The sequence below is a fragment of the Humulus lupulus genome, chromosome 7 (assembly GCF_963169125.1).
Source record: "Humulus lupulus chromosome 7, drHumLupu1.1, whole genome shotgun sequence".
Lineage (NCBI taxonomy): Eukaryota > Viridiplantae > Streptophyta > Magnoliopsida > Rosales > Cannabaceae > Humulus > Humulus lupulus.
This window is the reverse complement of record NC_084799.1, coordinates 82,026,389-82,098,477: the sequence shown is the minus strand read 5'-3', so window position 1 is coordinate 82,098,477 and position 72,089 is coordinate 82,026,389. Positions and strand designations below refer to the sequence as shown.

Here is a 72,089-nt window from a genome sequence, read left to right as displayed (position 1 = left end):
CAATAGCCCCTCAAATTTGAGGTGGCACTGTAGATAATGGCAAAATTTTGTTTAATATATTTGTTTACTTTTTGAATATAATAATAATAAAACTTATTAAATATATATACATAATATAATTATATGTTTTAAAAAGTAATATAGTAATAAATATATTATATTTTATTAGAGAATATGTATTTTTAGTGTAAATTTTGGTGTTAAATTGGAATGAAAAAAAATATATAGCGTTAAAATTTAAAGATTTTTGTGTTAGTTCAACACCAAATATAACATTTATGGTTGGAGTTGGCCTTAATTTATATTCTATATGGACAACATGTGGAGCATAACGACAATGTAGAATAAGGATAATAAATATTCAATATACCAATCTCACACTTACACACACGTTATGCTAAATTCTTATATAAAAAAAAAAAACAAGAGTAAAACTGCTTTTACTTGTCCCCACATGCAAAAGGAAATGCTACACAATTATAATTTTTAGATTTAGTCCAATTATTATATTTTTTTTGTATATAAGTGACAAGACAACTCACTAAAAGTTGATGAACATGTGAAATTACTGTAAGATGAATGAAATGAATAGTACTTAAGCTTACAGTGTAGAAGAATGTAAAGTGCACGGTCCCCATGCTGTATGATAACTATTCACTAAATCAACCACTTTGTACAGATATCCAACCCATAACATCATATTTTCATATGTGGTGTTACATAAAAAGGGTAAAACTATCATATTTTAATATGTTTTTCTAACACTATTTTCCTATTACCTTTTTAAATTGCTTTTCTTTTTAATTTTGTCAGTTTAGGTTTTAAATATTCTATTAGCTACTATTTGCTTTTTGGAAGTAATCTTAATTAAAGTATAATTATATTATAACTTGTATATTATATATGAATAAATATCATAAGTTTTATATGAGTAAATATTTTTATAATAACTCCAATGCTGAAGCTAGAAGGGTTGCCATAGTTATTTGTGGGTCCCAAGTCAAAAAAAAAAGCTCCCAAAATCATATTATTGCCAAGAGAGAGTGCCAAAAGTTGGCAACGTTGCCCAACTTTTTTTTATTTTAATAAAAATATTTTTGATTATGTGGATGAAAGAGAATACAAAAGTATTAATATTTTAATTTTTTTGGCAACATGGGAGAGTGCTAGCATTGTAGATGCTCTTGTCAAATGTCTTTGCACTATTGAAGTTGTGCATTAAACTTCACTTGTGACTTGTCTTGTCAAATGTCACATCAATCCATTTTACAGGTGGAGTCACCTCACACGCATGGCCACAATAGTTTTTACACATAGAAGTGCTACTAAAAATTTTTCAAATAATTTTACAGACACATGCTTACAACTTAACAAGTGGTTTTGTTTGTTACTCAACTAATATATAAGTAAGTGTCATAATACTTAATTTTTAAAAATAGTGTCATTTACTTTATTTATATATACCCAGTCATCTTTTTTTTAAAAAAAGGAATTAGCTATAATTGAAATAATTGTAGAAGTATGAACACGAAATTTTTTTGCTTGAATTATTATGTTTGTATTTAATTTTTTGAATCTCATTCATATGTGAATGCACATATTTATATCAATTATGGCCAAGTCCTTTTTTAAAAAAATAACTAACTCACTTCGTAACTAATAGTATATATCATTGGAAAAAAATATTAGCAAAAAAAAAACCCTGATAATAACACTTCTCTTTTACACGTGTTTCTTAAAACAAACTTACCACCCACGTCACAAGCATGGCCTAAATTTATGGATTCATCAACTCATTTGACAGCCTAGGTCCCACGTCACAAGCATGGCCTACATAGTTGTGGATTAGACTCTTTTAACTAGTTTTGCTTAACCCTCCACAAACAAGTGCGAAAAACTCTCCACCAAATTTTGTTATGTACAAAAAGCTCAAGTGAAAAGGATTCAATCAATGAACATGAAAATGAAGAGAGTTCAACAAGCCACCAAGGCAAACGGTAGTCATATTGGAACTGGTAATAGTGCTGATCAAAATTACACTGACACTGTGGTTGTTGACTCCAACACGGCCATTGATGAGTTCGATAATCCAGTGTGCAAATGCGGGAAACCGGCAACTTTGAAAGTTTGCTGGAGTCCAGTAAATCCCGGAAGAAGATTCTTTGGATGCACGAACTATGTATGTAATAAGGTCAACTTCTTTTCTTGATTTCTCATATAAGAATGATCACATTTCTGCTTGTACGTATTATAATGAGTTGTTCTACTGATTCATAGCTCAACACTTCACCATATCCATGTTGCGGGTTTCTTAGATGCAATGATCCACCAATGTGCCCAAGGTCAAAAGAAATTATACCTGCTATGCTGGAGAAAATTGAAAGGTTGGAAACTGACAAACTTAACACAAACAACAACACAGTAAAGACTGATAAGATATTTCTAGTATTCTTAATCTTGGGCTTCAGTTCAATCTTCATAATGTTTGTGTTAGTTGTAACTAATGACTTCTCCACAAAGAATTAGAATTATGATTACTTGATATGTTCCAAATTTAGTATAATGAATGTTTTAATATCTATAATTTACATGGAACTCTATGATAAATTGCCGGTGATAGTACTTTGATGTGTCAAAATTTTGTTGGTTTTCAAAGAGTCGCATGTAAATTATGGGCATATATTGGGGTAAAGTGTAGGATCAAAATGTATATGAAAATTTTAATTGACTCTCTACAAAGGCATAATTTCAAACATTATTCCATAGGGGTTGCCTAAATGAAAATTAATTTTATATCGTTGAGTTTTATTCATTTGCTCACCTTCTAATGATATTATTACATGGTTTCATTTTTTTTAACCTACAATAAGTAAATTTTAATTTTCCCATAAACAAGACAGAAAAGATGGTTTGGTAAAATTTAAGATTTTTTAAATTTAATGCAAACTTAGTGTGCTGGTTATATACTAAAATCGGCTACTAAGGGCTACATAGTAATATAGAAAACCACTCTACTTAAAAAATCGGCTGCTGTCTTGTCACATTGATATTGGTAGAAATTTCAAGTATGATATTATCCTATCTGCCAAATATTTCGATAGGAGACTAGATCCTTTGAGATTGGTCGAAATATGAAACAAATATTATGCAATCTGCCAAAAATTTCGACGAGTCTAGATCATTGGAGATTGGGCGAAATTTTAAATAGCACAATTTGCAACAATTTCATACTTTTTGAAAAGTGGAATTAAATACTTAGATGACATTTTCTCTTACGTTCATTTTACCAGTAAAGAAAAGATTGTAATAATATATACCTGACAGTGATAATAAATTATAGTCACTACTACAAAATACCCTGTGCGGGACACTTTTTTAGGACACACACATAAATGCAAGTCCTTAAAAATATTTATGGAGTTTTTAGGACTCATTGAAAGTCCTAAAAAAACACAATTTAGGACTCGCAATGAGTGTCCTAAAAAATTATGCGAGTCCTAAAAAAATCTGGGCTAAAAAATTAGTGTTTTATTTAACCATTTTAAGGACTTGCTTTGGGAGTCCTTAATACTCTTTAAGGAGTCGCAAATACCTGAGCTGAAAAATTGTAAAAAAATTAATGAATAGTATAAGTTTAAAAATAAACTAAATTATGTAAATATATATATATATAAATTATGTATTTATTAAAAACTTTTAAAACTAGATTTTTTATGTTTCTAAATTTTTCATATTATTAACTTTTGTATTTATAATAATTTTTATATCAAAATTTAAATTTATGCAAGCCATAAAATATTTTAATTAAAAAAGGTTAAGAGACACAATTTTTTTTCGAATTGGGGCTGTGTTTTTAATTGAAAATTCGAATTGGGGCTTTTTAGTTTCAATCCCATACAGTTATATTTTTTGCAAGCGGGAAATACCAAATTTTTGGGGGCGATACTAATTTTCATTTGGCTCCAATATGACTAAAGTGTGAAAAACTGGTGGTAACAAAAAGAAGAAACAAAAAACTGGTGGTCTCAACGACAATTCATGCTTCCGCCTCTCATCCTCCATGCTTTTTGCCTCTTTGCTTTTCTTCATCCCTCCTTTTATCTATTCTCGCCGGTGGTCATCGCGGACCCAGAGCTCCAGCGTTCCACGCATCATGTACGGTTCATGCTTGTCATCTTTGTTGGCACGAGCATCACGTCCAGTTCATGCTTCAGATCAAGTTGATTCACCAGTGGGTTCTCTCCTGCTAAGGTTCTCTCTCCCTCTCTCGTTTTATTCCCTTTAGTTGTCTATCTCTCACTGGTTTAGATTTTGTTTGGATGTTTAGTTAGAAATTGGTCTTCCATTTGAATATTATTAATCGATGCTTTATTATTTTATTTTATTTTATTGATTTTGGTTTTAGGGATTTAACTCGACTTGGGTCTCACCATGGGTTTTGTTTAAATCTGATCTATGCATTGGTTTTAGATGGATTTGGGACTTACCATTATTGCGTATAGGACTAGTATATAGGCTTTCCTTGAGTTATTTTTTATTTTTCTTTCTTTCTTAATTTGGGGTTTTGTTGCTAAACACGGTTGTATATCATGTAGATTAGTGTTAGGGTTCCATTTCTTTTTCTCTTTAGTTCCATAGCTTTATTTATTGTGGAGTTGTCGTCCTTAATTGAATTATTTTTTATGGAAAGACATTTGAGGAAGCAATTGCTAAGTTAGAAGAATCGTTGAAGGAAAGCACCCTATCCTCATCATACAACCCCTAAGGGACAACCTCATCCTTTGGATTTCTGATGTGCAGGTCATCAGCTCAATTTCTATTTAATATTATGGTTTCTCATTCTACAAAACTTTTGACTATTAGTATCTTTTGTCTACTTTAGTTTCCTAATTAGTTTGATGATTATTTGAGTAGTTTAAATTGAAAGGTGAATATGGTCAAATCTCATTTGAGGAAATTCATATACTGTAGTCTTTTTGGATGAATTTATGGTGCTAATATTAGTACTTGAAGCTGAATTTTTTTAATCAATTTTGCCAAAATTTAGTTTGTTGTTTTGCTGTCTTGTTTGTTAAAAAGAGATGAAATTGACTAACTATTGAATCAAGTTGACATGTTTTATGAAATGAAAAATTGGACAGAATTTATATCTCTACAGAGTTTGGAACTTTTATTTTGTTTCATGTATTTTCTGCATATTGTGAACAAGAGCTGAGGGAATGGGGATGGGATCTCCATGTGATTTATATTTGTGATGCATAATATTCATTACATATTATTTAATTTTTTTGTTGTGAAAGTTTAGTATGTAACTTGTGTGGAATTTTTTTATTAATAATTATACTATTGCATATTTTAAAAAAAAAAACTAAATCCATTTAATGTAAAATGCTTATGGAATACTAAGTTAAAATAACAAATTCTGAAATATAAATTGTATACTAAATAAATACAAATTAATTTTTTTTTTATATTGTAATAATTATATTTCAGCCCCTTCCATTTCAAAAAATGATTTGTCAATTATTTTGGTTAAAATTTTTTTTATCCAAATTCAATTTTATGATTTTGAAAAAATTAAACACGTAGGCTTGTATATTTTAAAAAACGTAAATATATGATTGGTTGTCTATTTTAAAAAACTTATTCCTAATACTAATTTCGATTTTTCACTAAAAGGCTGAAACCAATTTTTTCACATTTTCCCTATTCACTACTTATCTTATCCCAAACATAGGAGGATTGTCATAATTAGTTTGCATACAAGGTGTTTGATATAGTTCCTCACTTAGATGTGTTAGTTGTGTGCTTACAATGTGTTTCATATAACACCCGAAAGACTTTTTACTGTTAACAATTTAGGAGCTAGCTAACAAGTTATATCCTTTACCCTTTACAAATTTAAAGTGTTAAGAATAGCTTTTTGATGAATTTTTAACAGCTTTTAAATAATTGTCTGATCAACAACAAGTTAGGGAGGTCTTTGAGTAAGCCTTTATAAAATAATACCTAAGTGATTTTGACTATTAAGATTTTCATATTAATATTTTGTTCACTGTAAAAGATGTTGGTTGGAGTTTCGCTAATGATTGTTTGTTCAACTTATTAACCAATGGAACATTCTAATAAGATAGGGACCCTATAAAAGAATTAATGCCACACAATACCATTCTTACAACATAACATATCAAAAAATTATTGATGAATTCAAGGGCATTGTCAGTTCTAAAAATTTTTGGTTTTTTATTATATTGATTTTCAACTTCAGTTTTCCACAATTTAAATTTGTTTACACATTCATCTTTTGTTTTCATTAGATAAACTCAAACATATCTACTAAAGTCATCACTATTGATAAGAAATAGTAATTACCGGAGTGAGTTCCAATACAGCTTGATCCCCACAAGTCAGCATGTATATACCCCAATGGTCTATTTCAGTTGTGTGTTGCAGCCATGAATTTCAATCTATGATGCTTTCCCATGATACATGCTTCACAGAAAGGTAATTAACCTGTTTTGAGATCTCCCACGATTTAACATCCTCACTGTTGCATCGAACTGCTTCACAGCCACCTTTCCAATGCCTTCTTAGTTCATCAATTTCCTTCTCTTTATTTAGCTCCAATTTTTTTCATTTAATTGCTCCAAGCACATCTTCAACATTGATTTCACATATTCACATGTAGCTGGTACTGATCGAAGTAGAATCACTACTTTGGTTTGTTAAAAGAATCTAAATTTTCATGTAAAGATAAATATGGAACCATCTTAAAACCATACAACATCTCTAACAGATTAAGTTTGTTAGTTAATGAAGGCTAGACATAAATTTCTTCAAGTTCCTTCCATATATGTTTTGCAGAGTTCAACCCTAGAACTTTCCTTATCACATTATTGGATAGATACATTTTCTGATTGATATGGTTGTTGGTTATTTCCCAGATGTCAGACCTCATAATTCCCGTGGAGGACCAGTTTCCGAGCCGGATCACCTACCAAGGAACGCCGGCGCTGCAGAAGTTGAAAGACAAGATTAATGAACATAATCTTCTTGAGAGGGCTAACAAGTCAGTATTTAAGCAGTTTTTCACAGCGCCACAATTCAAATTTTCAGGGACACTCATACATGGGCTGCTTATGAGAAAGATACCCTCAAACAAGGTGCAAGAGGTACAATTCCATATCGGTTGTGAGCGGCTCTGGTTTGGGACAATGGAGTTTGCAATGATCACTGGGTTGTCTTTCGAAGCACCAAACACTAAGAAATATGAGAAGCTTACTTTGAAAAGTGGAAGATTAGTGGAGCTGTACTTCGAAGGTGCTAACATAATTTTGTCAAGCAAGTTGGAGGAGGTCTTTAAGGCTTGCAAAGATGTAGAAGACACCTGGAAACTCAGACTATGTTTTCTAGTTGACAGCGTCCTATATGGAAATGAGCCTGTCGCCGCAATCGAAAAGGACTTGTTGCTAGTCGTTGAAGATTTTGATTTTTTCTATAACTACCCTTGGGGCCATAAATCGTTTGAAAAGACTTTAGGTTCATATCGCAAGGACATGAGAAAACAAAGAGCTAAGTATTTGGAGAAGGTTGTGGAGAGTACAATGAATTCGAAGCAATGTAAAGGCCAGCAAATTCATGCTCAGTACACATTATACGGATTTGCTCCAGCAATTCAGTATTGGGCTTATGAGGCAATACGCGAGGTAGGATTGGAATGTGCAACGTTTATTAGCAAGGATATTCCAAGAATGGTGCGATGGAAAAGCGTGAAGATTTTCACTGTCGTAGATGTGGCCAACATGCTGAACAAAGACAAGGTAAGGGTTCTGTTGCGGTCTTTCCACTTTCTAAGACTAATTATTTTTTTAATTGAAATTCCAGTAATTGTAGTCTTTTTGTGCTTGTTCCACATTTAGTACCACTGTTGTTCTACTTTGAAGCCTACACCGGAGGAGAGACCACAGTTGGCGAAGGTAACAGGAGACCAACACATGGACACCTCCCACCTACGTAAGCTCGGGGGAATAGATCATTGTGTGGGTCGAACACTCACGGAACACGAGATAATGGAGGACACTTGGCTTGATCGCATTGTTGGGGATGATGAAATGATGGAGGATGATTTCACACAACAAAACCAGGAATCTCGAACATACTTTCATGGCTTATCGGAAATGGTGAAAGACTTGGCCGAGGTTAAGGCAATGCAATTGGACTTAAAGGCTCAAGTTGCCAACATATTAAGTGGACAGAGGGATATGCAGAATCTCCAAAAAGAGACAATGGATAAGCTCGACAATCTACTTTTATTGGTGCGACAGTCTGTTGGGGCACGATCAGATAGGGAAGACAGCTTGCCTGACAGTATTCTTGGACCATATCAAGGTGATGATGTGGCGACAAATAGTGAGACTCGTGCCAAAAGCCACGCTGAACACGATGATGATGATGTCCCTAATGTTAATTTTGGAAGGCCATCACAGCAACGAAGGAACAATTAAGACACACATGTTCCATCTAGTGAAATACTGAAATCATGTTCGAACTAATAATTTTCTATATTAACGTTTGAGTTCTCTCCTTAAATTCATATCTTATTGGAAAATAAACTTTCAAATTTCTAAAACAATCACCCCCTCACAATTTGCGTGTGGTTTGGATGAAACAAAATTAGATTTCTAAATTTAAATATCAATTCAACAGAGAAATACAAACTGCTAATAAATTCGACTGCCATCTAGATACATCTAGATTACCCAAAAGTAAAAAAGAAATGTCAAATAACTTCTAATTTTGAAGATAATTTTTTTTTCATTAATTGTTCTAATCAAATGATTACCGAATAATTTATTTATTATATTTTCACCAAATACAAATTGAATGGTGTAGTTTAGGGCCACAATTGTGGTGGCTTTTCCTACTAAATTTAAATCTATACACAATAGTTTGAATAGAACAAAATTATTGGATATATAGTAAGTTTGAATATTAAAATGGAAATATACTTTTTTTAGACAAGTTAATTTAGTACTTAATTATTACACATTAACTTAGTATACAAACATATATACTTCGTACTAGCCAAATTTAGAGGTTACGATCTACAATGTCGATTGTAGACAAATGTATCTGGACCTAATAAATCAAAATGCCTATTACAAAAACTGAAACTAGTTCTCCTTTACAATTCCTCAACCCTTTCTGACTTGATTTAATACATCCGGGAGAAGGAAAAGTGGGCATGGCTAATACCAAAAAACATAGATGGTTTGATTAACTATTCCTCATACTTAATTCTCTTCAGTCTACCACTAGTCCTTATTGGTACTGGACGTGTGGGAATGAAGTTCTTCGACTTCAGCTTCTTCGTTGAAAATCTGGGGTCTGAACGAGTCTTCACAGGGCTACCTACGGGTAGAGGAGTCTGTTGCATGTAGTATTTTGCCTTGTTAGCAAAAACAACCGCCCTCACCTCGTTTCGATCATGAGTTACAAGCTGACATGCTATCTTCAGTCGCTCATCCACTGGAGCAAACTGCAAGGACACATTGATTAAAATGGTTAATTTCAATGTTAACACACAGGTAGACGAATAATTAATTTTAACAACTACATACCGGAGACACGGATTCCTCCCGTTTGAAGAAGGACTCCATAAACTTCATGACATATACTCCACAATCGTGCCCATTGTCCTGCTGGGGTGTACCGCTCTTTATTGAAACCTTGAAGTTGGAGAACTGGAAGTCATTTTGTTTATGTTGCTTTATCTCGAACTTGAAAAGGCGATCAAGAGTACTTAGCTGACGTGCAAAATGTTTAGTAGCCATGAAAAATTAAAAATCAAAACTTTTAAAAGGAATAACAATGACAAGGGTGTTTGGGCATATTCTCACCATCTCTTTTGTGGCTTTCGTGCTTACGGTTTTGCTTCTGGCAGCAACAAGGGGGTCCCAAATATCAGCACACCTATTGATTATATTCACTGCGACTAGGAACCAATGATTGAAAATCTCAGTGACCAACACGGGTACAAGCATCTAAGAATACATCAAAATTAGATGATAGTCAGGCGTTCATTAGATTATCACCATTTCAGCAGAGGGGATATTGTTAACTTTAACAAATACATTTTATGAAAGGATTAGGCTTAATACAAACCAGTTCACATAAGGAAAACTGCCCAAAGTGGAAATCATCCCATTGTTTGCTTACGGCGTAATCTTCCATTGGCCTCCCTTTCCCCAAGTATGCCTCCTATTATATTCACGACATTTGTCAAATTGCCTCATACAACACAAAATAGTAAACATAAAAAGTGGGTTGAATTTGCAGTTATGGACTTTAGGTGAATTACCGATATTTGAGTGGGCATATACCAAATGGAAGTCATTTGAGGAACCTCTTGTCGCTGCCTTTCCTCGTGTGTCAACACCCGGGAAAAGCAAGTAATGATCTAAAATCAAGAAACCACAATGTAAATGTTAATGATCAAAGTAATCACGTCGGAAATATAAAATCCACATGCAATAACGACTTACATCACCAGAAATGTCTCTTTCGGGAATCAAGGTCCACATGGAGCTCCAAAACAGTTCCATCTTCCCAAACTTCACCAGAGTGTAGCTGAAATGAAGGAGACAGAGAAAAAATAAAGGCACATTATTAATACACCGCTGGAAGGTATTTAAATTTTATTTAATCAACTGAGATGGTATAACACTTAATTGCACGATTCCATACCTCCACTCCAAGTATGGGCTGAACATCCATTTCGCAAGCTTCATCACCTCAAGTAGGACTGGCACATCTAGGTGAAAAGAGCCCACCACCTTTCCCCTCGAACTAGAGAAAACTTCAATGGCTTTCTCACCATAAGGACCTGTTTGCGCTAGTAATTTTTATTTTGGGGACTTTGATTTTGTGGGGTTACTATCCCCGTCAAACTCGATGTGCGTAAGATCATGCACTACCTTCTCAGCCGCAGGTTTGGTGTTCTCTGTATAACTTTTTTTCTCACTAAATCCCTTCTTCTCTTTTTTTATAAACTCAAAATTCTTTCGTCTTTTTCCAACACTCTCCACCTTGCACTCCATTGTCGACTCTGAATCTTTAACCGCAGTAGCCCTAATGATATCCTCAATGGTCTCTTTTTTTGTACGTTCTTCAACCAGGCTGGTTGTAATGGATAAAGCTATTTCACTCAACTTTTGGTCTAAATGCTTCTGCATTGCATCCAAACCCACTTGGACTTTCGCAGATGTTTCTTGTGGTAAAGTGAGTATGATTTTTCTCACTTCTGTCAACTCACTCATGAATGTGCCAAAGTCTTGCTTCAAAGCGCCCACATCCTGCCTTACACCATCTACAACCTGCCTTAGACTATCAACATACTGCTTTGTCCTGTCATCAGCTACAACAACAGGGGGGGACTTAGAGGTACCAACAGCTACGGTCCTGACCCCCTTAGCAAGCGGAATCTGCAAAAATAAAACAAAAAGAAAAGGATCTTGAGCAATAACTACATAATTTTTTGGCATTATCAAGAATAGCACATCAAACAAACGTTTCACTAAAATAAAGAAAGGAAAAAAAACAATTACATTGTTCGATTGGAATCCTCCAGATTGTTGAAGCCACTTCTTCACTCGCTTCACTTGGATGTCCGTCCAGAAATCTATGCAAGGAATGGTTCGATCAACGTAACCGGAGTCAACGTGATCCAAATAGAAGAGCTACACCATAAAATAGTAAACAAAAAATGTAAGTTTCTATACACTGGCTTTGATTACATTTAGTCATAACTTGAACAATTAAAAGACAAATAAGATACCTGGAGAAAGATTAAGCATCCGGACAAGTATTTGTACCCGCCCACTTGGAACTTCCTGATGGACTCCATAAGGAACCGCATGCAAAATGTGGCCCAGTCTTTCAATGCTATGGAATTAACATCATGCAACACCTTCATGTAGGAAGCGCCGACTTTATTTCTAGCCATTGGACACAGGATACTGCCGATGCATGCCAGGGCAAATCTTGCAATGAAGAGGTCGTCGGCGTCTTGTGACTCCCTCAGGTCTTTCTCCAGCTTCCTCAGGCAAACGCTGCATTCTTTTCCCACAACAGCATTCACCAAATCTGTTTTAGGAAGTGGGTCGGTCATTTTAATCTTTATTCCCCCATCTTTTATATTCATCACCCTTTCAAAGGCAGCAGCGTTGATGTAGAACTCCTTTCCATATATGAATAACTTGTTATCGGTCGTGTCAACATTCTTAACCAACCATTGAATTAAGCTACTATTAGTGCTCGGACCATCAACCCTCATTAGAGAATCGAATCCTGTGATTGCAGCCACCTCCTTTTGGTCTGGCGACATGACTGATAAGATTCGGCCAATTCTCTCAAACGAGCATCGGGTGATGATGTCCCCAGCCTTTGATATTCCCTCATCCCCTGATGCTGCATCAGGACTTTTTTCTATTACTTTTTCGACCCGATCAGTCTTCGAGGTGGTTGTTTTTTGGGGGGGTAACAGGGCATCTTTCTCAGTTGGATACAATAGGTGGAACATGTCTCTGTAGAAACTTGTTCAATCTTATTTAATGGTGTAGAGTCTGCTTGGATGAGGTCCCAAAATAGTAGCTGTCAAAATAGAAATCAATTTATGATGTTAATATTCTTCACAACAACCTATAAACAACGTACATAATCAATTTTAACAAATTTGAACACTTATCAAATTCAAAATTAAATTACAAGTTCAAATATTAATGAAAAAAATTGGTCTTTAAATTAAAAAATTGCTTCACAACCCCATTTAAACCACAAATCTAGATGACCATCTAGAATAATCGACTACGATCTAGATAGTACATTACAAAAAATTAAATAAATCGTGCCAACTAATAGCTGCCCTAGATAAAAAATGTATATAAAAAAGGGTACATAAAACTTTTCCCTCACAAATAATTCTCCATCTAAGAATACGATCCAATATCGAAATCTATATTCCAACTGCACCAATTAAAAAAATTAACAAGTCTCATCTCTTACTATGATTAGTCTCATGAAAAATACATTTTTAACCTCCAAGTTTTCAGACAAAATCCAAAATTAACAATAATTCTACTCTTACTAGTTCAAAAGAAAAAATGTTCCCTTAAGAGTCTGAAAGTGGTTTATTTCCATGTCTGGGACAGTTAATGGAAATTAACTCGTGGATTTCTCTACCACTCAACATGTACACTCTAAAGTAGCATGGAAAAATAAAAGTGACATTCACTGATCTTACAATATTGATCTCTGGAAAATAACAACAACTGCTTAATTAAATATTGGTTAACTTTGGCTTCCTATAAGTGTCCATCATATGAGTTTCAAGTCTTAGCTATTCATTTTCCATGTATATCTATTAGTTTATTCAATAGTTGTTTCATTGTTTCATGGCAAGAAATTAAGGTTCATATTGCACTAGGATACCAACTTGGAAAGACATTGATAGCTACTGATCATGGGTTACAAGGGCTTAACCAGGTTTAGGTAAAGTGTTTTAGTGCAGTAAATTAGCAACCAACAAAAGGTTGTCAAGAGTGGCTTTACTTGTTACTAATAGCACTAAGTTCAAGTTTTAATACTATTTGAATTTTTATGGTCGATGAAATAAGGCAACTATATTTGCAACTTAAGAGAGAAAATTAAAGTGAAAATGTTTATATTTGTTTTGAAAGTCTTATTGTTCTTTATCTATGTTTACTTTTGGTTCGATTGGTAGTTAGTATATGATTTGGATTTTGGTGCTTTTACATATATATTCATAATTTCTTGTTCTAAGGCATCATCTTACTCAATTTTTTTATGTACATATATCTCGTTTCATTGCCTCTACAAGGAAACAGAGACATTCATTCTTTCTTCTCAGGGTAAATAGTTTTTTGTTTGCAGGGATTTCAAGTGTGGACATGGCTTTTTCATCATTCTTCATTTGAGATCATTTTTTCTTGGTTTGATTGTAACTAGCAACTACACATATTAATATTGGTTTTCAGTCCCTTGGTTGTAATGGGGATTTGATAAATGAGTTTTAAATGAATGTTTTTATGCTCATAATTTAGCTTCTTCGACTAACATTTTAATCTCCTAATTCTATATTCAACAACAATGTATCACAAATTCTAAAATGCTTCCCTCGGCAATGTCCTAGATTAATCCTAAAAATGTGTCTCTCTCAAAAAAACAATTGATCATCACTATCACAAACAAAAATATGAAACACTAAATCTTTACAATCAACCAATATTCAGCAACAGCCAGCATGCATTTCCCACTAATTTAAAAAAAAAAAATCAAATTAAAGGAGACTTTGAAAACTAACTCTATCAATAAATTAACTAAACTACTCCATTCTCTCCTCTGCACTCTCCGAGACAAATTAAAATTTTTGATCCATCTTACCTTCGAAAATAGCAATGGCTCTCGTAGAGTTCAGGTACAGAGTTCGCTTCTTGTTTTGAGCTTCAATGAGGAGAGAATGAGTGACCGAGTTAACAAAAAATTGAGTTTTGAAGAAGCAAAACATAACACAATAACTGATCATGATAAACAACTATACCTGCTCAAACCTTGAAACCGCCAAACCATGATCTACACCAGAGGAATCCAATAAACCATACTAAACCATACCCAAAAAATTAATTACCAAAGAGACTGTGTTTTTTTTTTTTTAAGAAAGAGTGGGTTTTTCTTCAAGAAAGAGGTCGAGTAAGGCTGAGAGGAGAGAGACAAAGCCGGTTGATTGAAGACTGAGTGAACAGTGAAAACATTGTTTACCCCTGCTGACAAAAGGCTGCGATTGTCAACTAAACTTTTAATCACCAATTGAACCCCAGCCCTTGGATTTGATCCAACGGCTAAATGATTTTCACGGAATGGTTCCGTGGACGGAATAGAATCGGTCCCCATATATATACTAGATACAAGTAACGTGCAATGCACGTTTCCTTAGTTTTATTTATAGAATTTAATAATCATTTTTATTAAATTTATATTAATATCATATAAATTTCAAATAAATATTTTATTTTAATTATATAATTTATTTATTTTTGTTTAAGTTTATGTTTGTTTTAGATTTTGAATTTGGGAGTGACAACGAGAGATTATATATTATATATTTAATGTAATATTAAATATTATACGTGGATTTTAAATTTAAGTTTCTTGTTAGTTTTTTTTAAAACAATTTGTTGCTAATTGACCGTAGATTATATTATATGTTTAATGTGATATTATTCTAATAAGTGAGTTTAAGTTTAATTAAATTTTATTTAAGTTACAAAACATATAATTTTATTATTTTTAAATAATTATCATTATAAAATATCTCAAAATTATCCTATTTTAATTTGTTTAATTATTTATTTATTTTATTTATTATTTTTAAATAATTATCATTGTAAAATATCTCAAAAATATCTTATTTTCATTTTTTAATTATTTATTTTATTTTATTTAAGTTTAAGTGATGTTTACAATCTACAGTTAAATATAAGAATATTATGTTAAATATAAGAATATTCTGTTAAAATTAACATTAAAAAAATAAAAAACTGTTAAAACTAAAAAAATTTGTTATCTACACACTTATATTTATTGTGTATAGATATGATATTAGGGGTTATTCAAATGTTCTTGTATCTATGATATCTATACACTTGTTAGATTTATGTAAAGTTTTGAGTATTAATGTATTTATGTAAAGTTTTGAGTATTAATGTGTCTGATCTATAAATGAGAATAGAATTTATATACTTTTGTTATTATTATTATTATTTTTATGTGTATGAATTAGTTCCTTTTGAATCTGTTTTTAGTGTAAATGTATAATTTTGTGTTGTTTTTGTTAGAATTTTTTGAATGAAAAACTAATTGGGATTTGTCCCACATTGGTTATAAGAGGTTAAACCTCTCAATTTTGGCCTATATATAGAGATCATAGGCCTTGTAGTTTAATTACACCAAAATCTAATATATGTATATGTCTTCCATTGAAGATTAATATATATATATATATTTCTAATATATTTTTTCATTTTTACTCTTTGAGTTCTTAGATCTTTTGCAATGTGAAAATGTTTTGGCATATTTGGTTCGGCGAAGTAATTGAGTTACTTGTTGTTCACCATTGTATTCTGGGAGATAGACGTCAAAACCTCTTGGAGGCAGCAAATCTGTTTTAAGGAAACTGTGTGTTACACAGGCCTCGGTTTTTATTTTGTTCATTATAATTATTTTCTAAATTAATTATAATTGCTATTTATATTTATATTATTGTTATTTATATTGTGTTATTTATAATTATAATATTGTTATATCTTTAATTTAGTAGATATAAATATTATATTTATCATATTGCGTTTATTTAAGTATTATATACGTTATGTTTTTAAGTATTATATACGTTATATTTTTCCTACAATCTTAAAACAAATTATTGTTTAAATATAATATTTGAATGTTTAATATATATATATATTAGTGATATTTCTATATCTATATATTGAAAGACATTGTTATTGCGAAAAGTTCGTTTGAACTTAAATCTCACTAGAGAAATTCTGGGAACTGAATATTTCCAAATAAACTAGATTGTTGAGGCAAGGGCTAGACCCTTCTAGTATTCTTTGGAAATTATCTAGTAGAGATATTTGGGGCTGGATAAATACTCAAAGAAATATTCTACGAGAGGCTAGACCACGAATGGTTGGGTTTTTTAACCTTTCCAGGCTAAACCTAAGAATTTTCTTTAAGTTTGATCTAATAAATCTATCAGCCATGGTGTCTGAGATAAACCTAGTAAATTCCAACCCAATGGAGTGGTGGATTGATACTGGTGCCACTCGGCATGTATGCTCAGACAAGAGTCTGTTCAAATCTTTTGAACAGGTAGATAATGGCGAGAAGCTTTTCATGGGAAATTCTGCCACATCTAAAATTGCGGGTCAAGGAAGTGTGATCCTGAAAATGACTTCTGGAAATGAGATGACTCTGAACAACGTACTGTACATACCAAAGATCCGGAAAAACCTAGTGTCTGGTTCACTGCTAAACAAACACGGATTCTGAATTGTATTTGAGTTAGACAAAGTTGTTCTGTCCAAAAGTGGAATGTATGTGGGAAGGGGTTATGTAACTGATGGGTTGTTTAAACTCAGTGTAATGGTTGTTAAACCAATTATCAATAAAGTTAATAACGCTTCTATTTACTTGCTTGAGTCTTCCAATGTTGACATGGTAGACTAGGACATGTTAATTATGACACTTTGCGTAGATTAATTAACTTGAATCACATACCAAAATTCCACATTGATTCAAATCATAAGTGTGAAACCTGTGTTGAGGCAAAACTAACAAAGTCATCCTTCAAAACAATTGAAAGGAATAATGAACCCCTAAATTTAATACATAGCGATGTATGTGATTTAAAATTTGTTCAAACAAGGGGAGGCAATAAGTATTTTATTACTTTTGTCAATGATAGCACAAAATATTGCTATGTGTATTTGCTAAAAAGCAAAGACGAGGCTATAGAGAAATTTGTTCTCTTTAAGACCGAAGTTGAGAATCAACTTAACAAAAAGATTAAGGTGTTGAGAAGTGATCGAGGTGGTGAGTATGAATCACCATTTCATGAATTCTGTGCTAAACATGGAATTATCCATGAAACCACTGCACCTTATTCACCTTAGCAAAATGGTGTTGCTGAACAGAAAAATCGTACATTGAAAGAGATGATGAATGCGATGTTGATTAGTTCTGGATTGCCTCAGAACATGTGGGGAGAAGCTATCTTATCAGCTAATTATCTTTTAAATAAGATACCCAAAAAGAAAGAAGATAAGACCCATTTACGAGTTATGGAAAGGAACGAAACCTTCCTTCAAATACTTAAGAGTGTGGGGGTGTCTTGCCAAAGTGGCTGTACCTTTACCAAAAATGGTAAAAATAGGTCCAAAAACTATTGATTGCATTTTTATTGGTTATGCACATAATAATAGCACATATTGGTTTTTGGTGTATGAGTCTAAAATATCTGACATACACAAAAACACGATAATGGAATCCAGAAATGGGTCGTTCTTTGAACACGTATTGCCTTATAGATCAAAAGAGGATTCAAGTTCGTTAAAACGAACAAATGAGACTATTGCTGAAAATAGTCAGGATCAAAATCAAGAGTGTGAGGATGAACCTAGACGTAGCAAAAGAATTAGAACAGAAAAGTATTTTGGTCCAGATTTTCTAACCTATTTGCTACAAGGTGAACCTCAAAGCTTTGATGAAGCTGTGAACTCCACTGAAGGCACTTTTGGAAAGAAACTATTAATAGTGAAATTGAATCCGTACTTCAAAATCACACCTGGGAGTTAGTAGATATTCCTCCAGGATGTAAGCCTTTAGGGGCCAAATGGATTTTCAAGAGGAAAATGAAAGCTGATGGTTCAATTGATAAGTATAAAGGCACGACTTGTAATTAAATGTTATAAGCAGCGTGAAGGCCTTGATTACTTTGACACTTATTCTCCTGTGACGAGAATAAATTCCATTAGGATGATACTTGCTATTGCTGCGTTACGCAATCTTGAAGTACATCAAATAAATGTGAAAACTGCTTTTCTAAATGGGGATTTAAATGACGAAATTTATATGGAACAACCCGATGGTTTTTCCTCCCCAGGAAAAGAAAGAAAAGTATGTAAATTGGTGAAATCTTTATATGGTTTAAAGCAAGCACCAAAACAATGGCATGAGAAATTTGACCAAACTATGTTGGCAAATGGCTTCAAAATCAATGAATGCGATAAATGTATTTATGTTAAAGAAACAGATAATGACTATGTCATTTTGTGTCTTTACGTAGATGACATGCTCATTGTTGGAAGCAGTGATAAGATGATCAAATCTATCAAGAGTATGTTGAACTCGAAATTTGGCATGAAAGATATGGGTCTAGCAAGTATCATTTTGGGGATTCAAATCTCAAGGACATCTGATAAGATCATTCTAAGTCAGTCACATTATGTGGACAAAATTCTTGAGAAATTCAACAAAGAAGATTCTGGTGTATCTAGAACCCCTATATATTCGAGTCTACATTTGTTCAAGAACAAAGGGGAGAGTGTCTCTCAGGTAGAGTACTCTAGAATTATTGGAAGTCTAATGTACTTAATGAGTTGTACAAGACCTGATATAGCCTACGAGTTAGTAAACTGAGTAAATACACGAGTAATCCAGGGTCTGACCACTGGAAAGGAATAACAAGAGTACTTAGGTACTTGCGATTTACTCGTAGCTATGGGTTGCACTATACTAAATATCCAGCAGTACTTGAAGGGTATTGTGATGCTAATTGGATATCTGATATGAAAGATTCAAAATCTACGAGTGGATATGTGTTCACACTCGGTGGTGCAGCTGTATCATGGAAATCTTCTAAACAAATGGTAATAGCTAGATCCACGATGGAATCTGAGTTTATTACTTTAGACAAGTGTGGCGAATAAGCTGAATGGCTTCGTCAATGTTTAGAAGATATTCCAAAATGGCTTAAACCAGTGCCAGCTATTGGCATACATTGCGATAGTCAATCTGCAATTGGTAGGGCACATAATAATATGTATAATGGTAAGTCTAGACATATACGTCATAGACACAATACCATTAGACAACTACTCTCAACTGGAGTTATCTCTATTGATTATGTGAAGTCAAAGGATAATATTGCGGATTCGCTAACCAAAGGGTTAAATAGAGAGTTGGTTGAAAAATCATCGAGGGGAATGGGTCTAAAGCCTATGAATGAATAAAGTCAATACAGTAGACACCCCACCTAGTTGACTGGAGATCCCAAGATCTAGGTTCAAAGGGACAACAAAAACTGTAAAGATTATGTTGGATCACTGTGGGGGTTATCCTCATTGTCCATTCCTATGATGAAACAATGAGAACTGTAAGGAAAAGGTTAAGCTATGCTTTTAATGATTTCTTATGCGTCGAAATGTCGAGCAGAGTAATACGGGTTACTCTTAATTAAGAAAATCACCTATGTGAGAGAGAAGATGGGCCGCTTCTATAGGGATTGAATAAGGGCTCAATTCCTAGAATATCTCTTGCAGAACCAGGGAAATGTTCAGGGCCAAAACGAACATAATCTTAAGAACCAATATATGTCAGGAAAGATTCCTGTGTGTGGTATATCATCGTTTACATGAACGACATAACAGTTCAAAGACATCAGGTCTACTGATCAACTAGTAAAGTAAATATACTTACACAAGGGAAGGTTCAAAGGGTAACACCTACCTATCCTATGCGACTTTCTAACGTTGAACTCTATCACCTAGGTCTAAACCATCTGTTGGTTATTCTTGTGTCAATTTTCATTCATGTGGGGGATTGTTAGAATTTTTTGAATGAAAAACTAATTGGGATTTGTCCCACATTGGTTATAAGAGGTTAAACCTCTCAATTTTGGCCTATATATAGAGATCATAGGCCTTGTAGTTTAATTACACCAAAATCTAATATATGTATATGTCTTCCATTGAAGATTAATATATATATATGTATATATTTCTAATATATTTTTTAATTTTTACTCTTTGAGTTCTTAGATCTTTTGCAATGTGAAAATGTTTAGGCATATTTGGTTCGGCGAAGTAATTGAGTTACTTGTTGTTCACCATTGTATCCTGGGAGATAAACGTCGAAACCTCTTGGAGGCGGCGAATCTGTTTTAAGGAAACTGTGTGTTACACAGGCCTCGATTTTTATTTTGTTCATTATAATTATTGTCTAAATTAATTATAATTGATATTTATATTATAATTATTTATAATTATAATATTGTTATTTATATTGTGTTATTTATAATTATAATATTGTTATTTATATTATAGTTATTTATATTGTGTTATTTATAATTATAATATTTATGTATTTTTAATTTAGTAGATATAAATATTATATTTATCATATTGCGTTTATTCAAGTATTATATATGTTATGTTTTTCCCACAGTTTTTATGCTATTCAAACATACTGATTTGTAAGATTTTTTTTTTGTGTCATAAATATATTACTTATTCATGTTTGAAGTTCAAAATTGAACGTCGAATGCATACACTTTTATTCTGCTTAAATGTATTTACGGTTTTTTTAGAAATAAGAATCCAAAGATGTATGCTTTATTTATAGGGTTATAATTTTCTGTTAGTGCCTAGATTATAAAGTGCCTACCATCTCCTCTTTTTAATTAATTAATGGATTTTTATTTTTAAGTTGCTGAATTTTGTTGTATTGCTTTGATTATTGAGTTTGATAAAAGGTTTGGATTTAGACCTTGGCCATTTATATTTTGGAGAGGAGGAAGGAGGAGGATGAATCAATGAAGGATGAGGAAAAATATTTAAGTATTTTGGACAATGACATTTTATGGACTTTGGACATTTTTATAGATTTTGGACTCTTTATATTTTTTAATTTGAACTTTTGTATAATTTTTTAAAATTGTATTGTATTTTGAAAATAATGTTCAAAATTTTGAAATTTCAAAAGAGTCAAGTTTAAGTAATTAATAAAAAATAGAAAACGAACAAAATTGTTGAAAAAAAACTATAAAATTAATACTAAATTTTCCCAAAAAAATGCAATTATTTTTTTTAAAAATTGAACAATGCCTATTCTAGGCCCAAAATTTGAAATGTTGCCCATCCCAATCCAAAGCTCGAACCAACCCGCCCGCACTCGCCTGTCAAATCCGAACCCGAATCCGATCTAAATTCGATAACATTCGGGTGAGTTCGGTATAGAATTTTTAAATCTGAAATCCAAAAATACGAATCCGATGCACCCGAACCTGCAAAATCTGCCCGATGTGCACCCCCTACTAAGTATATAGCACGAAGTGATCAAGAAAACAAAGAAAAAAGAGAATGGTCGGGAAGATACTCACCAACCTTGGAGAAGTCGAGGATCAGGGACAGGTTATTACGAGTCGGGAGCCCATTTGTGAAAAAGAAGGCATCCTTGTAGTCCCAAGAATGGTTCTCATTGTGGTGGGGAGCCTTGTGTTGCGTAAATTTAAGCAATTAAAATGTGCAAGTATACACAGTCGGCAATGAGTAATATAGTAGTAAATGAGTATCGTCTCCACAGGGATTTCAAATTAAGCAAATGCAAAACCAACTAAATAACAATTTAAAAGTAAAAGAAAAAGGAATTATGAGAATGAATGTAATATGGATCTGAAATTAAAGGGTTGCAATTAATTCTAATTAAAATATAGCTAAGATCTCAGAAGAATTTAATTCAGGAAAAATATATGTGAATAAGTAGATCTGGATGGCTATTTCCCCCTATGTTAATCTGCCCAGTTGTTATAGCAATTGTTCAGCAATTATGCACAGAGTTAACAGATTTCACAATACGCCAGTAAGATTTTTCCAAAACCCACTGATATAATTCCACAACTTAATTCAACACATTCCTATATTAAATCAGGTTGTAAAACACGCATTTAATCACCAAATCTCAGGTTATACAAGGTAGCAAAATATTCCTATTTCACTACTAAGAACTACCTAAACATGGCATTTCTCTTGCATCATTCAAGTTGATTCCACTAGATAGATTCTTTCCAAAATCAGATCTAGCTAGTTTAATTGTTAGTTATGGCCAGTAATCAACAATCATTAAACATTAATTTCACTTGAATGAACAAAGGCAAATTACTAAACTCATGCATTGCATTAATACTTCATCACATAGGATTCATAGCCACCCAAATCTCAAGGTGATTAGTTCATGTCTAAAATCAAGGATACAAACCCAGATAAAATTAATTCATCCATAGTAACATAGTTCTCAGATTAGACAAATAAGTGTATACACTACAAAATGAGGAGTGTAGAAGAAAGAGATAGTAGCAAGTATTGTGCTAAGTCCTCTTCCTAGCCGTGAGCTTCTTGTCCTTCCTCTTCTGTGTATATCTCTCTGTTTTTCACTATTTTTCTCTGTACTCTCCTTCTGAATTTTCTCCTCAGATGATAAAAATGGTACCCCCTTCTATTTCGGTTGTGTCCCTTCTTAGGGTACTTTCCCTTACCCTAATTAGAAAGCCCATTTCCATCTTTGGTCCATTCCTTCTTGCCACCTCAGCCAGCTGACTTCATTCATTAAAATGGGTGCCACATAGGCGCTGAGGTAATTACTCAAGTGCTGCTGGCTTTTGTCCACGTCATCCTTCTTTTCCCAGAATTGCTACGAGTCTGGCCTACAGCATCCGAGCAGCAATGCTCCCTTTCTGTCCCCTTTGTCTTTTGATTCCTTTAATTCCCCTTGGCGCTTTGAAGGTTCCTTTCCTGAATGACAAAACACACAAATTTACATAAATATTTATAATTACTAACAACAACTCACAGACTCTTAAATGGACTCACTACTTAAAACACAAAGGTTAAAGTTGAACAAATTTACAATTAACACACTTTCATTACTCTTTTCTACCTAAAAACAAGTTCAAAGATCACAAAAATAACTCTAAATCATAGAGTTATCAACACCCCAAACTTGGCATATTGCTCGTCCTCGAGTAATGAAGAAAACAGAAATAAAACATCACCACAAAAACTCAGATAGCAACAACACAGATTTGTACATGAGAGAGTCCTGAATAATCAAATGTGGCTTAGTGAAGAAATTTTGCTCTCAGAAGTGTGTGGAATGGAATGATTTGCTGGCAGCGATTATGCCCTGACTTTATATGTCTCATTTCCCATTTTCAGTGCTAAAGATATCACTAATGCCTCCCTAAAGTCACCCAGTCAATAGTGTGTACAAATACTTCCCACCAACACCTTGAATTCCTCTAACAACTACTCTTGATCCTCAAGTTTAACTATCTGCTCCCATAGGTTGAATTAGTGCACTCCTCTCCACTAATGTAGTCTAGTTTTACCCCCTAGATCAAAAGGACTTTACTCGGCTTGTAATGTGGGGCTTAGGTTAGGGTAGGGTAGGGTAAAAGATAATATTTCTACTAGCTTATAACCTAACCACCTCACTTATCAAGAACCTTTCTTATTATTATTATTATTATGTTTCTCAAGCTCTCACCCCAAAATGTATGTGTAACTCACAATGACTCATTGCTCTACTCTAATTCCCTTGCTACTATTATTTGCATTTCTTTACTATTACTTTTTTTTTTTTTGTATACTTTTTTCTGTTTTTTTTTTCCGCACAAAACAGTATCCTTGAAACAGATAACAATATATATATATGTATAGCAAGAGATTTTTTTTTTTATGTGTTGACTTGTGAGCTTATTCCCCCACCCCAAACTTACATCCCATCATTGTCCCCAATGTGGCTAATATATGAATCTCGGAATAGCTCACCACATGGCTAACACTCACCCCACTCACCCCAATCTTACTGCAAAGAGTCGGTTCTGGATAAGTTTCAGCAGTTAGGTTAGGGAATGAAAGTTAAAAACATCAATTGAGGCAAAGGGTAGCATTAATGACAAGTATTAAGAAAAAGAAATAGGCTCATTAGCTCAAACTAAGGGTGACTAAGGGAATTAATAATATGGGGAAAGCTTGAAAGGCCCAAACGTCCAAAGATGGCCTAAATCATTTCTAAAGGGCAAAACTAGCTAGGATTTCGCCTTGAGGGGTGCACTAAACAATTCTAGAAGCTTAAAATTTCACAAGAAGTTTGTTATTCGAAAAATTCAAAGTGTGGTGGGATAACACAAGTACACATCTATTGACAAGGCACTAAAAGAGGGCATTAATGATAGCACTAGCACCTACACGAGCACATTTAACATATAAAATTCGGGCAACACACAAATGGAATGAGGTGGAATATCTCATCATCGAGCAGGACACTAAGCCAGATTAAATCACAATATCTCTCATGCACAAATACAACTAACACAGCAACACAACTAAAACAATTAAAAGTTAAAACAGAAACTAAACAACCTAGACAAACAACATACTAAAAACAGTCACAGAACAATAATTAACAGACATTAATAGAAAACAAAACAAAAGGGAAAGGAAACCCCCTCTACTCGGAGTCTTCGCCATGGAACTCCTCTTTGTCGCCAACATTGTTAGTCCAGGTACTCAAAATTTGCTCAGGGAACACGGGGAATTGCAGACCAGATTTGGGCATAGCCTTTTGCAGCACATTCTTCATTGCTGCATCCCTTTGCTGCTCATAAGTCCACAAAGTCTGCAGACGCTCACAGATTTGCTCCTGCCGCATATGCATTTGCTGCTGCATTTGGCCAAACTGGGTCAATCTCTCCATGATGGGGTCACCGGAGGTAGAAGAGGACGCTGCAGTGGCCTTAGGTGCTCGGGCAGGACCAAAACTAATGAGCCCTTTTGGTAAGATCAGCCCTTCTTCAGGCCAGACAGGGACACCCGCGTCTCGGCATATGGCAGTGACGGTGGATGGCAAGAATAGTTTTCCCTTGACTCGATGGGCACAGTCGAAGATTTCTTGAGCCAAGACAGACCCGACATCAACGGCCATCCCTTTCATTAGGCAATAAAGCATCCAGACACGGTCCCTACTGACAGTGGAATCATGGGACTCATGGCACAAGCTAGACTGCACGAAGTTGTAGAGGCACTTGGCCTCGTGTTGCAGGTCGGTGCGGCAGAAACGAAACACGCCGTGCTCATCAATGTCCCATTCAGCCTCATCCTTGGCTAGGGCTGGCATAATATCTTGCAACAATTCATCAGACACTTGCCCCCGGCCCTTAGCAAACTGGCATTCGACTGGCTCTAATAAGAAAGTGCCATTAATGACCTCAGCGGAGAAAGGAACTGCCACACTTCGAACAATGATCTCCGCAGGCCATTGATCGGCCAAGAAATTGCTGTAAAATTCCTTCACTAATTCTGAGACAACAGGCTCGGGCTGTGTACAGAAATGCTCCCAACGTCTTTCTTGTGTAGTGTAGGCTAACCAGTCGGGTAAATCACTGAAGTTTGTATTTTTGGCGATCAGCCCTCTTTCCATGTAAAAGTCTTTTGGGGAGATGGAGGCATAATATTTTACCTCTGCCGCCTGGGATGAAAATTTCCGCACTTCAGTAAAATCCTTTTTCTTGGGTTTTCGAGCAATTTACTTGACTTTAGGCATTTTTCAAAGCAGAAGAAATGACAATGGTGGCTCGGCTAGGCTTGGAGAAGTCGGAGAAGGACGGTGGTGATGATTATATGGGCGTTGATGGGAGGCTCGGCTAGCTTGAAATTTGAAGATGGTGGCGCGGCTGTGAGTATGTGGTTCAGGGGGGAGTCGATGGGTGAAATGCTGCGGGTCGACGGGTTATGATGGAGTGGTGAGCCTTGGTCCGGTTTGGGTTGCAGGTGGTGGGTGCGTCGGTGTGGTGAGGATGGTTCGGAGGATGGGTTAATGGGCCGTGGCTGTGATGGGTTCGTGATGGTATGGATTGGAGTTCTGGGTCGAGGTGGTCGCCGTGGGGTCGGTGGCTAGGTGGATCGGCTGCGTTGATGGTAGGGAGGTGGCTCGGCGGCGGCTGAGGGATTTCTGGGAGGGTTTCAGGGGCTGGGGTCGACGAGGGGTCTGGGTATTGTGTGGGAGTATACAAACTTAATATATATATAAAATAAAAGCAATATACTAATATATATATAATAAAAGTAATATACTAATATATATAATAAAAGTAAAATACTAATATATATATATAATAAAATTAAAGTAAAATATATATATATACAGTAAATATATAATATATATATATTAAACTGATGTATATAATTTTCCTCTTCCCTGTCTATTTTTTTTTTATAAAAGGCTTCAAAATTTCTCAGAATAAAATGCTCCCAGTTGATATAGCAAAGCTCATAGCATAGCATTTTTCCTCCTGCGACCTTGGTAAATGCTGAACCAATGCCATAACAACTGGGACTTCCAGTTTCTTTTTTTTTTTTGAAAATTTTCTGCCTTTCACCAAACTTGCCCAGCTTCCCATATTACAGCTTCCTGTCTTCCACCTGCAATAAATCATTACAAACACCAGCAAACACACTTAGTAACCTCAAGAAAACACAAGTCTATCTATATAGTATATATTTTTCTCTTTTTTTTTTCTCCTTTTTTTTCTATTTATTTATATATATATATTTCTTTAAAAAGGGTGATACACCCCAAACTTAGTTACATATATTATTTATTTACAATCTGCCTTTTACTCCTGGGTTGCCCAAATGTGTTACATTAAATACATGGCAACCCATAATTCCTCTCCTTCAAGCATCCTTTAAACTGGTGGAGGTCTTTTCTCTGTCGACCTCCCCACCCCAGTAATGTTTCAGCCTCTACCCATTCACTTTAAACTCCCTTCCAGACTGATCTTCACGAACTGTAACAGCTCTGAAAGGGTAGACTTCCACCACTGTAAATGGCCCAGACCAGCGGGACTTCAGCTTCCCAGGAAACAGCTTCAAATGCAAGTTGAACATCAAAAATTTCTGATGTTTCTCAAACACTCGCTCATGAATTTTCTGGTCATGCCACCGCTTAGTTTTTTCTTTGTACAACTTGGAATTTTCATAGGAGAATAGCCTCATCTCCTTCAGTTCATTGAGCTGCATTTTTCTAGCTTCTCCAGCAGCTTGGAGATCCATATTCAACTTTTTCAACGCCCAAAAGGCCTTGTGCTCCAATTCCACGGGAAGGTGACAAGCTTTCCCAAAAACTAGGCGATATGGTGACATGCCCAAAGGGGTTTTGAAGGCCGTTCGATAAGCCCAAAGAGCATCATCCAGTCGCTGTGACTAGTCTTTTCGACTAGGATTCACCACCTTCTCCAAAATCCCCTTGATCTCTCTGTTAGAGATTTCCGCTTGCCAGTTTGTTTGAGGGTGGTAAGCGGTGGCAATCTTGTGCTTGACACTGTATTTGGCTAACAAGGCAGCCAATATTTTGTTGACAAAATGGGTTCCTTCGTCACTAATAAGAGCCCTTGGGGTCCCAAAACGTGTGAACACATGTTTATGTAAAAGTTTCATTACCACTTTAGAATCATTGGTAGAACTCGCCACTGCCTCCACCCATTTAGACACATAGTCTACTGCCACCAAGATATAAAGATTTCCAAATGACTGTGGAAATGGCCCCATAAAGTCAATTCCCCATACGTCAAACAACTCAACTTCCAGGATGCAGTTCAGAGGCATTTCGTTTCTTGCTGAAATGTTTCCCACACGCTGGCAGCGATCACACTTCTTAGCAAACTCATGGGCGTCTTTAAAAATAGATGGCCAATAATATCCGGATTGAAACACTTTAGCTGCTGTCTGCTGTCCACCGAAATGGCCACCATATGGAGCTGAGTGGCAGTGTTCTAAGATGCTGGACACTTCATTTTCAGGCACACAACGCCTCATTATCCGGTCGGGACATTGTTTATACAGGTATGGCTCATCCCAATAATAAAATCCGACATCGTGAAAGAACTTTTTTAGCTGCTGCTTGTTTAAATCTGGGGGCTGTAATCCACTCACCAAATAGTTCACTACATCAGCGTACCATGGAATATTCTCCTAGGTTATAACCAGCAGCTGTTCGTCTGGGAATGAGTCTTGAATTTGCATTTCTTCCTTGCTGTCAACACTTGTTTCCAGCCGAGACAAGTGATCAGCCACTTGGTTCTCGGTGCCCTTGCGGTCGCGGATTTCGAGATCAAATTCTTGCAGCAACAATACCCAGCGAATAAGTCTCGGTTTGGAATCTTTCTTTGCTATGAGGTACTTAATTGCTGAATGGTCAGTGTACACGATCACCTTTGTTCCCACTAGATAAGATCTGAATTTTTCAAATGCAAATACCACAGCCAGCAGCTCCTTTTCAGTGGTGGAGTAGTTTATTTGAGCATCAATCAACGTCTTACTCGCATAATAAATTGAATGGAAAATATTTCCTCTTCGCTGCCCAAGGACTGCCCCAATGGCAAAATCACTCGCGTCACACATGAGTTCAAATGGTAAAGACCAGTCAGGAGCCACAATCACTGGAGCAGTTATTAATGCCTTTTTCAACTTCACAAATGCCTCATGACAATCATCATTAAACTCAAACTGGCGGTTTTGTTCCAGCAGTGAACAAAGAGGCTTTGAGACCTTTGCAAAATCCTTAATAAACCGCCTATAGAACCCCGCGTGTCCCAAAAAGCTTCTAATGCCTTTAATAGTTGTCGGTGGTGGCAATTTTTCAATTACTTCCAGCTTCGCTTTGTCTACCTCAATGCCTTTATTAGAGACTTTATGACCCAACACTATGCCCTCTTTCACCATAAAATGGCATTTTTCCCAGTTGAGGACTAAGTGGGTCTCTTCACACCTCGATAAAACCTGCTCCAAATTGGCCAAGCAACTGTCAAAAGATTCCCCATAAACTGAGAAGTCGTCCATAAAAATTTCCAGTATACTTTCTACCATGTCTGAGAAGATTGCCATCATACACCTTTGAAAGGTGGCTGGGGCGTTGCATAAGCCAAACGACATCCTCCTAAAGGCAAAGGTGCCGTAGGGACACGTAAATGTTGTTTTCTCCTGGTCTTCCGGAGCTATAGAAATCTGGTTGTAACCGGAATATCCGTCAAGAAAACAGAAAAATTCTTTTCCAGCCAGCCGATCTAACATTTGGTCAATAAATGGCAGCGGGAAATAGTCCTTCCATGTGGCTTTGTTAAGCTTCCTATAATCCATACACACTCTCCAACCAGTCACCGTTCTTGTGGGAATCAACTCGTTGTTGTCATTGGTCACAACTGTAACTCCTCCTTTTTAGGCACACACTGAACTGGGCTAACCCACGAACTGTCTGAAATAGGATAGACAATGTCGTAATCCAGCCACTTTATCACCTCCTTTCGAACAACTTCCTTCATAACTGGATTCAGCCTCCTTTGCTGCTCAACAGAATTGCTACAACCAGACTCCAGCAGAATTTTATGCATACACAGTGTTGGGCTAATACCTTGTATATCAGCCATAGTCCAGCCGATTGCTTTCTTGTATTTCTTCAATAATTCCAACAATGAACCTTCAGCTTCAGCCTCTAAATATGCAGAAATAATTACCGGTAGCGTTTCATTGTCCCCCAAATAAGCATATTTTAAATGGCTGGGCAGCGGCTTCAATTCCAGCTTTGGTGGTTCTTGAATGGACGGCTTTGGAGGCTTAAAGTTTCCTTCAGACAGATTTAAAGACTCAGAATACTTGCTGAAATTCCTGGCTGGTTTATGTGACTCTACCCAAGTAACTTGAGACTCCTCTTCACTGCTAGAATCTTCATCATCTTCACCCCCAAATCAGCTGTGCAAATTTCCTTGTTGAAAGTTTCAGCCACAAGTGTCTCAATTACACTTAAACTAGAGCATTCTTCAATTTCATCCGGAAACTTCATGGCTTTGAACACACTAAATGTAACTTGTTGATCATTCACCCTCATGGTGAGTTCACCATTTTGCACATCAATCAACGTCCGTCCTGTGGCAAGAAACGGCCTCCCCAAGATGATGGGTACTTCTCGATCCGCTTCATAATCAAGAATAATGAAGTCGGCTGGGAATATAAACTTGTCAACCTGTACTAACATGTCCTTAATCTTCCCTTCCGGATGAGCCATGGATCTGTCCGCTAACTGCAATGTAACTGTGGTTGGCCGAGCTTCACCAATACCCGGCTTCTTTAAAATAGACATAGGCATTAGATTAATACTAGCGCCCAAATCGCATAACGCTCTTCCCACATCTCTTCCACCAATAGAACATGGGATCGTAAAACTGCCTGGATCTTTTAATTTAGGAGGGATTTTACTTTTCAACATAGCACTGCAACCTTCTGTGAGAGCAACAGTTTCGAACTCACCCAGCCTCCTTTTCTTCGTCAAAATATCTTTCAAGAACTTAACGTAATTGGGCATTTGCTCCAATGCTTCCACCAAAGGAATATTGATATGGAGCTATTTCAATACATCCAGAAACTTCCTGAACTGTCCATCTTGCTGCTGTTTTTTAAAACGTTGCGGAAATGGTGGAGGTGGCTTATGCAAAGTCTTTTCTGTAACAGAATGTTGACCCGATGATGTATCAACTGGGCCAATTTCAGCAGCTGAACTTGCTGATTTTTTACTCATTTCCCCTTCAGTTTGGATTGAAGTGGGCTCCCTGCTGCCTTCTGTTTTCTCATCATCATTTTCCAGAATTTTCCCACTTCGTAAATTAATTGCTTTGCAATGTTCTTTACCATCCCTCCTCGGATTCTCAGTGTCACTAGGCAAAGAACCTTGTGGCCTATTTTTCAGATCATTAGCCAGGTGCCCCAAATGAATTTCCAGATTATGAAGAGACGCTGCTTGGCTCTGAATCACAGCATCATTCTTTGCCATATAATCCCTCATTAAACTCTCCACAGAACTAGATTGAGAGCCTTGAGATTGGTGAGGTTGCTGAGCCCTTGGCTATTGAGAAAAACCTGGCGAAACTGACTGTTTCCCTTGTGCTGGCGCTCCACTTGAACTTGCTCCTTGACCCCCCCATGACAGATTCAGATGCTGCCTCCACGCTGGGTTATAAGAATTTGAGTATGGGTTGTTGTTGCGATTGAAATTCTGGTTACCCACATAACAAACCGCAGCTGGATTTGAAGGACAGTTCTCAAACGTGTGCCCATCTCCACAATAAACACATGAGATGTCTCCACTTTGAATGGCAGCAGCTGGCTGAATGTTTCCTCCCAAACTCAGATTCTTTAAAATGTTGGTCATTGAGGTCATTTGAGCTGTTAAAGTCGTTAAGGCATCTACTTCAAGAACTCCCGCCACCTTTCTACTTGTAGGAGCTATAGTGTTGGACCATTGATAATTGTTGCTTGCAATTCTTTCCAAAATTTCAAATGCTTCGTTGTAAGACTTGGAAAGAATGGCACCATTGGCTGAGGCATCTAATACCATCCGAGAGGCTGCATTGAGACCATTGTAGAACGTCTCCATTTGTATACAATGTGGTATGCCGTGGTGTGGACATTTTCTCAAAAGCTCTTTAAATCTTTCCCACGCATCACTAGTGGACTCGTCTTCAAGCTGCTGAAAAGACATAATTTCGCTTCTGAACTTTGCATTTCTGGTGGGAGGGAAGTATTTTCTTAGAAATTTCTCAGCCAAGTCATTCCAATTTGTAATGGAATCGGGAGGAAGGGTGTTGAGCCATGATCTAGCTCTGTCCCTTAAAGAGAACAGGAATAACTTCAGCCTTAACGCCTCTTCACTTACTCCTTGAAGCTTAAAAGAATCGCTCACCTCCAAAAATGAACGAAGGTGGAGATGAGGATCTTCCATTGGCATCCCACTAAACTGCCCCACGGTTTGGAGCATTTGAAACATAACCGCCTTGAGCTCAAACTGAGGTGCTTGTATTTCGGGCCTCACAATGCCTGGATTGAGCTCATTAAACATGGGGGCAGCGTATTCCCGTATTGCTCTGGCTCTATCATCCGCCAAAACAATAGGATTAATTACATTCTGGGCATCCCCTTCGTCATCAACATGTTTAGCCACAGTGCCTCGACTTTTAGCCTTTTGAGCCTTTCTCCTTTTTCTGAAAGTACGTTCAATCTCGGGGTCAATAGGAGCAAGTTCAAAGTAGTCTTGTTTGTTCATGCACTAGATGAAACCTGAAAGTATACAGCCAGAACAAACAGATTTAAAAACAAACAGAAATATATTGCAAAATAGCTGATAATACAAAATTTTAATTTTCAATCCCCGGCAACGGCGCCAAAAACTTGTTGCGTAAATTTAAGCAATTAAAATGTGCAAGTATACACAGTCGGCAACGAGTAATATAGTAGTAAATGAGTATCGTCTCCACAGGGATTTCAAATTAAGCAAATGCAAAACCAACTAAATAACAATTTAAAAGTAAAAGAAAAAGGAATTATGAGAATGAATGTAATATGGATCTGAAATTAAAGGGTTGCAATTAATTCTAATTAAAATATAGCTAAGATCTCAGAAGAATTTAATTCAGGAAAAATATATGTGAATAAGTAGATCTGGATGGCTATTTCCCCCTATGTTAATCTGCCCAGTTGTTATAGCAATCGTTCAGCAATTATGCACAGAGTTAACAGATTTCACAATACGCCAGTAAGCTTTTTCCAAAACCCACTGATATAATTCCACAACTTAATTCAACACATTCCTATATTAAATCAGGTTGTAAAACACACATTTAATCTCCAAATCTCAGGTTATACAAGGTAGCAAAATATTCCTATTTCACTACTAAGAACTACCTAAACATGGCATTTCTCTTGCATCATTCAAGTTGATTCCACTAGATAGATTCTTTCCAAAATCAGATCTAGCTAGTTTAATTGTTAGTTATGGCCAGTAATCAACAATCATTAAACATTAATTTCACTTGAATGAACAAAGGCAAATTACTAAACTCATGCATTGCATTAATACTTCATCACATAGGATTCATAGCCACCCAAATCTCAAGGTGATTAGTTCATGTCTAAAATCAAGGTTACAAACCCAGATAAAATTAATTCATCCATAGTAACACAGTTCACAGATTAGACAAATAAGTGTATACACTACAAAATGAGGAGTGTAGAAGAAAGAGATAGTAGCAAGTATTGTGCTAAGTCCTCTTCCTAGCCGTGAGCTTCTTGTCCTTCCTCTTCTGTGTATATCTCTCTGTTTTTCACTATTTTTCTCTGTACTCTCCTTCTGAATTTTCTCCTCAGATGATAAAAATGGTACCCCCTTCTATTTCGGCTGTGTCCCTTCTCAGGGTACTTTCCCTTACCCTAATTAGAAAGCCCATTTCCATCTTTGGTCCATTCCTTCTTGCCACCTCAGCCAGCTGACTTCATTCATTAAAATGGGTGCCACATAGGCGCTAAGGTAATTACTTAGGTGCAGCTGGCTTTTGTCCACGTCATCCTTCTTTTCCCAGAATTGCTACGAGTCTGGCCTACAGCATCCGAGCAGCAATGCTCCCTTTCTGTCCCCTTTGTCTTTTGATTCCTTTAATTCCCCTTGGCGCTTTGAAGGTTCCTTTCCTGAATGACAAAACACACAAATTTACATAAATATTTATAATTACTAACAACAACTCACAGACTCTTAAATAGACTCACTACTTAAAACACAAAGGTTAAAGTTGAACAAATTTACAATTAACACACTTTCATTACTCTTTTCTACCTAAAAACAAGTTCAAAGATCACAAAAATAACTCTAAATCATCGAGTTATCACCTTGTATTCAATGGATGAGGCGGCATACTTTATCAAGACATAATACCCATCCTGGTTGGTCGTCTTCCTCGGGGTGGTATGGAAGTTGTAGAAGTACTAGATCTCCGCAGGGGAAAGTGCAAGACAGTTCCTCTTCCAATACAAAATGTACATCCTCGCAAGCACCTGATAGTCGTTGGGGGAGAGTTGAAAGGGAGCTATCCCTACGAACTTTAGGAAGTCCACAAAAACTTGATGCAGGGGTAGGGTGGCCCCAGCCATCAGGTGGGCTTGGCTTTAGGCGCCAAGACCATTCATGCTGCGGTGCGCCCTCTCAGATTCCCGACAAAGGCGCACCAGACATCTTTCCCCGATTGCATAATGCCTCATGATGGCCTCCAAGGCCTCAAGGTGTCGGAGCAAGGTGCGGTACTTCAAACCCACCAACCTCGTCTAGCGGAGTGGAGTGTGGAACATGGGCTCGGTTGACTTCTTCCACGATCAACCCCCTTTGGACTGGTAGCACTGGTCCCTCCGCTACTGGGCCATCAACATGGACAACCAGTTCCCTGATTGATTCTCGGGTTTCCTCCCTCGCGTCATCTTGTTGTACGCAGTGTTCTTGGGCCATGTCAAGGATCTTCTGATCGAAGTGGTAAAAACCTTGTTCTAGTAGCAGTCATAACTCCTCAGACATCTGAGACGAAAACCAAGCAGTTAGTATTTTGACCGAAGAAAAGAGGGCCAAAACATGAGAAACCCTAAGACTACTACTCAGGGAGAAGATAAGAGAATTTCTAAAGACTTGGGGTGTCCTCGGAACCAAGGAATCGACACTTGAGAACACCACCGAAGATTATGAACATCGCCAGAATATGGGAATTTTCCAGATTCCGGTCGAATGCCCAGAAAGACAAAAAGTGCATAAGGTGTATAGTAGGCCATTTTGGCCACTTCTAACATTAAGATATGCCTAAAAAGACCTATAGAAGGTCGAAATAGCCCCTCCAGTGCCACAAAAAGCCCGCTCCAAAGCATGCACCTAATCTCTCAAACAAAACTTGACGCAAACGCAAAGCCAAACACAAAACCAATAAATACTTACTCGAGATAAAGTGCCGGTAGGTGCTGAAACGAGTCTGAACTTTGAAGAATCGTTTGCCGTTCACCCAGAAATAAAGAGGATTCTTGCCAACTGTCTAGAATTGCAGAGAAAACCCAGGAATGGTTGAAGGTCTGGGAAGCTTAAGAAAGAAGAGAGGGTTTTTGAGTCAGGAAATTTTAAATTTCGAATGGGTAAGGCGAGTACTAAGGCGGTTCTCGAGTTTTTATACTCATAGAACTTAGGGGAGAAGCAACCCCACCTCAACCGTTGGATTGCCTACGACGTAGGTACTCAAGAACGATCCAACGGTTAGGATTCAAAAGGCATGGATAGCGATCATTAGCATTGGAAAAGGACGCCTCGGGTATGGGGCGAAGAGACACCTAGAGTACGGAGTTGACGTTTTGGGTCGTGGAGCTGACCCCTTATTAATTGCACAGATTGATGGACCTAGCAATAGGGAATCAACATGTGGTGTGAATTTCCAGAGTGACGTGAGGGGAAGCCCAAACGTCTCCCCCCGAAGACCTTTTCGAATTACTCCTCAGTATAAGTCTTCACTGCCCGAGGACGAGTGAAGACTTGGGGGGGGGGGGCGCGAATGTTGTCTGTGTTTTCGCCACCCGACACGTGGCAATTTGGAGTAATTAACGACAAGACAAGTCATGAGGTTCTCGGAGTGTTAACTCCCCGAGGAAACCCAATCTGGCCAAGTCGTAGATGTCCCCAAGTGAGGCCCCTCCCCAAGGTCTGACTTTGAGGCGAGAATGTGTCTAGGTGAGGCCACGTCTTGAGCACGTCCCGAGCCAATCTCCAAGTCATGGATGTCTCCAAATGAGGCCATGCCCTGATGCCTGTCCTTGAGGCGAGGATGTCTCCAGGTGAGGCCACGTCTCGAGAAGCTCTCTTCACTCGCCCATCTCCCAAGGCTAGGATTCTTGTCCTTGGACTTGGAGTAGCTGTTATGTGTCTGTCACTGTGGGTATGGGCCACCAAAAGATCATCTGACAAATTTGGGTGAGCCTTGATTAGTGGTGTCGAGTTCGTACCATCGACAATCGACATTTCCCACAACGCCGCCTGACATGGGTAAACGTGCACCGCACCCTGACAGTCAAATATATATTCCCCATAAAGTTGGTACGCGACTTTCTGCAATGAGCTCCGTGCAATTCACCTAGGCCGTAGTCTTTATTTAGTGCAACTCTTTTTGTATTAATTCAACATTAACACCCCAAAATTGGGAAATTTCTATTAATGATAGATGATTAACATTAATAACCTTAGTCTCTATAAATAGTGCTGGAGTATTTCCTTGTAAAATGTTCGGATTTCTAGAGAGACTCTGTAACGGAGTGCAATTAAAAATATTTTATCAACAACAAAAAAAGAAGAAGAAGATAATTCAAAACATATTTATTTATTGCCACACCCATTAATTTAAAGAAATCATTCCTCCACCACTAATAAAATGAAATTTTCATGAATAATAATAAAAAAAATATATCCTTTATAAATGTTTGCCTCGTTAGTCTCCACTCCACAAACAAATCCGAAGACGATAAAGAAACCCATACTAAATATTGGAAACTGAAAGGGTGATATTGGTCCATATGGCATAAAATATAACAGTCCCTCGTTCCCTTCGCTTCCCCGCCACTCGTACAAAATAACATGGCTTCGAAGCTCGTGGCTCCTCCTTCTTCTCTGTCCCGCTCAACGAAGCTCTTCTCCTTCTCTTCCAACTCAAAAGGACCTAAAATCATTTCCTTCCCGAGCTATTTCAGCCAATGGAGGTCTAAAGGAAGCTCCTGCTCGCGGAGAATGGTGGTGAAATCTTGTCTCAAAGTGGAGGAGAAGAGTTCCCAAAAGTCCGCCGGAATTGAGTGGGGAAAAGTCTCGGCGGTGCTTTTCGACATGGATGGAGTGCTCTGCAATAGTGAAGACCCTTCGAGGAGGGCTGGAGTAGACGTTTTCGCCGAGTTAGGTGTTGCAGTCGCAGTGGAGGACTTTGTGCCATTCATGGGGACTGGTGAGAGTTAAATTGCATTAGGACTAGGAATTTTTGCATGGTTGCTTATAAATATATATAAATTTATTTTCTCTAATCATATTGTGTAGATGAAACTATGAGAAATGTGGTACTGAAATATTATAAATGGTTCTTACAGTTATCAGTGCTTATAATGTTCGTGGCAATGTGAATGTTGTTTTTCTCTTTTTGTTTAAGTATAATGAGGAGCAGCTAAAAAAACTGTGTGACCGTTTGGCAGTTGAATCTGTTGGCTCAATTTGGTTAATGAGAACTAATAATGGTAATAATGAGGTCCGAGATTACTACAATTTATAATGCATTCTCAGCTCACCAATGTTTATGTTCTCTTCTGCCTCATCAATATGCCAGGTGAAGCCAACTTCTTGGGAGGCGTTGCTTCTGTTAAAGGGGTGAAAGGATTTGATCCTGAAGCGGCCAAGAAAAGATTCTTCGAGATATATTTGGAAAAGGTTAGCAGTAATTATGTTGATATTTGAGAAAAACCATTCGGTGATGTTATATGACATAATTTGCAATTTCAAATTTTCACTAACCACCAGAATTTCTCCCTCTTGTAGTATGCAAAGCCAAATTCTGGAATTGGATTTCCAGGAGCTCTTGAGCTCATTACTCAGGTATGGAAAATGTTGACTCATTATAAAATCATGTTATTTGTGACAATTGGCTTATATTGATATACACTAATGTCAAACAGTGTAAATGCAAAGGCCTTAAAGTTGCTGTAGCATCTAGTGCTGATCGAATCAAGGTTGACGCAAATCTAGCCGCTGCTGCCTTGCCATTGTCACTGTAACCAATCTAGCTCTGTGCTTTTCTCTTTCCAATATAGCATAAAAAAATTCTTGTTCCAAATCATGATTTTATGCTTATTCTTGTTCATGAGTTGCTATTGTGGTCATATGTAAGTGCTTTTACCATCAACCATAACAATCTCCAACCACATTGGGCTGTGAAGATTGTAAATTGAGATATGGTTAACGGGTATTCAATGCTTTTGATCTTAGTTCTATAAAGCTGGAATGAGATACATAGCAGTCTAAGAACTTCCAAATAAGCTTAGAAGTTCTTTTAAGAAAGTTGATAAGACAGTAGTGGTTGATGCTAATTGATTAACAAATATATCCAAATGTTCTGTGTATAATATGAAAAACGATAAGGAAATACAAATGAATTTATTTTGGTGGACCTGCTAAGTTTTTTTAGAACTAAGAAGTAACCTATTTGACTTGGACGGTATACTTCACCGTTATATAGGAGATTTGATTCTGATCTGTATATTTTGGAGCAGAAAATTTTATTCTGTATGTTTTACTATCAGGTTTGATGCCATTGTGTCAGCAGATGCTTTTGAAAATCTGAAACCTGCTCCTGATATTTTCTTAGCAGCATCAAAGATCTTGAGTGTGCCCACTAGTGAGGTATAGTCACATAAAAATAAAAATAACTATAAGGCACAGTACTGTATATGCTATTATTGAATGCCTCACCATTTCTCTATATTGTGAAAGTAAATATTGTTTATATCTTCATATCTGCTTTGCAATAAGCCTCCTCAACCATCTAATGGGGTTACTATTGGTGAGCAGGTAAAGTCAAATGTTTCTGGGGAATCATTCTCTTATATGAATATATATTATATATTTATATATGCAATGCCTTGTCAAACCTTATTACATTTCCTACTGATTCTTATTCTTATTATTTTTTCTACAGTGCATTGTTATTGAAGATGCACTTGCTGGAGTGCAAGCTGCCAAAGCTGCAGGAATGAGGTAAAATCAGTTGTCATAGATACTTCATGTTTACTCAAGTTGTGGATTCATTTTTCATTTTTTTTCCTATTCTGCATAGCTTGTATTCTCATTTGTGCTAGACCTCTTGTTAAGTTTATTAATTATTTTGGTGCCACTTGTTGGCCTGAGCTCTTTGTTTCATAAATTAGAAGTAGGGATATTGGTGTATGGTAATCTTTTTCCGCTTCTTGCAGATGCATAGCTGTCAAAACTACCTTAGCAGAAGAGACTTTAAAGGCTGCTTGTCCATCACTTATACGAAATGAGATAGGAGATGTTTCACTTGATGATATTCTCAGTGGTGGCTCTGATGACTATAGTATGTAGTCCTGAGAATATGCTGCAATTGTCATTTTGTGCCAATAATGTAAAATGGTGAAGCTACACTTGTGCCTTAATTTAAGGACTATAAACAAGACCTATTTTCTTGTGATGGGTGTTCTATGTATTGAAAATTTCTGTCCTTTTTGGTTGAGCGGACTCTTTGGCTCCAGTTACTGAAATAAAACTTATATTGTAGTTTCATCAAGATGATGGGTCCTTGCTTTTTTGCTGAGTGAACTATTTGGCACCAATTATTTGAATAAAAAATAAATAAATTTTAGTTTCATCAAGATGATGGGTCCTTGCACGTAACATACACAATAATATTCTCCGAGCAAAGTTTTTATGGAATGAAAAGTTATATTTTATATTTTCTGACATAAAATCTTATTAAGACATGCCATTGCAGATGAGAAGATGCAGGGAAGCCAAGTTCTTCAGACACCATCCCAAAATTCCTCAGGCCAAGAGAAGATTGATGATGGGCCAATCCAGCAAAAGAGTTCTGATAATGGGGATTCCTTAAATGGAGGGTAAGAGCTTCTCTGGTTGAATGTTTTAACTGAAATTGATTATTTCTAATTTCTTTTTAATGTCCATGTTTGAATTATGTTTCCTTCAATGTTGAATAAACTTCATTCCATATAAAGTTTGGAAAAAGTTATTATCTCTTAATATTGGACAATGTTGTCTACTCTTTTGTGCTCCCCATTTGCAATGATTCAAAAGAATGTTTTTGGATAACCTTAGCTTGAGGCTGGAAAAATAATTCATGGACAGGTTGCAGGGTTCTCGGAGTGATATAATAAGATATGGAAGTTTGGGGATTGCTCTTTCTTGCCTTGTTTTCGCCATCTCAAACTGGAAGGCATGACTTGCTTGAGAAAGAGGAGCTTGATAATAAACATATCATTTAAGTTTTTTTCTGTTTAATTTCAAGTGAAAAGATATTCAAGTTTCTCTCTTTTTTTTTCTTCTTGATTTGGTGAACATATGAACTCAACTTCCATTACTGCACAGGCAATGCAATATGCATCACCTAAAGCTATTTGGAATAATTTGTTTGGTGCCACTCAACCATCTTTTGGACAAAATGAAGGCAATAACACTACAAATCTCTGTTTTATATTGCTTCTGCTCTGTCACATTTGTTTTTCTTCCTTTATCAACTTTTCATTGTTTTTTTTTGGGGTACTTCCATGTGTAATTTTCTCCTGGATAATGTAAATATCCATGTTTGGAAGAATAGTTTTTTTCATTTTCTTTTTATTGGTTGTAGGAAAATCAAGAACCAAAAGAATCCAACAACTTGTGAAATATATAGCTGACTTAGAAACCAGGTAACAAATTCTCATCCTAGCCTCTTCTGTTTAACATATTTTCTAGTATATTCTTTTTTTGGTTAGGTGTCTTTCCTGTTCCACTTCAGTAATTTCTCTGGAGATTTATATTTGTGTAATCTGTTCTGAGTAAACAATCCTTCGCTGTGGAAGTGGAACTGCTCCTGTGGTGCCAGAGTTTCCACCAAGACTGGACTGGTTGAATACAGCTCCCCTTAAGTTTAGCCAGGTAAATTCTAGTTGACTTGATTGAACATTTAGATTTGGTGAAACAGGATATATAATTTTTATTTTGGCAGGAGTTGAAAGGAAAAGTGGTTGTGCTTGACTTCTGGACTTACTGCTGCATAAATTGTATACACGTGCTGCCAGATCTGGAGTTTTTAGAGAACAAGTACAAAGATATGGAGGTAATTTTTTTTTCCTTATATACATTCAGTTGTCAGAAAATATAAATTTCTCTACAAGTCGAATCTTGGTTTTACCAATATTCTCCTAATTAACTTGTTATAAGAGGTGAAGAGAATTCACTTGTATTTCAATAATAAATAAACATATATTTATATACAAACTAGGGAAGCTATTCTAGGAAACTATGAGAGAATAAGAAACTAATTAGTCCTAATTTATAGCTAATTTATCGTTAATATAAACAACTAATATATATAGCTAACACTCCCCCTCAAGCTGGAGCATATAAGTTAATCATGCCAAGCTTGTTACAAAAATAATCAACCCGCACCCCATTTAATGCTTTTGTAAAGATATCTCCTAGTTGTTTGCTGGTCTTCACATATCCTGTGGAGATCAAACCTTGCTGAATTTTCTCACGAACAAAATGACAATCAATTTCAATGTGCTTAGTCCGCTCATGGAACACAGGATTAGATACAATATGAAGAACAGCTTGGTTATCACACCATAATAACTGAGAATGCAATGTCTGGACGAGTCACGGTAAGATAATTCAACTTTCCAACCAACCTGCTGTTAGATTAACTTATTAAGGATCTTTATTTATTTTCATGTATATCTAATATTAAACAAATTAATACGAGATAGCCTAAAATATGTTTCTATAATTGAATTCAAAGAGAAACAAATAATAGAATACTTACAGTATACGCAGCAGAATTAAAAAGTCCTTCCTTCAGTTTCTCAAACTCTTGTATCCTCTTTGTCGCTGATTATTATCAAGAAACTGAACCGTTCTTCTATTTTCTTCACAATCTTCCAATGTATCCTTAGAACCACCTAGACTAGTGTGGGCAATTCTCAACACATGAGATAGATATAGAGAGAAGAAGATAAAATAATAAAGAGGCTTAGAAAATGACTTGTGTTTAGAGAGAATCTAAAACTATCAGAAAATCTGACTTGTGACTTATGTTTTGACTTCTCTCTAAGCACTCCTTTTATAGACTCATTTAGTCCATTTAATTTAATTAAAAAAATCAATAAAATAATAGCCATTTTGAAGCCCTAGATCGAAATTATCATGGGCTATAGGCTCGTGAAATTTCCCATTTGATTATAAGCCCATTGGACTTAAAATCAAGATCTGTATTATTTTCTATTGATTTAATTAATTAAATAATTATTTAAATCCTTTATCAAATTAATTGTTTATAATTTTAACTTTGATTTAAACTTATTTATTAATTTAGATACCAATTTATCTTAATTAATAAATCTGCCATAATTTCTCTTTTCTTCTCAAAATTATACAACTCTGTGAAACTATCCAAAATTGACCTGATCAACTTTGATAATTCTAATTGATGATTAAATCAATTAATTGAGACTATCTAGATGATTTTATCCAAGGTACAATGGGGACCATGGGCCTATGAAATCAAGCTCCAATAAGTTATCATAAATCTAACAAATAAATTTACTAACTTATTAATTCCTCGTGACTCCACTGTAGACTCGGAATTGCACTCTTGAATTCATAGAACGTTCTATAACAAATATAGATACGCTATTAATTATCTATTGTTACAACCATAATTGTCACTCAATCCTCTATAGACGGTCTACAATGAGATATGACTAAAATACTGTTTTACCCCTTATTGTATTTTATCCTTAAAACACTTAGTTCCTTGTAAATGATATTTCAGTAAACTAATTTAATTACTGAAATGAGATCTCTATCATTTAACACTTTGAACCAAACTAAAAGGAAACCATTGTTTCACTTCTTCATCAGAAGCTATAGATGTTCATATCTATGATTAACACTCCCACTCAATTATACTACCGAGTTCCCAAGATGTAAGTATGGGCTAGTCCGTAGAGTAAGCTGATAACGAACAAGTCAAAGAACTCAAATAATACAATCAGTTAGAATACTAACCACTCAGAATTGAGATTGAATTGACCTATGGTCAACTATATGATATGACTAGAATAGATAATAACGGTATGTTTACTTATCTTATCAACTGTCAATATCGGTCCAGTCCGATATAACAAATACATCCGATTTTATCTACTTTGCTAATGTTCTGGAAAGAACATAACACTGTAATGTGTAAGTAGATCATATCGTAGATTGGCAAGTCAGCGTAAATCCTGTGCACTGACTAATCCTAGGACTAACTTATTTTGAACATATAATCATATTTATATTCCACTGTGATGACGTCACTATAAATAAGATTAACTATATGCTCGGGATTTAATAGAAGTTTATATTAAACAAATAATCATAAAAATTAAACATGTGAGCAAAGTGATTGACCAAGTCAAAAAATGATTTCTATTCTTTTATTGATAATAAAATGAGATTACAAAGAATTTGGGTTTTAATTAGGGCATATCTTTCAGGATCTTCAAATGGTTCCCCATCTTTTGTAAGGTGCACATTAGGACTCATTGGAGTACTACAAGGCTTTGCTCCCAATTTTCCTGTCTCAGCCAACAAATCGACATACTTTCTTTGAGATAGAGAAATACCTTGTTTACTCCGAGTTACCTCAACTCCCAAGAAATACTTGAGCACCCCCAAATCTTTCGTGTGAAACTGAGTATGAATTAAGGACTTAAGAGATGAGATTCCTCTAGTATCATTTCCAGTAATAACAATATCATCCACATACACAACCAATAAAATGATACCTGCAATTGATCGTTTATAAAACACAGAATGATCGGACTTACTTTTCAGCATACCGAATTTCTCAACAGCCTGACTAAATTTACCAAACCAAGCACGAGGACTTTGCTTCAAACCATATAAAGATTTTCGAAGACGACAGACTTGCCCTAACTCCCCTGAGTAACAAAACCAGGAGGTTGCTCCATATACATCTTCTCCTGAAGATCTCCATGAAGAAAAACATTTTTGATATCTAGTTGATGTAGAGGCCAATGATGAGTAGCTGCCATTGAAATAAACAATCGAACAGATGTCAACTTAGCAACAGGAGAAAAAGTATCACAATAGTCCACGCCATAGGTTTGAGCATAACCCTTAGCAACAAGACGTGCCTTTAATCGAGCAATTGATCCATCTGGATTGACCTTAATAGTGAATACCCATTTGCACCCTATGGCCCGTTTTCCTGAAGGTAAATCGACCAAGTCTCAAGTACCATTGTCATCTAAAGTATTCATCTCTTCTATCATTGCATCATGCCAACCAGGATGCGATATGGCTTCATGAACAGTATTAGGAATCGAAATAGAATCAAGGGAAGCAATAAAAGAACAAGAAGAAGATGACAAGTGATTATAAGAAACAAAAGAAGAAATAAGATAAGTGCACTGACGTTTACCTTTGTGTAGCGCAATGGGAAGATCATCGCTTGACATCGGATCTGATAACGAAGAAGCAGGTGCAGGACATGAAACAGGAGGCAGACGCCTGGTGTACACTTTAATAGGAGGCGGAGGCATGCCTGGAGCTGTGGCTAAGACAGGGTGAGTAATAGGAGACTCACCGTGAGTAGTGTTTGAGATAGGTTCAGAAATAGGAGATTCCTCAGGAAGTGGGTCAGGGGCAGAAGAAGTGATAGAATATACCAACAAATCATCATCATCCTTCCCCTGACGAGTAGGAATAGAGGAAGATGAAAAATATGGTGTGGTTTCCATGAAGGTAACATCAATAGAGACAAGATACTTGTTGAGATTTGGACAATAACACTTATACCCTTTCTGAAGACGAGAATAGCTAAGGAATACACACTTCAATGACTTAGGATCTATTTGGTGACATTTGGACGAATATCTCGAGGAAAACAAGTACTACCAAATATCCTAGGATTAACAGGAAATAATGACTTGCCGAGAAAAAGAATTTTATGCGGGATCTCACCATTAAGAACAGAAGATGGCATGCGATTGATAAGAAACATTCTGTAGAAACGACATCGGCCCAAAAATGTTTAGGAACATGCATTTGAAATAAGAGGGCTCGTGCAGTTTCAAGAAGATGTCTGTTTTTACGTTCTGCTACACCATTTTGGGATGCAGTATCAACGCAAGAAGTTTCATGAAGCATGCCATTAGAGACCATATAAGAATGAAATAAAGCAAATGTATATTCTTTGGCATTATCACTTCGCAAAGTCCGAATAGAAACATTAAATTGATTCTTAATCTCAGCACAAAATGCATAAAATATAGAAAACAACTCAAAACGATTTTTCATTAAATATAACCAAGTTATACGAGAATAATCATCAACAAAAGTAACAATATACTTGAAACCAGGTTTAGACAAAATAGGAGAAGAACTCCAAACATCATAATGAACTAATTCAAAAGGAACACTAGCACGTTTATTGTTTAATTCAAAAGGAACACTAGCACGTTTAAACAGTATTATAAATTTGTGTGATTTAATGACTCATGGAAATGGATAGAACTAGATGTTTACTTATGCACTTAGTGTGTAATTTGTAAAGCATCATTCCTTATGCAGTTCACAGTTGTGGGAGTTCACTCAGCAAAGTTTGATAATGAGAAAGATTTAGAAGCCATTCGCAATGCAGTGTTACGTTATGGCATCAAACATCCAGTAAGCTTCAAGTTTCAAGATTATTTAGTACTGGTTCAAACACATACGTATACTGTAAAACTGACTCTTCACTATTTGATTTCTATCAATTTTCCTGAATTCCCATCGTTGTTTTATTCTTCTTTTTCTTTTTCTTCGTTTTTTTTTATTCCCACGAATTTTAAAAATATATTTTACTCTGCATGTAGTTTTACAATTCTTTCTAATTTGTATCTACACAGACATCACTGTTGCAGGCTGTAGAATATCTTAGTGTTTTACACTGACATCTGTTAATAATACTACCCCAAATTCCTAAGATCAACGCACTTTGAAAATTTCTGTCAACCTATTAATTTTAGACAATGTTCCTATCTCTCGTTTAACTACATATTGACATTCAAATGTATTGCTGTGTCATTTTTTGCTGAATAAATTAGGTTGTGAATGATGGAGAGATGCGGCTATGGCGGGAACTAGGGGTGAGTTCCTGGCCAACGTTTGCTGTTGTTGGCCCGGATGGTAAGCTCATTGCACAACTATCAGGTGAAGGTCGTCGAAAGGTACTGATTTCTGAATTGTATCCGATTATCAATGCATGAATTTGTCTTTAAACACAGTATTGTACAATAAGCAACAAACTTCTTGAAGGATCTTGACGATATTGTGGAGGCAGCTCTTCAGTACTATGGTGGAAAGAAAATCTTAGACAGCACTCCTTTACCGTTGAGTTTAGAGAAAGATAATGACCCTCGGTTGCTTACATCTCCATTGAAGTTTCCAGGGAAGCTAGCAATAGATGTCCACAACAATAGGCTCTTCATCTCTGACAGTAACCACAACCGCATAGTACTCTTTCTCTTCCTCTCTGTTTCGTGTGTAAATATATTTGGTTCCTCTTATCAAGATACTGAATTACTATTCTTGGGATCCTTGAATTTCAGGTTGTAACTGACCTCAGTGGAAATTTTATTGTCCAAATTGGAAGCACAGGGGAGGAAGGTTTACGTGATGGTACCTTTGATGATGCTGTCTTCAATCGGCCTCAGGTAAGGAGCTTCAAGTATAATCATGACCTTGGACTGGAAAATGAGCTTCCAGCATAGCTAGCCCATGCATATCAAAGCTAGGCTAGAAAGATCCATACATGTTTGCTGACCTCCTGAACTGAAAACATAATGAGAAATCGGTCATGACTCGTGAGTTTATCATTTGTGTTCATGAATGCATGAGTATTACCTTTTTATTTTATTTTTTATCATTCATATTTGAGTTTCATGTTTCAAATTAGACTAAATATGGTAATCCTTGAGTTGTATGATTTCTAGGGCCTTGCGTACAATCTAAAGAAAAATATACTTTATGTAGCAGATACTGAAAATCATGCTATAAGGTAATGTTTTCCTCACTATACTTGGGGAGTACCTTAAATTACTGTTGTCAGTTTAGTTACCTTCTGTAAATGAATTGTAATCATTTAGCGCCTGTTAATGTAGGGAGATTGATTTTGTTAACGAGACAGTGCGTACATTAGCTGGAAATGGAACCAAGGGTTCTGACTATCAAGGAGGAGGAAATGGAAGTACACAGGCAAGCTGAAATGATTAATTTAATTTGTTTGAATTCTCAACTACAATGATCAACAATTCGGATATTCTGTAGTGTTATTTTCTTTCTTATATTTATTTGTTGGTGTATTTGTAGTATATCTATTTTTAAGGATTAATGAGGACTTGCTCTTACAATTTTTAAATAATGGCATAATTCTCTCAGCTCCTGAACTCTCCATGGGATGTTTGCTTTGAGCCCGACAATGAGAAAGTTTACATCGCTATGGCTGGCCAACATCAGATCTGGGTGCACAATACATCAGATGGTAGTACCAAAGCATTCAGTGGTGACGGTTATGAAAGAAACTTAAATGGCTCCAGGTATAAGTATTTGTAGATGTTTGATGGGGTGGGTAATGGCAGTTTTCTGAACAGCAGTACAGAATGCACTGAAAACCTCTTGAATAACGTTGAATTACATAAGATTATATGAGTCTTTTTGATCTATATCCTCGTAGAAAATGGACCTGTGCCAGTAAATAGTTTGGGAAGATTTTGGAAATTTGTTTTCAATCTGTATATCTGCTTGATTTTATGTGATGCAACTTTAAAACTTATTATATAGCACATAGGTTCACTGAGGACCCAACTTTACATTAATAAGATAGACATAGGGTCGATTTTTCTCCCCATTGCTTTCTAAACATCAATGTGTAAATGGATGAATAGTGTATGACATTCAACTGTTGGTATGTGTATTGTATCATTAAAGCATTATCAGCAATAATAGCAGTGTGTTTAATTTAATTCTTTTTCCTATCATTTTTCTTTTAATATGATACTGAATAACTTTGATACCATCTTTTTGTTTTTCCATCGAGCCAGCTCAATAACCACATCATTTGCACAGCCATCTGGAATTTCATTATCTAATGGTAAATATGCAGTGTGACATTTAAAGACATTTTGAAGTTTTATATCATAATTTTTGTTTTTTCTACGTACATGTCCATCTATTATCCTAACTTTCTGTGATAATTTGTAGACTTTTCAGAGGCATATATTGCTGATAGTGAGAGTAGCTCTATCCGAGCTCTTGATCTGAAAACTGGAGGATCAAGATTGTTAGCTGGTGGTGATCCGTTTTTCTCAGACAATTTGTTCAAGGCAATTTACTTTCAACCTTGGAAATCACATCCTCTGTGGAAGGAATACCTTTTCTGATAATCTGTTTTCTCTTCTCTATGATTTTTGAAACCCTTTGCAGTTTGGAGACCATGATGGAGTAGGGGCTGAAGTACTCCTTCAACATCCATTGGGTGTCCTGTGTGCGAAAGATGGTCAAGTTTATATAGCAGATAGCTACAACCACAAGGTAATTGTTCATGACCAAAGATGCCATAGAAGTTATATTTACTTTTTAAGACTATCCCTGCAATGTTATCTTTTTTATATGTTAAATAATCAATAAAGTAATACCAATAACCAACATTTATTATTACTTTCAGTAAAGTACGTGGCTGTTAGTTAACTTGTGATTTTGTAAATATAAACTTTTTATCAATTGTATAAATCTGATATGTGCTATATATTTATGCCAAGTGTGGTGCAAAATATGGCATAAGCATCACACATTTACAAGACGAAACTTTGTCCTCAATGCTACATCGTAACATTAGCACAAGGATTTAGCATTTCATTAAAGTGTCTAAGCATTTTAATACATTATTTTATCTTAGTTCTTGATTTGTACACCTATTTCATGTAAATGAGATTCATATAGTCCTGGTGTTGAAACATGAAAAGAATATCTGGAATGCTTTTAATTTTATTTGTTGGGAATTTGAATTTGATCTGTAACTCATTGATCCCAGTCCTTTGTATGTACTTGTTCTTAGTTTTTACTTCACACTAATAATACCTTACAACTACTTTGATGTTTGAGGATTTTACTTTTTAAAGAGTTATCATTATGACATTTGTTTTCATCATTGCCCCTTGAACTATTTAATTCATTTGCTCCCTCTAAATACCAGATCAAGAAGCTAGATCTAGCTAGTAAAAGAGTTACTACCATAGCAGGTACAGGGAAAGCTGGTTTCAAGGATGGAACAGCCCTAGAAGCTCAGGTTGGATATGAACAAATTACTAATTTTTGGAAAAATAGAATGAAACAAGACGACATTAAAGATCAACTGTAATATTTTCTTAGCTGAGTGATTGTATAGCTTTGATTTCTTGGTAGCTTAATATGTTTTCTTTAATGCTTTTATGATGTTCTTGCAGCTTTCAGAACCATCAGGAATCATTGAAGTAGTAAATGGTGAGGTTCAATTTTAGTTGCCATGCCATTTAATATGCAGCACCACAAATTAGCTTGTACTTTTTTGCAAAATTATATTCATCATCTTTGCCGAAGGATGACTTTTTTCTTTCTCTTTTTTTGTTTTTTGAGGATTTAAGTACCTTTTTATTATTTTTGAAATGAATTTGCTTCCAAATAGAACAGACTTAATTTCATACAAACCCCTACAAGTTATCAAAGCTCGTCATCGTCTCAAATTTCATACTCCTTGTCTCATTCAACCATGTATTGACTTTGACAATGAAAGCTGTTTTTAAACATACCAAGTTGATTTCCTGAAACATATTCTCATCCAAGAAAGGAAAGCATGGCCTCCACTGCAAGCTCATTTGCTGGACAATTTTTTGTCATTTTGAATTCTTTTAAATTTTTGGATCAAATTTTTTTCAACATATAGTTATACATTCTCAATGTACATATATTGACTTCCCTCCTCTTCTTACAGGAAGACTGCTCGTTGCTGATACAAATAACAGCATAATAAGATATCTGGACTTAAACAAGGAAGTACCTGAACTTCTAACTTTAGAGCTGAAAGGTGTTCAGCCTCCTAATAAAAAATCTAGATTGCCAAAGCGGCTCAGAAGACGAGCACCATCAGATGCACAAATCATTAAAGTTGATGGTAGTTCATCCAGTGAGGGAAACTTATTCATTAAAATATCACTGCCTGAAGAGTATCACTTTTCAAAGGTTCCTTGTTTAGACACAAAAGACAAAAGCTATGAAGTTATTAGTACTGCTTGTTTATAAGTAGTTTCCTAAATACTGTCATGTCTTAGTTATAATTTAATACACCTGTCTACATAAACCCATTTTTTTTAATGCAGGAGGCTCGCAGTAAATTTAGTGTTGATCTCGAGCCCGAAAATGCATTGACTATTGATCCCTTGGATGGATATCTTAGTCCAGAAGGATCTGCAATACTTCATTTTAAGCAATCTTCATCATTAGCTTCGATGGGAAAAATAAATTGCAAGGTAACGCACTTCTATAGTAAATGTCGACTCTAAACTTGCACAAATTATCCATCTTACCAGTTACCACTATGCCAGCAGTTGAACATTATGGGCATGTTTGGCACACTATATGTACTTCTTAATTCATTATTTTATTGAATGTAATACCATGTTTGGGTGATCTTGAATTGCATACTTAATATACAGCCTTTGAACTAATATCATAAATGACCTGCTAAATTTAATATAGTGTACTAAACATGCTCTTATAAATTTGTAAGAGAGTTTTTATTTCTTCTTTTTTGTGTATACAATCGGTGAATACAACCCTATTTATATAATTTTCACACATAAGACTCTTAATTACAGAATAATCAACAAATCACAAAGATAGCTACAAATCATCTAAATAAGGAAAAAACTACTAATTTACAACTACAACCAAATCGTGAGATTTGATTTTTTCTTATCTGTCAACACTTCTCCTTAAGCTGGACTGTAAATATTGATGAGTCCAAGCTTGTTTACTAGAAAATCAAAAACTCGTTCGGATAACTCCTTTGTGAGGATATCAGCCAATTGTTGATCAGTCTGTACATATTTGATGCTGATAGTGCCTCCATCAATCTTTTCTTTAATAAAGTGACGATCCACTTCGACGTATTTAGTTCTGTCATGATGTATAGGGTTATGTGCAATACTGATGGTAGATTGATTATCACAGTAGAGCTGAATGGGAGCTTCACATTCAATCTTCAATTCTTCTAATAGACGTTTGATCCATTTTGCTTCACACACTCTATGGGTCATGGCTCTATACTTGGATTTTGCGCTACTTCTTGCAACAACTATTTGTTTTTAACTTCACCATGTCACTACATTTCCCCATACAATTGTGCAATTCCTAGATGTAGACTCTATCATCAACTGATTCAGCCGAATCTGCATCTGTAAATACTTCAACCTTCCTCTCAATTGTCTTTTTGAAGAAAAGGCTTTTTCCTGCTGTTTGCTTAAGATACCTAAGAATTCTATATACTGCATTGAGATGTCATTGACATGGATCATGCATATATTGACTGACAGACTTACTGCAAAGGCAATATCAGGTCTGGTATGCGAGAGGTAGATAAATTTCCCTACTAGTTGCTAGTACCTTTGTCAACTGAACTTCCTTCAAACATTTTTTTTCTTGTCTCCGAGCTCGATTGGAGTTTTTGCTGGGTTTACTGCCAAGCATTCTTGTTTCATTTAAGAGATCAAGAGTGTATTTTCTTTAAGATACATAAATACCTCTTTTGCTCCTAGCAAATTCCATTCCCAGAAAATACCTAAGTGCGCCCAAATCCTTGACTTCGAACTCTGTTGCCAACATTTATTTGATCAGAATCATCTCTTCAGTATGGTTGCTAGTGACAATGATATCAACATACACGATCGGTATTGAAAATTTTCCTGTTTCTAAGTGTTTGATGAGGAGGGTATGGTCTGTTTGACCTTGCATGTATCTGAGTCCCTTGACTATTTTCAGGAACCGATTGAACCATGTTCGAGGAGATTGTTTTAGATCGTAGAGTGATTTGTTTAGTTTGCAGACTTTGGTTGTATTGGGAGATTCTTCAAAACCCGAAGGTTGACTCATTTACACTTCCAGTTTTCCATTCAAGAATGCATTTTTTACATCAAGTTGATGCAACTCCCAATCCAGGTTGACAGCTAGCGAGAGCAATACTCTGATAGTATTAAGTTTGGCAACTAGAGCGAAGGTTTCGGTGTCGTCAATTCCGTAGGTTTGAGTAAAGCCCTTGGCAACTAATCGTGCTTTATACCTTTCAACAGATCCATTTGCATTGTATTTGACTGTGAATACCCATTTGCACCCTATTACTTTCTTGTCAGGTGGTAACTCCACTCATTTCCAGGTTCCATTATGCTCAAGTGCTTTTTATCTCTTCAAGAATTCCCGTCTTCCATTGAGGGGTACCAAGTGCTTCATTGATATTCTCGGGAATCACACCTCTGACAGACTAGAGGTAAAAGCTCTAAATGGAGATGATAATTTAGCATAAGAGATAAATTTTGAAATAGGGTGTTAGGTACAAGATCTAATTCCTTTCCTAAATGCAATAGGAATATCTAGATCTGACTGAGTGTTTGAGGGAAGTTTACCGGGATCATCTGAGGGAAGTGGTTCTATCACCGGATCAGGCTCTTGACTGTGATAAGGATTCGTTACTTGTTTATTTCTTTCTCTTCTAGTATATACTCGTATTTCTTTCCGTATGTTTTGATCTTGAGAAGTAGGAGAAGATGGATGATCTTGAGAAGCAGGAGAAGATGGATGATCTTGAGAAGCAGGAGTGATTTCTAGCTCTGAATGGAATGAAGTGTCTAGGGGTAATTCTAAACCCCATGATCACTGAGCTTCTTGCTCGTGATGGATGTGCTCCCCCTGAAGCGAGGTGGAAGTGAAATAAGGAGAATTTTCGAAAAAGGTGACATCCCTGGAGGTGTAGGATTTCTTTGTTAGGGAACAGTAACAACGGTAGCCCTTCCGGGCAAGGGAATATCCTAGGAAAACTGTTTTTATGGCTCTAGTTTACCCCAGTGCTGGGAGTGTATGCGGACAAAGGCAGTGCAGCCAAAAACTTTGATTGGGAGAGTATTGATCGAAGTGTGAGGGTAGAGACCGAAAAATGGAGTATGGTGTTTTGAACTGAAGGGGCCTATTGAGAAGGTGATTAATAAGAAGTAGTAGTTAGGACAGCGTCGCCCCAAAGATATTTTGGAACATGCATATTGAACATAATGCACGAACCACTTCTAAGAGATGGCGATTTTTTCTTTCGGCTACTCCATTCTGTGGCGGAGTATCTACACACGAGCTTTGATGAACAGTCCCATTCTGTAGAAGATAGGGACCGAGGGTGGAATTGAAATATTCAGTATCATTATCGGTACGAAGTGTCTGGATAAACTTTTGGTACTGTGTTTGGATCATTTTGTGGAAATTTTGAAAGACTTGGCTGGTTTCGGATTTGTGCCTAAGTAGATAAACCCAAGTGATTCGCGTATGATCATCAATGAATGTGATAAACCGACGCTTACCAGAGGAGGTAGTGATCTTTGACGGACCCCACAAGTCACTATGAACAAGAGAAAAGGGGCTGGAAGGCGTATATAGTTTGTGAGGAAACAAAACACGAGTATGTTTAGCAATTTGACAAATATCACATTGAAAATCAGCAACCTTTTTATTGATAATCAAAGATGGAAACAAGTGTTTTAAATATAAAAAACTTGGATGTCCAAGTCGACAATGCCATAACATAATTGAATGAGAATTTGAATAAAAAACAGAATTAGACTTAGAACTTAGAGCCAAACAATGCAAAGGAGGCTGCTCTTTAGGCAGGCAGATGTTGAAAGAAATAAAGTCTATCACAAATCCTAGCACTGCCAATCATCCTCACTGTTGATAGATCCTGAAATTGACAAGAATTTGGGACAAATTTAGCAAGACAGTGATTATCAGATGTCAATTTTTGAACAGAGAGTAAATTGCATTTTAATGAAGGAACGTGAAGTACTGATCTAAGAAGTAAATCAAAAGACAATTTTGTGGTGCCAATTCCTGCAATAGGTGAGTGTGTTCCATCTGCAATCCTAACACTAGAGGTAGTGGAGCAGGGACAATAAGAATCAAACAAATGAGGTAAAACTGTCTTGTGATCAATTGCGCCGGAATCAATGATCCATGGTGTTTGGAAAGCGGAAGAAAAATTACCAGAATGTGCAACAGTTGCATGATGAGATTCAGGACCAGACTTGGGTTGCATGGAGGATTGACTGAGGAGCGTGTATAGATGTTCGAGTTGTTCCTGACTGAACGAAGGGGCAGCAGGAGTGCTCGGATTGGTACCATCCGCAGTTTGAGTCTGATAGGCTTTTTTGTCATTATGGCGACGCAGAGTCCAGTTTGGTGGTTTTCCATGAATTTCCCAACAAGTGGAGCGAGTGTGGACGTTGACAGTGATCACACCAAGGCCGTTCCCCCTTACGATTAGGTCGAGGGTCAGAATTGGATCTGCCAAATGGCGGTGGGCCAGACTTTGAGACAAGGGCAGAGCTTTCAACTGCGGGCAATTCTGGAGTGGTGAGCATGACACGACAATGTGCTTCTTCACGTCTGACCTCAGAGAAAGTTTATTTAGTGCCAGGAAATGGAGAACGACCAACCAAACGACCCTAAACTTCATCAAGATTGCTGTTCAACCTAGTAAGAAATTCAAAGACCTGCTCTTTTTCTAATTGTTGGCGCTGGAGTGTGGTACAGGTAGCACATAAAGGAGTGGTATCCAGATACAAATCGAGTTCCTACCACAGGTCTTGTAAGTCTGAGAAATATTGGGTCACAGTGTGAGTACCTTGCTTGATTTCTTTGAGATTGGTACGAATCTAAAAAATCTGAGAGGTATTCCCAAGGTCAGAGTACATCTTCTTAGCAGCATCCTAGACTTCCTTAGCAGTCTTAAAAAATAAATACCTGCGACTGATTTTTGGGTCCATCGAATTAATAAGCCAAGCAAGGACAATAGAATTCTCAGCCTGCCATACCTTGTAAGTGAAGTCAGTCAGAGGAGGGGCAGTGAGGTACCCAAGTTTTCCACGCCCACAGATGACCAACTTTACTGAATGCGCCCATTTTAGATAATTCCTACCATCAAGTTTGTGGGCTATGATGTGGAGAGAGCTGATTTCATGACTGTAAATGGAGCCCATGGAATTAGTGGACTGATTTTGGGCTGGAAGAGGAGTGAGCCCATTGGTTTGAGGGGAAATCTCTTCACTTTGGGACATGGTGACACGTGGCTAGGGTTGGCAGGGTTTTGTTTTTTATAAGAAAGCTGGCAGGTATTGAGAGTGAGGGACACGTGGCTAGGGCTGGACTTATTGAGAGATGGTGAAGAGATGAGAGTTTCGATAGTGTATGAGTGAAAATCGAAGCTTGCAGGTGCGACCGAGGGTAACGTTGGTTGGGCAGAATGGACAGGTGCAACTGATCGAAGGGTAACGGAGAGTCGGACTGGTCGGGAAAACGCTGGGCTGGACCTAGAACACCACCGGTGTGCGCGGGTGTAGAGAATGGCAAGGTTGCCGAGGACTGGAGGTTGTCGAGTGGTCGCTGATACTTATGCAAAATATTAGACAATCTATAGAACTCAAAATAGAAATCAAAAAGACAAAAGAGATGAAGAGAGAAATAGTGTATTGCAAAAGAAGAGCAAAATGTTCTTATACAAAAAATAATTAGCAAAGCCTTATAAAAGGCAAAATATAATAAAATAATATAAAAGACTAAAATAACCTTAAGATAACAACTCTAACACCCCCCTCAAACTCATGATGCAGCAGCAATAAGCATCGAGAGTTTGCCTACTAGAAAGTGAAAACGAGAAGTAGAATGCGACTTAGTAAAGAAGTCAGCTATCTGTAAAGAAGAAGGAACAAAAGGCAAAGTGATAGTGCCAAGCTTCAGATGGTGACGAGTAAAATGGCAATCAATCTCAATGTGCTTGGTGCGTTCATGAAAAACTGAATTGTGAGCAATCTGGATGGCGCTCTGATTGTCACAATACATAAGAGTGGGTTGAGAATGACAAACACCCATATCTTCAAGCAACCATCTTAACCAAACAATTTCTTTAGCAGTAGATGACATAGCGCGGTACTCTACTTCAGTGGAAGATTGTGAGACAACAATTTGTTTCTTACTTTTCCAAGAAATGAGAGAATCACCCAAAAAGATACAAAAACCAGTAACAGACTTTCGATCTGTGGGATCACGACCATGATCGGCATCAGAGTAAGCACGAAGCTCCAAGGAAGAAGTGGATGGAAACAAAAGGCTGTGAAATACAGTAGCCTGAAGATACCTTAAAATGCGAAGAATAGCTGCCCAGTGAACAGTAATAGGAGAGGCAACAAATTGACTAACAATGTGAACAACATATGCAATGTCGGGGCGAGTGAAGTGAGATAAACCAAACTGCCAACAATAGTGCGATACAAAGCAGGATCATGCAAGGGAGTGCCATCAGAAGGAGAATACTGAACATTGAGCTCAGAAGGAGTGACAACTACTTTTGTATGTGTAAGATGAGCACGCTCAATGATGTCAGAAGTGTATTTTGACTGAGAAAGAAGATAGCCTTTTGGGGAGAAGGGGCAACTTCAATACCTAGAAAATACCGTAGAGGACCCAAATCCTTCATCTCAAACTGGGAAGCTAATTGAGACTTTATCACTCCAACTCCATCTAAATCATCACCAGCAATGATCATATCATCAACATATAAGGAAAGGAGAATATGACCTGCATCAGTACACTTAACAAACAGAGCTGAGTCATGATTACTAAGGAGAAATCCAAGAGAAGCAATAACATTGGAGAACCTCTCAAACCATGCTCGAGGAGCCTGTTTGAGACCATACAAAGCTTTCTTAAGTTTACAAACTTCTCCATGATTGTGAGGGACCCCAGGAGGAGGAACCATGTAGACCTCTTTATGTAAATCACCATTCAAGCAAGCATTCTTAACATCCAACTGACATATATTCCACTGACGAGTAGATGCAACTACTATAAGAGCACGGACAATAGTCATTTTTGCAACATGGGCAAAAGTTTCCTCAAAATCCATACCATACTATTGAGAAAATCCCTTAGCCACCAATCTAGCTTTGTAGCGTTCAACAGACCCATCAGACTTGGTCTTGATTTTATAGACCCAACGAGAACCAATTGTATGTTTACCAGGAGGTAAAGATACCAAATCCCAAGTATCTGTCTTGTGCAAAAATGATCAATATGAATAAGATCTGATTTGGTCAAGTTGTGAGTAGTGCCAGGAATAGAAAAGAAGGGTATATGCTCAAGAAAAACAACATGGCGAGATACATATAATTTTTGAGAAGTTGGATCAAAACAACGATATTCTTTTTGGCCATCACCATAACCAAGGAACACACAAAGTGCAGAGCGTGATGACAGTTTTGTACGCTCTACACTAGGACGAATAACAAAGCAAGTAGAACCAAAGACTCTCAAAGAAGAATAATTAGGAATATGTCCATATAATTTTTCAAAAGAGACAAACCTGAAGTGATTGAAGATGGAATCTTATTACTAAGGTTGACTGCAGTGAGAACTGCTTCTCCCCAAAACTGACTAGGCACAGACGAGGACAACAAAAGAGAACGAGCAGTTTCAATAATGTGTCTATGCTTTCTTTTAGCAACACCATTTTGTCCAGGGGTATCTCTACAAGAAGTTTGATACACAGTTCCATCTAAAGCAAGCAAATCACATAATTTATTTGAAGTATATTCACCACCTTGATCGCATCTAAAACATTTAATAACAGCAACATGTTGAGTTTTTACATAAGCTCGAAAACGATCATAAATATCATCGAAATCAAAACGATGTTTCATTAGAAAAACCCAACAAAATCGAGTGTAATCATCAACAAAAGAGACATAATATCTAGACCCTCCTTTTGTAGCAATGGGAGAGGGTCCCCACACATCAGAATGAACTAAGTCAAAAGGTGCAACAGAGAATGAAGTACTTTTACTGAAAGGTAAAGCAGAAAATTTAGCAAGTTTACAACCACTACAATCAGAAATATCATGAACTTGCAAATTTCCTAAGGTTCCCGCAGAAGCTAAGAATCTTAAACGGAAAGCTGAAACATGACCAAGGCGAGAGTGCCATAAATAAAAACTAGACGATGATGGAGACAAACGAAAAGAAGACAAGTCAACACTAGGAGCTGCAAATACTGGTAATCTCAGCTCATCCAAAACATATAAAACCTCGCCTACAGGAAGTAGAAGAAAAGAACAATGAGTAACCAGAATCACACAATTGACCAACAGATACAAGGTTTAGTGAAAGTTTAGGAATATGGTAAACGTTAGGAAGTGATAAATGAGGACTGACAACAGAACCAACACCTGCTAATAGCATAGGAGTACCATCAACAGTCATGATAGGGACAGATGATGCAAGACACAAAGAAACAAAAGATTTTGAATGTGGAGACATATGGTGTGAGGCTCCAGAATCTAAAATCCATGTAGAGGAGGTCATACCTGAAGTGCTAGTAGGGGGCTGACCTACCAAAGAAGTGGCAGACATGGCATGTGGCTGCATGCTAAGAAACTTCTGAAATTGTTCTGAGAGGGCAGCAAGAGCAGGATTGGAAGATGAGGCCTCAAAATCATACGAGTTAGATGAAGGTACAGTAGCGGTGGCATTAAATTGCAGAGGACGGTATGGTCGAGATTGTGGATGGTTGCCAAAGTGTGGTTGACTACTATAATGAGACGGTTGATTACTGAATTGTGGTTGGTTAGCATGATGAGGTGGTCTGAACTGATTTCTCTGCTACGGTGGTGCACGATTCACTAGTTTAGGATACAAAAACTGCATTCATCAACCCCAACTATTGTGTGAGGTTTATTCTCATGGTGAGTAAAAGGTCTAAGAGGAACTACCAAAACAGAAGGACTAGGTACAGGGAGGATGCCTTTTCCTGCTTGAGACTTGAGACGAATTTCATCACCCAGCAACTCACTGACTACTGAATCAACCGAAGGAAGTGGAGTACGATGCAATATAGAGCCACACAGCCCCTCAAAGTCATCACAAAGTGCCATTAAAAATTGAACCAGATGTTGCTCCTCCCTACGAGCAATGTAAGGTGCAAAAGCTCGTAGTTCTTCAGATTCGGTAAGAGCTAATTGATCTCAAAGATCTGTCATAACTGAATAGAACTCTTGAATACTCATATCTTTCTGTTCAATAGCTCTAATATCTGATTCTAACTGATATTGTTTTGCAAAGTTAGACTGTGTGTACAATCTTGCAAGATGATCCCAAACTTCTTTTGCTGTTTCATACTTAGCTAATTGGGTTCCTATTGAGTGTTCCACAGAGTTGTTTATCCAAGTGATAATTTTTGAATTATCCACTTCCCAATTTTCTAGGAAAGTTGCATAATCTGCTTTGTCATTTGTAGGTTTAATCACAGTTCCAGAAACATAACCCCACATCTTTTTCCCTTTCAATTTTTTTTTCATCACATAGTTCCAATAAGAGTAATTCTTTCCATCTAACCTCACGCTAATTGACTGAAGGGAATCATCTCTATTACTAGCCATTATAGACACAAAACAAACTTCCAATAGCCAACTCAGTCAAAAAATTCTCAAATTTTACAATCTGACAAAACCCTAAAATTGCAGACGAACACAAAAATCACATACTAGGTTGTTGCAATGGTGCTCCGACCCAAATCACTGCAATGTGAAGAAGACCCAAGCTGCCAGAAAAAAATTTCGGGGGCTCCGCCCCGAACCCCAAGCAGGTGGCACGCTGCCCCCCCTCAACCCCCCAACCAACTCACTACAGAGTTGGATCCACGAAAGCTATGGTTATGCTTAGAAAATTCAACTCTACAAACTATTTCTGATACCATGATACTTATGCAAAATATTAGACAATCTATAGAACTCAAAATAGAAATCGAAAAAGTCAAAAGAGATGAAGAGAGAAAAAATGTATTGCAAAGGAAGAGCAAAATGTTCTTATACAAAAAATAATTAGCAAAGCCTTATAAAAAGGCAAAATATAATAAAATAACATTAAAAACTAAAAGACTAAAATAACCTTAAGATAACAACTCTAACAGTCGCCTGAAGCCGCAGAGGTCGCCATACTGGACAGTGGTGACCAGACCCGATTGGAGAAGAGGAAGAAAGAGTTGTACGACTCTGATACCACATAGAAATTTGTAAGAGAAATTTTCTTTTTTCTTTTCTGTGTATACAATCAGTGAACACAACCCTATTTATACAATTTTCACACATCTTAATTACAGAATAATCAACAAATCACAAAAATAGCTACAAATCATCTAAATAAGGAAAAAACTACTAGTTTACAACTACAACCAAATCATAAGATTTGATTTTCTTTGATTTTCTCTTATCTGTCAACAAATACCATGTTTGGGTGATCTTGAATCGAATTGCATACTTAATAACCTTTGAACTAATATCATAAATGACCTACTAAATTTAATATAGTGTACTAAACATGTTCTTAGTGTTCAATTGTTTGCATGGAGCAAGATAAACCAAAAGATGAGTGAATTATATTGTCTTATTCTCTCCTCTATCCACTTTTTCGTTACTCTTATTGTTTCGCTTCCTAATTCACTGTCTTATAATTGGTGCAATACTAAGCAAACAGTTTATTGTCATACACTAATATAACACATTCCAATCCAATACATTACACATAACACAATGGAATACTTAATTATATATCATTCATGACCTAAAGGAATGTTTTGTTATTGCATATTTTAATGAAACCACAGCAATGCTCACTATTTACTTATAAGACGGGTTTTGTGAGCCTTTGTAACATCATTATACTAAATGTGGCCCCCATATTTTGGTTCCCCATTGCACAATCTCAGAGGTCTTACTGGAAAGGTTTCTCTTCTAAACGATATAAACTGACTAAAAGAAGTTAAACATAGAGAGTTTGTGGTCTGCTGAAGTGGGATAGCTCCAACTCCAAGATCCATATAACAAAAAGATTCAATATAATTTACATATTTTAATATTAAAAAAAACCCTGAAGCTAGTGGTAGAACTAGAGATACAAGATGAGTTTAAGATCATTTTTTTTCTTAGTTTGTAGTGATTATTTTCTGATATAAGATACTGTTTAATAGGCTCAAGTTCCCAATTCCAACTCATCAATTATCCTTGGGTTTTTCAGGTTTACTATTGCAAAGAAGATGAGGTCTGTCTATACCAGTCGCTGTCGTTTGAAGTACCCTTCCTCAAGGAAGTTGGGGAATCTAGCACAGCTGAAATCATACTTCCATTTCTTGTGAAGCCAAAAACTTCAACAAGCAGCTTACAGTTACCTGCAGTTGCCCCTTGAGGTTGTTCCTTATGTAAATGGTAAGGCATCTAGCTATCACATGCTTGCTTTCTGGTCTTGAAAATGCTTCATTAAAATTACTTAGTTGACAGAAAATTACACATTTATATTTACATACATACATACATACATGCGTACATAGTAGTGGGAAATATTAGAAACACTGAATAGCATTTTTTATGTTGTTTACCCTTCAACAGCATGCCTTGTAAAATATACTTGTTTTTCATTCAAACATTTACTGCCGTTTGATGAAAACTAGATGTGGCTTAAATATTTTTAAAGTTGAACTTACTCTACTACTTAAACATTCAACATTGTTTAGAATTTTGCTGTCGTTTAAATTATTTCTATTTTCAGAAGTTTGTAGGAAACGACATTTGGATCCCAGAAAACCTTTGCCGTCCTTTAGGGTTAATTTCCATATTAGCTTCCAATTATACCACTTTGATCCCAAAATTTACTTAAATAGTATTATCTTGAATTGCATGTGAATTATGCAATTTTCTAGCAATTGTCCATTTATTAGTTTCGGTTGTTTTTTTAATCAATCACGTGAAAATAGTATCATTTGATCATATGTTTCCATTTCTCAACCTCATATATTTTAATAAGATGTCTGAACACATATTTGCGGTTAAAAAATAAATTAATTTATACATATAATTGTCTGTATTTTATAGGAGATGATCTGCACATTTTAACACTTACCAGGGGAAAAAAACGATTAAATGAGTATTATTCTTTGTTAGCATGTTGCATGATCATTTTTTGTCATTTTTTTTAAAAAAAAGCCTGCAGCAATTAAATAATTTTCTTTTTGAAGTTGCTTAAAGATTTTTTTTTTTAACTTGTATCCTCCGATTTATATTCGTTTAACCACTTTAGGCTATGAACCTCCAACTCGGATATTATGCTACTTTGTTAATTATTAGTTTTTGTTTTGCTGCACAAACGACTAGGATTTAAAAATGATTTAAAGATGAAGAAAGCCTTTTTTTTTTTGTTCTCCTCTTCTTTCTTTCTTAAACAAGTAGAAAATGATATTTGTAGAAAAGTTAATCCAGAATCTAAAAAACAAAAATTAATAGACCAGATATGATGCTGATTCAACGATTATCCAATTAATTATCATGACACCACAACGCTTATAAAACAAACATTTGATCAATTACCTCTTTTTTGGAATAACATGGGAAGCTATAGTTACTTTATTCATGCCGCTTCTTTATGCTTTACACAAACTCAAAGAATTCATACTAGTTACTAGTACAACAAGAAAAAGAGTTTTAGGTATTTGTTAAGGATAAAACAAGATAATCCACTATTTGGTAGGTCAAATACTATTATCAGGAACAAAATTTAATAACTTAATTCCCCTAGTTTTCGAATCTATGTGTGCATATATTGATCAGTTCGTATGTCAGTATCAAACCTAGCATATTTTAAAACCATTAATTTCTTTCAACTTTATAAATTACCAGGTAACACCTGCTCTTTGGAGTAACAGACACAAGGTGCCAATATTTTTTTTTTTTTAAATTCCTTTCATTAATGTATATATATGTGGATGTTTTATAATTGCTGTTTTAAGTTAACATTAATAATCATTATCACTATTGCTGGCATAATCATGAGATAGATTGCTTACCAAGGCAAGCACTCGTGCACCTTTGTTTCTACTCGATTAAATGATTACATCTATAGTCCATTATTGTGTTTGAAATATATATATATATATATATATATTTATATATTTATTACATCCCTAGCCATTGTATGGGACTCAATCTTTTGAGAAAGCTGTGAACAAAATCATGTGAGAATGAGAGGTGGGCATTGTTTTTAAGGAATATTATAAGCTTTAAACACATTGATTATTGTAGAGTATTGTATTGGATTAGAGCTTTGTAAAGCGCGTTTGTTTCACCAAATTCCATGTTTATCTGCTATCCAAAACATGGTCTTTACAATTTTTTAATGGATTTGTAGTATGCAACTTGGCTTTGTTCTTTGACTTGTTCCTTATCCATTACGAGTCTCAGCTAGCTTGCTCTAGTCGTGTTGAGAGCTTATTGCTCCAAACTTTGACAAAAATAGAAAAAAGGTTAATCTATGGGAAAGGGCCAAGTACATGGATGAAAGAAAAGTAACATATGGTCAAAGTGAATCAACTTGTGATTCTGCAGTTTAATACGTGTGAGAACCATACTCCATCAATAATTGAACTTTAACAATATAAATGTATTAGTTACAATATGTTATAACATCAGCCATTAATTACTCTTTTTCGAGAAACACTTTTCCAAAGTTAAATTGATTAATTATTATACAAGGCACCAACATCATCTCATAAAACTACTAAAGAAAATTGGAACCATGTTGAGATTTGTGCTTCTTGGGCCTGTTTGGTTTTAGAGGGTCAATAACCTAACAGTTTTGAAAAATTAGAAATAAATCGTGGAAGATGAACTAAATGGACGGCTTTCAAATTCAATCATATATATACTATTATTCATGAGCAAAGAAAACAATAATAAAAAATTATTAACAATTAGAGGTGAGGAAAAAAAATGAATATGGAGAACATGGTATGCATGTTTTTTATTCGAAAAAACCCATGTTAGGGAGCAAATGCATGCCCAAGTAATCGAGGCTCTTTGTCTTATGTGGTATCATAATTAATTAAGTAAATTAAAATCAAACCCTCCTTGATTGAGAGCCACTGGAATACAATAAAATTATTTCTTGAAAACCATTGTTTATTTGTCGAAAAACATCAAATGAGACCTCATTGGCTTCTCTATAGGAAGTAGTTAAGTTAAAAGATAAGCATGAATATTAGTGGACAATAGAATTATTTGATAACAGCCAAGAACCAGTTAATAATAGTAACATCATAATTATATATATCATTCTCAAGAGAGCAAGCCTTCTATTGGTGGAAAGCTAAAGTGATTATGGTAGGACAACAAAATGCCCAGAGTAAATCTAATATTGACTTTGAAAACTACTGAAACTTTTCAACCTTTTATAAGGTGATGTATGATGATCTAGCTAATACAATACAAAAAAGAATAAGACAGACTATATAATCTTTGTATAAGGCGTGGAGGGTTTTTGCACAAAGAAATCATTAAGGTTATTATTAATTAATAAAACAAAACACTGAATTGAATATTTATTTGGGACATTAAAGCTTGTCTCACGCAAGGAGGCAATCCCTCTGGCATGTCATTAGTAGAGATCATCAAATTCAACAATTATTATCTCTCTTTTTACAAAACCAGGAAGGAAGGAACCTATATCTATTTATTTCTGTTGGGATTGAAGATAATGTAATCAAACTCTTTAGTGGCCTAGTGGCATCCATAAATATTCATATGCTATAGATGCACCATCCTTTTGTATTGAAAGTATTTCACCATGTATTGTAAATCACTTAAAATAAAGTGAATACATAAAGAAAAAACATGCATGTGTCAGATATAAAAAAAAATTAATGGGAGAAAATATCTATTTCCACATAAATTTCTAAAAGATTCATAAATATCATTATGTCTTAATAAATCTTATGAAATTCTGCATGTCTTAATTAAATAAAGTATTCAATTATATTTTTTCAATAGTATATCTATGAGTTTAGATGTAGTTCTATTCGGGAACTACTCTCTTGCACACTACGTATTATTCAGCATTATTTATATAATGTAAAATTATTTTAATTATTATTGAAATTATTTATAATATGCAAGAGACCATATTCCCCTATGAAAAATTTAGATGTGTACATTGAATACATAATTATCTTTAGGATTTATACCATTTTAGATTCTGTATTTTGTCTCATTATCTATTTGGACCTTATATTTTGATAAATTATTTTTTGAACTCTGTATTTTGTAAAATGATTCAAATAGATTCTTAAATCCAATTTTGATAAAAAAAAAAATTTCTACTAAAATCACATACTTCACTAAACTAACAATTCAGAACAAAAACACAATCATTTTATCTAACAAATATGATGTTATATTCATTTTTTTGTTCATTAAAATTTAGTTTAGGAATCTATTTGAATAATTTTATAAAACACATAGTCCAAACAGGTAATGAGATAAAACACGTAGTCCAAAAAATATAAACACTTATCTTTATAATAATAATTTAAAAACTATATTATAAATATTTGATGATTATAATATTGGTATATAAATATAATATTATTTTGTAGAGGTTGTAATGGTTTTTGATTCACACTTTCTCTAATTTTAGTATGCAAAAGAAAAAGATTCACCAATATATATAGCACAAACAAGAATTAATGATTCTAATATAATTGTGTGAAGTATGAAATATCATGTAAAATGAATGCAAGGGAGGAAAAAATAAAATTAAAGGCATTGGGAAGTAGGGCAATGTGGATGAAACTTGGCCACATTCAAAAAGGGGGAGGTGAGTGAGTCCGAGGCAAAGTGATAAAGAAAACAAAATAAAGGCACATATGATGGAAAGTGCTATATATGAAAACAACCACATGCATTCCCCTAAATTTCTATTTGGTTCATTACCCACTAATCATTGCTCAGCTAAAATACAAAACTCCATTGACCCCACTATCCCCAACCAATCACCCAATGACAATATATACTTGTTATCCAATCATCTATCCATTAAAGTTGACAACAATATATATCAAAACAAGAAAAATAAATAAATAAATTAAAATTATATTTATTATCCAGTCACAGCCCCCTTTAAACTGTATAATTAGAGCTGATATTACAAATTAATTAGTAATATATATATATATATATTAATGCAAAGCAGACAAAATGGCCTTCCAAGACAAGAAAATTGAGACCAATGTCATGCATTTCTTCTTCTTCTTCTTCTTCTTCTTCTTATTTTTCTTTTTCAAATAACACTTTTTCACATTATAAAATGGCTATTTTAATCGAAGTTTGAGTTGAGATGTATAAACAAGTTGCAAAACTAGACATTTTGGACCGTCCATTTGAATTTTATTATTTTCTTTTGGTTTCTAGTTATATAGATAAGTTTTGTTTGATTATTGAATAATTCTCCATGTTGGGTAAAACCAAAGGTGAATTCGGAATACATGATGGCTTCATCATTTCCTATTTTGGCACGTTTCTATCGTTTATCATTTTAGTATTTTAGTCTATCCCTCATTTTGACTTCTACTCCAACGTAATTACTACTTACTTGTTAGTATATACTCACTCGACTTCAAACACAATTTTTTTTTAAGTATTTGTGAGTGTGAGAGATATTTTGTGCTGAGTCAATATACTAATATATTAAAATCTCCAAAAAGTGTTAAAATAACTCACATATAGTTATAAAAAGTGTTAGAGACCAATAATAAATATGAATAAATTTCACATTGTAATAAATTATAATATTTATTGATATTGTCTTTAGAAAATATGCATCCATATAATAATAATTATCTTGATATTAAATATATTTATGTATATGCTATCTTATAATATTGTCTTGAGATCAATTATAAATATGAATAAACTCCACATTGTAATAAATAAGTTATAATATTTATTGATCTTGTCTTTAGAAAATATGTATCCATATAATAATAATTGTCTTGATATTAAATATATTTATGTATATGCTTTCTTATACATACTAAAAATTCATGAGAAAATTAATTATCAATTTAGATTTCTAAAATAACTTTGTATATTTTTAACATTATATAAATTTATACATTATAGCTATATATTTATATTATTTTTGTTTATCAATGATTATACATTGAATTTCACATGTTTTATCAATTATTATTTAATTTAGATATAAATGATTATATTTACAACATTTTATAAACATAATTCTATGAAATTATAACCTCGTCATACTAATAAAATATATCGATTCCAATATTATTACTATAAAGAGGTTTTAGTGTATAAATGAATTATATAATATAATTTAGTGTGGTGCTTGGTGTGCAGTATTCCTTAATATTAGTAAAAATCTTTAATAATATTACACATATATTGATGTATAATTATTTTTTTACAACTTTAAAAAAAAAAAAAAATTTCATCATCTAATTTTTATGTAAAACTTTTGTGTGTCCGTAGTCTCGAGAGTCTTTTACTGCATATTTAGTTCATTGGAATGGAAATCTCTTTTTTACACAGGGATCGTTTCATTGTTTGGTTTGACTCGTATGAAAGAGAATTCTTAATTTTATGGAATTACAATTCGATCGTTTGAAGGAATTCTTATAACAACACTCAGTCTTTGGAATAAGTTTATCTTCCAAAGCCATCAAATAAATAAAATTACTGCTTTACTATTATTTTTTTTACTTTAATAGTATTATTATATTATACATAAAACTTTTTAGGGTAAATAACAATTTCGTATCATGTGATTTATCGAAATACAGACTTGATACCATATGTTTTTAATAATACTAATCTGGTACCCTGTAATTTAAAATTTTGTATTTTTGGTACCTTAGATTCAAATTTAATTAATAAAATTTTATCAATACGGCTAAACTACCATCAATTATATGTAATTAAGTAATTATGTTTGAACAAATTTTATTGCAATTTTGTCATATTGATAAAATTTGAGTCTAGGACATTAAATATGTTAAATTTCAAATTACAGGGTACCAAATGAGTATTATTGAAAACATAAGGTACCAAATTTGTATTTCGATAAAACAGAGGATACCAAATGAGTATTTACCCAACTTTTTAAAATGATACTTTTGTTTATATATAATTGATTTTATTCTATTTCTACAACAAACTAAATAAAATAATTTTGATTCTAGTATTCAGTAAAAAAAAATAAACAAATCAATGAGATATTATTCTTGTTGGTTGTGTTTTCGTCAAGTCGACATGTGGCACTCGTTGAGTGTTCATGGTACTCGAGAGGTTATTTAACATGCCCCAGCTCCGGAGAAGGCTTCCTTAGATCATGTTAGGTATTATTTAGAGCCTCTTAGTCGAAGAGTTACTCCGCCCCCAGAGAACGATGTCAGTTGTCAAGCACATCATTTTGGACCACCAACAACTTCCTGACACGTGACACGCCCCACGTGTAGTGGTGTCATTTTCGTACTCAAGACAAATAGCATGTCCCAATGTGTCGTCTGACACGGGAAGGTGTGCAACCACTCTCTGACACTGTCAGCAGCGTGTCCTTCCAAAAAGTGGTGGGCCAATACCTCGTAAATGGGCCTCGTGCGACCTATGCATGCCTTCTAGTTTATTATAACAAGAATTGTAATAATTAGGACTAAGATCTCATCATTATGAGGGATAATAATTACTAAAGTCCCACTTAGTTGTCCCTAGCCACTATAAATAAGGTGGGGATACCTCATTGTAAGGGGTTCGACGATTGTGTAATTTGAGCAGCATATACACCGCCAAAAACCTCAATTGAAGCTTGACCTCTCAAGCTTCAAGCATCCCAATATAATAGACTCATGGACAATGGTTGTTTTATAACCTAAACCACGTAAAATTCGGTGTGATTTTCATTTTCTTTCAAGTTCTCTTTATTTAAAGTTAATAGAAAAAAAAGAGTCAACAATTCTTATTAGCTAATAGACTAGACTTTTTCACTCACCAACTGTATTTAGTTTATTCTTATTTTCTTAAAATTGATTTTATTTCTTATTGTTTTATCAAGCCTGTTACAATCTTTTTTTCTTTTCAGCCACTCGGGGTACAATCCTATATAAATTAATCATTCTGGTGTTGGGGTTTTATGCCCTAATTAAAACCCAAATTCTTTGTAATCTCATTTTATTATCAATAAAAGAATAGAAATCATTTTTTGACTTGGTCAATCACTTTGCTCACATGTTTAATTTTTATGATTATTTGTTTAATATAAACTTCTATTAAATCCCGAGCATATAGTTAATCTTATTTATAGTGACGTCATCACATTGGAATATAAATATGATTATATGTTCAAAATAAGTTAGTCCTAGGATTAGTCAGTGCACAGGATTTACGCTGACTTGCCAATCTACGATATGATCTACTTACACATTACAGTGTTATGTTCTTTCCAGAACATTAGCAAAGTAGATAAGATCGGATGTATTTGTTATATCGGACTGGACCGATATTGACAGTTGATAAGATAAGTAAACATACCGTTATTATCTATTCTAGTCATATCATATAGTTGACCATAGGTCAATTCAATCTCAATTCTGAGTGGTTAGTATTCTAACTGATTGTATTATTTGAGTTCTTTGACTTGTTCGTTATCAGCTTACTCTACGGACTAGCCCATACTTACATCTTGGGAACTCGGTAGTATAATTGAGTGGGAGTGTTAATCATAGATATGAACATCTATAGCTTCTGATGAAGAAGTGAAACAATGGTTTCCTTTTAGTTTGGTTCAAAGTGTTAAATGATAGAGATCTCATTTCAGTAATTAAATTAGTTTACTGAAATATCATTTACAAGGAACTAAGTGTTTTAAGGATAAAATACAATAAGGGGTAAAACAGTATTTTAGTCATATCTCATTGTAGACCGTCTATAGAGGATTGAGTGACAATTATGGTTGTAACAATAGATAATTAATAGCGTATCTATATTTGTTATAGAACGTTCTATGAATTCAAGAGTGCAATTCCGAGTCTACAGTGGAGTCACGAGGAATTAATAAGTTAGTAAATTTATTTGTTAGATTTATGATAACTTATTGGAGCTTGATTCCATAGGCCCATGGTCCCCATTGTACCTTGGATAAAATCATCTAGATAGTCTCAATTAATTGATTTAATCATCAATTAGAATTATCAAAGTTGATCAGGTCAATTTTGGATAGTTTCACAGAGTTGTATAATTTTGAGAAGAAAAGAGAAATTATGGCAGATTTATTAATTAAGATAAATTGGTATCTAAATTAATAAATAAGTTTAAATCAAGGTTCAAATTATAAATAATTAATTTGATAAATGATTTAAATAATTATTTAATTAATTAAGTCAATAGAAAATAATACATGCCTTGATTTTAAGTCCAATGGGCTTATAATCAAATGAGAAATTTCAAAGGCCTAAATCCCATGATAATTTCGACCTAGGTTTTAAAATGACTATTATTTTATTGATTTTTTAATTAAATTAAATGACCTAATTGAGTCTATAAAAGGAGTGCTTAGAGAGAAGTCAAAACACAAGTTTAATCACTGGTTTTCTGATAGTCTTAGATTCTCTCTAAACACAAGTCATTTTCTAAGCTTCTTTGTTATTTTCTTCTTTTCTCTCTATATCTATCTCATGTGTTGAGAATTTCCCACACTAGTCTAGGTGATTCTAAGGATACATTGTAAGATTGTGAAGAAAATAGAAGATCGGTTCAGTTTTTTGATAATACTCTGCGACAAAGAGGATACAAGAGTTAGAGAAACTAAAGGAATGACTCTTTATTTCCGCTGCGTATACTGTAAGTATTCTATTTATTGTTTCTCTTTGAATTCAATTTTAGAAACATGTTTTAGGCTATCTCGTATTAATTTGTTTAATATTAGATATACATGAAAATAAATAAAGATCCTGTATAAGTTTCCTAACATCTGACTCATTAGTTGAGTGAGCTTAGTTTTCTGCAATCTATTTTCTTGACTTTAGCCCTTTGAATAGCTTCTTTACTTTATCATTCAAAATACATCAATAAAACACTAATTTTCTTTATTTTTATTTTACATAAAATAATAGTAAGAGATAAAAAAAAAAAAAAAATTAAGAAAGGATAGCAATATTATTAAAAAAATGCTTGAAGGGTGAATAGTTATCTCTAAATATAGAGAATATATTGTAACAAAAGGTAAAAAAATAAAATAAAGAAGAGTATCCTTGGAGTGATTTTTTTTACTCTTTTTCTATATTTTGAAAAAATATATATATTTATATATATATATATTGGACAATTTTTCTGTAGGGACTTCACTTTAAGCCCTATCGGTAGGGCTCTCAGTGTTTACAACCCGTGAACAGTTTTCGGCGCAATTTTTTTAAATGACTGTGGGCTTAAAGTGAAGCCCCTAGGAGAATTCCCCTATATATATATATTTATGTTTTTGATAATTGATAATCAATATATAAATACAGGGAAATTCTCCTATAG

At 35.2% G+C, this 72,089-nt stretch overlaps 3 protein-coding genes and 1 non-coding gene across 5 annotated transcripts; 2 read left to right on the top strand and 2 right to left on the bottom strand.

The window, feature by feature from the left end:
• Positions 1 to 30,375: 30,375 nt before the first annotated feature.
• On the bottom strand, positions 30,376 to 31,050 carry LOC133791913 (uncharacterized). The gene has a single exon (XM_062229820.1). It carries the CDS (start codon positions 31,048 to 31,050, stop codon positions 30,376 to 30,378), a length of 675 nt encoding a protein of 224 aa, XP_062085804.1.
• Positions 31,051 to 31,587: 537 nt separating this feature from the next.
• LOC133791912 (uncharacterized) lies at positions 31,588 to 32,784 on the bottom strand. Its single transcript, XM_062229819.1, has one exon. The coding sequence runs from the start codon at positions 32,782 to 32,784 to the stop codon at positions 31,588 to 31,590; it is 1,197 nt and encodes a 398-aa protein (XP_062085803.1).
• LOC133793193 (small nucleolar RNA R71) lies at positions 32,135 to 32,241 on the top strand. The gene has a single exon (XR_009874650.1). It is a non-coding gene; the product is annotated as a small nucleolar RNA R71 (small nucleolar RNA).
• Positions 32,785 to 37,026: 4,242 nt separating the features above from the next.
• Positions 37,027 to 63,625, top strand: LOC133788375 (protein SUPPRESSOR OF QUENCHING 1, chloroplastic). Of its 2 annotated transcripts, XM_062225838.1 has the most exons (29): positions 37,027 to 37,516; positions 37,889 to 37,989; positions 38,098 to 38,154; positions 38,235 to 38,329; positions 38,859 to 38,958; positions 39,254 to 39,312; positions 39,528 to 39,652; positions 40,067 to 40,190; positions 40,438 to 40,525; positions 40,678 to 40,756; positions 40,937 to 40,997; positions 41,151 to 41,226; positions 41,297 to 41,407; positions 45,934 to 46,029; positions 46,449 to 46,571; positions 46,660 to 46,857; positions 46,953 to 47,057; positions 47,337 to 47,401; positions 47,505 to 47,598; positions 47,782 to 47,939; positions 48,444 to 48,493; positions 48,604 to 48,725; positions 48,826 to 48,933; positions 49,595 to 49,687; positions 49,845 to 49,881; positions 50,369 to 50,616; positions 50,754 to 50,903; positions 61,747 to 61,934; positions 63,399 to 63,625. In XM_062225838.1, the coding sequence occupies exons 1-28, from the start codon at positions 37,159 to 37,161 to the stop codon at positions 61,912 to 61,914; spliced, it is 3,249 nt and encodes a 1,082-aa protein (XP_062081822.1). In that variant the 5' UTR covers positions 37,027 to 37,158; the 3' UTR covers positions 61,915 to 61,934; positions 63,399 to 63,625. The 2 variants fall into 2 exon arrangements, with proteins under 2 accessions (XP_062081822.1, XP_062081823.1); XM_062225839.1 differs by lacking the exons at positions 50,754 to 50,903; positions 61,747 to 61,934; positions 63,399 to 63,625 and having other exon boundaries at positions 49,595 to 49,755; positions 50,369 to 50,615.
• Positions 63,626 to 72,089: the final 8,464 nt, after the last annotated feature.

Coding starts and splice junctions, on each gene's coding strand:
- LOC133788375 (XM_062225838.1), top strand. CDS start 37,159: ATGGCTTCGAAGCTCGTGGCTCCTCCTTCTTCTCTGTCCCGCTCAACG. Junction 39,313..39,527: donor GCCAAAGCTGCAGGAATGAG/GTAAAATCAGTT, acceptor CGCTTCTTGCAG/ATGCATAGCTGTCAAAACTA. Junction 48,494..48,603: donor TGGAATTTCATTATCTAATG/GTAAATATGCAG, acceptor GATAATTTGTAG/ACTTTTCAGAGGCATATATT.
- LOC133791912 (XM_062229819.1), bottom strand. CDS start 32,784: ATGAACAAACAAGACTACTTTGAACTTGCTCCTATTGACCCCGAGATT.
- LOC133791913 (XM_062229820.1), bottom strand. CDS start 31,050: ATGCCCAATTACGTTAAGTTCTTGAAAGATATTTTGACGAAGAAAAGG.